The sequence below is a fragment of the Elgaria multicarinata genome, chromosome 17 (assembly GCF_023053635.1).
Source record: "Elgaria multicarinata webbii isolate HBS135686 ecotype San Diego chromosome 17, rElgMul1.1.pri, whole genome shotgun sequence".
In the NCBI taxonomy this organism is placed as follows: domain Eukaryota; kingdom Metazoa; phylum Chordata; class Lepidosauria; order Squamata; family Anguidae; genus Elgaria; species Elgaria multicarinata.
In genome coordinates, this window is record NC_086187.1 from 19195001 (window position 1) to 19252572 (window position 57572).

Sequence of the window (57572 nt, forward strand, 5' to 3'; positions counted from 1 at the left end):
AAAGATTAAAATGCCTGGGGAAATAAACAGCTCTCCACCTGGTGCAGGAAAGAGCGCAATGTAGGGGCCTGGTGAGGCTCTCGCGGAAGCTTATTCTGTAACCAGGGTGCCACAGCAGAAAAGGCCCTCTTCTTGGTAGCTACCCACCTCACTTCCTTTGACAGGGATTCCCGGAGAAGGACTGCTAAAGATTATCTTAGGGTTTGGGCTGGTACATATGGTACAAAGTTCACATTTTGTCCTAGCACTGTCACAAATAACAAAAATGCTTTGCAGTGGAATGGATAATAGCCATACTGACTTAGGTTAAAATATGAGCTCTCTAAATGGATTTATACCCAAGTTCTTAGATTGGCTTACATGTCCCTGCTCCCTTAACTGAAACTACCAGCCATCAAATTGATTTTACTGGCTCTACGGCCTTGAACAACCTGAACTTAACAAAGCTCCCTATTCTCAGGGAAGTAAGTAAAGAAGTAAGTAAGAGCCATAGGGTGACCATATGAAAAGGAGCACAGGGCTCCTGTATCTTTAACAGTTGTATAGAAAAGAGAATTTCAGCAGGTGTCATTTGTATGCATGCCGCAATCCTTCAGGTAACCTGGCCCCAAGGCTTTTAATGTTAATAGCAGACCTTTGAATTGGGCGTAGACATGGACTGGCAGCCAGTGCAGATTGAAAAATACTGGCATGATATGATCCATGTTGGCCAGACCTTGTTAACAGCCTTGCTGCCCTGTTTTGGACCAGCTGAAGTTTCCAGACCATTTCCAAAGGCAACCACATGTATAAGGCATTGCTGTAATCCAGACGGGAGGTTATCAGAGCATGGATAATTCCAGCCAGGCTACCTCTGTCCAGATAAGTACGTAGTTGATATATCAGCTTACATACACCAGTAACTGGGGAACTTGGGTAGGAGGGTTCTGTTGCACTCATGTCCCATTGGTCTGATCCAGCAGGGCTGTTCATATAATATAATATAATAATATAATATAATATAATATAATATAATATGTGGTTTATATTGCATTTTGTGCAGATTATCATTTATTTTGATTTGGGGTAGGGGTTCTCCGATATGAATTACACAATATAATATAATATGTGATTTATATTAATTTTTGTGCTGATTATCATTTATATTGATTTGGGGTGGGGGTTCTCTGATATGAATTACACAATATAATTAATATAATATAATATGTGATTTATATTACATTTTGTGCTGATTATAGTTTATATTGATTTCTGGTAGGGTTCTGTGATATGAATTACACAATATAATATAATATAATATAACATATGGTTTATATTATATTATGTGCTGATTGTAGTTTATATTGATTTCTGGTAGGGTTCTGTGATACGAATTATGCAATATAATATAATATAATATATGGTTTATATTATTTGCTGATCATGCTTTATATTGACTTGGGGGGGTTTCCCCCCTGTGATATAGATTGTGGGTTTTCTGTGATAGGAATTATGTAGGGTAACCATATGAAAAGGAGGACCGGGCTTAACAGTTGCATAGAAAAGGGAATTTCAGCAGGTGCCGTTTGTATATATGGAGAACCTGGTGAAATTCCCTCTCCATCACAACAGTTAATGCTGCAGGTGCCCTGCCCTTTTTAAAATCTGGCCACTCTAGTATAGCTCCTGCAGCTTTAACGGTTGTGATGAAGAGGAAATTTCACCAGGTGCTGCATGCCTACAAATGACACCTGCTGAAATTCCTCTTTCAATACAACTGTTAAAGATACAGGAGCCCTGTCCTCCTTTTCATAGGGTCACCCTAAATTATGGAATATAACATAGTGTAATATATGGTTTACATTATATGATGTGGTCCTTATGGTTTATGGTGATCATGGGGTTTTTCCCCCCCGTGATATAAATTATGGATTTCTGAATGCGTGTGTGTAAGTCGCTTGGAGACTGCGATGGGAAGCGTGCATTTTATTAACCACGGCAACAACGCTGGTGGCTGTTCCCTCTCCCCCCCCCCCCCCCAGCGCATGGAGAGGGCTAAGAAGCAGCGGCCCGGCCTCTCGCCTGGCAGCACCGCCTCCTCCAATTCCTCGGGGGCCGAGCGAGGGAGGCGCAGCCGAGCCCGGAGGAGGGCGAGGCCGAGCGGCTGCCGCTGTTGTCGCTCGCTGCGCGCCGGAACGTGCTCGCTGCGCCCCAGTCTCCAGTCCCAGAGGAAGGAGCCGGCGCGCGCGCTCTCTTGGCCCCTTGGCTCGCTCGCTCGCCAGCCAGCCTCCCTGCCCGGCTCTCCGGGGGCTTCGCGGTGGCTTTCTTTCCTCCGGCCGGAGGGAAGAGCGAGGAATTTAAGGCAGGGGGACGCGGCCCGCGTGCCCGCAAGAAAGACCTTTCCCCGGGGCTGCAAAGGCTCTCGCTGGGCGTGGATTTCTGCAGCAAGGTAGGCCAGGCGAGGGGCAATTCCTACGCGCCCGTGCGAGCAAAGGCAGGCGTTGGTCTCGTGTGTGGGTGTGTGGGTGTGTTGCGTGTGTGACCCCGTTCAGACGACACGCTAAACCACGGCTTAGCGAAACAGAATGGCTTAGCGTGTCGTGTGAACCATTCCTAGCCATGGTGGCGCCATAACCACGGTTTAAACACGCTCGCTAACCGTTTGCTGCAAAAGGGCTAGCGGCGTCACCATGGGCTTAGCGTGTCGTCTGAACAGGCGCGCTCTGAGTAAGTCTCTCCTCGCATGTAGGTATGTGTATCTGTGCGCTTTTTTGTGGGGGGGCGTTCCCAGTTAGGACACAGGCCCTGGCTGGGGTTCACAAACGTGGCAGGCAGCTCCAGGGTGGGTTTTCACCGTCTCCCCCCTCCTCCATATACTCTAAAAGAAGCACCCAGATGGACAAGCCTCTCCCTTCTCTCTTCTGCCTCAAGATTCCCCCCCCCCTTTTTTTTTTTTGCTGACACGTCTGAATTCGACAGCTTTCTTGGGAACTTCCACGCCGCTGCTGCTGACCTCCGCCTTGGCGGCTGGGCTGTAGGTTAGCGGGTTGCAGAAACAGAAAGCAAAGGAAAGAAATCCCCCCCCCCCATGCAAAAAAAGGGGGGGTTAAAAAGAAAAGAGCATTGCCAAAATAGAAACACAGCGTGGCAGTTAGCTGGGAATTCCAAGCGACAATGTGGACAGAAACATTGCCTGTGGTGTCCATGGACTGAGGCTGGATTTTAGAGTTTGTATTCTGGTGACTCGTTTCGTTTCTTCTCGAGATCCGGAAGGGTGAGTGCGGTGTGTGTGTTTGGTTTTGTCACCATTTATGATCTTGCTGGGGCTTTCGTTCTTCTCGTGTCACAAGCGGTGTTTTGCACTCCATCCCATTCCATGTGTTTTAATGAAGCCGGATTCCCCGGGGAGGGGGGGAAATCAGCATTGGAAAAGAGGACTTTTTAGGCTTTCGGTCAGCGTTCCCCCATCTGGTGCCCTCAAGTGTGATAGACTGTAGCTTCCATAATCCCAAACCAGATCGACTCAACTGTGTGCCGATCAAACTTCACATCAGATACTTTGTCCAGCTCCAGGCATCACACTTGAAGAAGGATCAGTTGGAACCAGTAATAGAGCATGCATATTGCATGCAAAAAGGTTGTCAGGTTCAATCCTTGGAGTCTCCTTAAACTCCATGTAAGGCGGCTTCATGTTTAATTTCTTTCTCTCCTCCAGTGCGTGGCTTGGCTCGCTTGCCTGAGTCACCTGCTCTGCGGGGAACCTGGGTGTGCGACGTGCTTTGTTCGTGGCCTGCTTTGTTTGTGGAGCGCGGCTGGTGATCAGTGGGAGAGCAGAGTCCTCTCGCAGCCGTGGGTTGGATTGGATGCTCTCTGAGGTCCCCCTCTCAGCTCTGCAACATCCCTGTTAAAATAGCTGTGAAGCTGACGAGCCCCTGAAATCCTAGCTGTGACACTCCTGCTGCTATTGAGTTCTTTAATACAGAATGTGCCCAGTTTATGCCGTCTCTGTGTTTTGCTGTGTGTTCGTGGGTCGGATGTTCTGAAATGAGCCAGGTGTCATGCTGCGTATTTACCTTCCTCTGTACCCTCATCCTGGGCAGTTACATCTCCTTGCGTTTCTTTGCTCCCACTCAAATATGTTTCCCAGCCAATTAGTGTCTGCACTAGGGAAAGAGAGAAGGGTTTGGTGGCATCTGTTACCCTGCTGCTTTTCGATAAAAAGCAAAATAATAAGATTAAGGGCTCTGCAGATTAAATAGGACTAGGCAACCGCCATGCAAGATAACGGATGTTTTCAAATCCAAAACAACGTGGCTCAGCCTTTTCCAATCCGACGCCCTCCACGACTTCCATCGTCCACCCAGGATGATTGTACTATCTCAAATAACACTTCTTAATTAGTCACAGAATGTAATGTGGGCATTTTCGTTTGAAATTTGAGCATCAGGATAAAGGACTTTCGTTCTGCATAGCTTTTTTCCTAACATGCTCCATGTCGTATTTGTCCGTGGGCCATTGGAATAGGATAGCAGCGTGTGTCGTTTTGCAGTGAATGTGCAGAAAAGTCCTACAGGAAAAAAATAGCATTTTAGCAGCACAATCCTCTATATGTTTACTTTGGGAAATGGGCCCCACTGAGCTGACTCCCAGGCAACGGGGCACCGTTGAACACAGTGAGATTTACCTTTGGGAAAACAGGACCAGACTGTAAAAGAGCATTTGCAGTAGGGTGTTATGCATTTTAATGTATCCACAGTTATGTAACGGAATTAAATGTACTGTGATCGAAGCCAAGGCAATTTAGGTGCTTATCCAGGAAACCAAAAGCCAACTCTTGCTGCTAACCGGAGTGCACTTAACCGGATTGCAGTCAGCTTCCCATTTCTCAGAGAATTTTCCTGGAGTGTTTGATTGCAGGGCGTTGATGTCATGTCATGGCACCCGAAGGCACCCGGTCAGCAGATCTGGTTATTGACAAGCTCACATGTCTCTTTGTCTGCATAAACATGGGGGATCTGAAAGTGGAACAGATGGAGGGAGAAAAGAAATGTTGCAAACACAGCTACATGATTCCAGTCGCTGTGTACGGTATATATGCTAAAAATTATGTAGCCATCACAGTTCTGCCATGCCAAACTGTTGCAAAAATAGCATTCTGCTTAGTTCTGTCCTACAATACTAAGATGGGGTTGTACGTTCATGAGGATTGAGGGAAAGAAAACACATGATAATCTAACAGATCTATCTCTGTTTAATCAAAGAAAGGCCTACTGAAGGCCTTGAAGGCATAAATCTCTGCATGCAAAGAGGAGCAAGAATGCAAGTTTTATGCATTTTGTTGTACTGGGACTATTTTTGCATTAAAGATTGCATAGGATCCTTCACTTTCTGGGTGGTATGATGCAGAAACACACACACCCCGAAGTTGAATGCATGCCATCTGTGATTATTTGACGATCCCAGCCTGTCTTGCCGTTGCTTTAGCCCTGTTGCACGCTGCAAATGAGGCACACACCCAATGTAAATAAAAGCAGAATATATATAATTATTTCTTCAGTGTTTACAGGACGATCTGATCTTTCTCGTAAGTGCCTCTTGAGGACAGACCGGCCACTTGCTTGAAATGGGCGAATTGGTCATACTCAATTTTCCCCAACACTAGGATTGTTTCCTGCTGTTTTTGCATTGGATCATGAATTTTATTTTGCTTTTTAGCCTGCACCAAATGTTGAATGCATTTTTTCTGGGCAGCCGAGGGCATATCAATCATGGAGCCATCTCTTTGCACGACTCTGCATCTATCAGGCTGCAAGGCAGAAGTGGTTACTATAATGGAAAGTGTGCTCCACACATTAATATCTTCAGTGGTGTCCACTTAGGGCCTCCCTACATTAAGAAAAAAACCCCGCACCCTTGTTAGGTCTCAGATCTTTTTGCATTTACAACGGCAGCGACCAAGTGATTTTGAATTGAAAAGGGAATCCTATTGCAGCCTATTATTTTCTATAAAACTTTGCCATCTAGTGGCGGAATGAATCCCATCAAAAATTAGATACTGAATTATCTCTGTTTTTAAAACACGGGATTACTGGGGAAACGTCCGTGAGTGGCCACTCACAAGCATGCTATAAATCTCTCATTTAGAGAAGCCCTTAGTCATTATGTAACAGTTGGTACCTTAATTTGCTTGTTTTCATTCATTTTATTTCATTTCTATATCGCCCAATAGTTCTCTGGGCAGTTTACAAAGATTAAAGATCTTTAAAGAAATACAGTATTGTGCACAATATAAAAACAATTTAGCTACAGATGTATAAACAGACAGCAGACATACATACACACACATATATTCATACATTATCCCCATGAGTTGACTAAAAATCTATTGTACACTGCCAAATGCTTGGGAGTAGAGGAAGATAAGAATGTTGGCACTCATTCCATAACCGGTGGGGGGACACCACTGAGAAGGCCCTCTACCTTGTTGCCACTTTTTAAGCCACCCTCAGAAGAAGCACTTGGAAGAGGGCCTTAAACAATGAACGTAGTGTGCAGGTGGGTTCAAGCTGGGTGAGATATTCTGTCACGTATTGTGGTCCTCAGCTGTATAAAGCTTTATGTGTTTTTTCTTCCTGCCCTGTTCCCCACCCCCCTTTTGTATAGTGTCTGCTAGATTATAAACTGTTATTTTAAATTGTGAACCACTTGGGTGCATCAGCAGAAAGGTGGAACTTGAGTCAATAAACAAAAAAGCCTGCATGTACACAACAGACAGGAATTGATAACGGTTGCAAAATTCAGCATGCTGAGTTTATAGATGATGAATCCAGCTCTCGTTTAAAAACAGAACGGGGAAAAAATGCTTCTCTTCCTTAAGCCTGCAGATAGGCTGCAAAGCGTGTAGGTGATACTTTTTTTAAAAAAATCTAGTGCCGGGGGACTAAATATTGCAAGCGTAAGCTTATTTCGTTGGCTTTCATTTGTCGTAGAATCATAGAATAGCAGAGTTGGAAGGGCCATCGAGTCCAACCTTCTGCTCAATGCAGGAATCCACCCTAAAGCACACCTGACATTTATAGCCCTTGAAAAGCTCTGTTTTTCTTAGTGCAGAATTTGGATTTCTTGTTTTGCGGGGTAGGGGGGTACACAAAACTCCATTTTGTGTACGGACAAAATGCCACCTTGATAGATGAGCCGCGCCCTCTCCACACACACACACACCAGCAGGGTTGAATAACAGGTCTCTGTCGTTTTCTTGGCACGAGGAAAGGAGAATGCCTCACCAGGACATAACCTTCCCTTCCCCCATAGGTTCGGTCTTGGCTGCCATTGGGAGGGGGAACGAAATCATGGCTTTGTGAAGTCTGCTCATTTGGCACTGCTGCGTGGATGCTGTTAAAATAGAGAAAGTACAGGGTGTTCTCAGGAAAGCAAACGGCTCCCTGCCACAGCTTCTGCCTGTCGTCGAGATAAGGCTTGGAGCGGTTACATTAGTTTCAGAAACATCTCCAATCCTGCTTGACTGCACAGCGTTTGTACTTCGCTTAGGGGCCGGGACATGAGAAAAGTGCATTGGGATCTTTGCGTATGAGATGTCCAATTTGAGTAGCCTCTGAATCTTGGGGAAGATGTGGAGAGTGACGGTGTCTCAGGACTGGCCCGAGATATTTTGCTGCCTGAAGTGAAGAACAAGATGGCGCCCCATTCCATGAACGAAAAGCCAACTGGCAGATTGTCATGTCTAACCCTACTGCCCCTGTTTTGGGAGAAGAGGTTTCAGGTAATCAATCAGAATCAGATTCAGAACTAGAAGACGCAGCGCCAGACACCAGCCAGCCTGTACCAGTGGGGGAGGAAGCTCTCACGGGCGATTCCCCAGCTGGGAGTCAGCCCTCTCCAGAGCTTCTCTCCTCAAGGCCAAATCCTACACTCTCAGTGGGAAGTGAGCTTTCTTCTGGAGGTGAGCGTCCCGACAAGCTAGCTGATGCTAGGGTCCGCCAGGAGCTCAAACGCACAGGGCGGAAGGAAGGCGTGAGAAAGTCAGTTCGATTACGCCAGAACCTGCCTCCGCACCAGCTGCTCTGAAATTACGGGCGTTTAGGAAGTGGCTTCCTATTCTTCTTGAACTGACATTTGATGCTTAATAAAACTTTGTGGATTACTTAGCAGGCCTCATCATTTGCCTCCCATCAAAAGCAGGAGTGTTCTGAGAAACACGACAGAGATGAATTTTTCAACTAGATTTTTGATGGGGCAACATCTTCCACTGCACCTGAAAGCAGCAGGCTAATGAAGGGGGCACAGAGCAGTCTCTCCTCCAACATCTTCCTGCCACCTCCCAGCATCTGCCACCTGAGGCAACTGCTTCACTCTACCTAATGGGAGGGGCAGTTCTGTAGTGTCTAATTGATTGTAACACACACACCTCAATTTCTGCCAGGTAATTCTGCCTTGTCAAGCTGGGGTGGGTCACTTGTGGTCCTCCACATGTTTTAGCCTACAACTCCCATCAGCCCATTCCCATGATCCCTCACCATTAGCCAATGGTGAGGGATCATGGGAATCATAGGTCGAAACATCTGGAAGGCCTGCTTTGCCCTGAATCAGACCACGGCTTCATCTAGCCCAGTATTGTCAAAAGATAGGCAGCGGTTCTCCAGGATTTCAGGTAGGAGGTGTTGTTGTTGTTCCCTGTCCTACCTGGAAATGCCAGCGATCAAACCTGGGACCTTCTGCGTGCAACGCAGGTGATCTACCACCGAGCTACGCCCCACCCCCATAAGACCAAAACATCTGGGGTCCGCAAGTTCCTCACTTCTATCTTAAGCTCTTTTTGCATTTTCCTGCAGCATGTGCTTCGTTTGAAGCCAGGAGAGCACCAAAACCCAACAAACACGTCCCTGTAGCAACAGAAAGTTACTTATTACTTCGTTATTTGCTGCCAGTTACTTATTAGGGAATGAAGTGTCCTTGTATTTTGGGACAGGACGGGCAGTGGGGAGCGTCAGTCCAACCATAAAGATAAATTAGGTAACTGCCTTGCATGCCAAAATTTGAGGAGGGGGCCACCTCAGCTGCTTAAAATGTTTAGGTGATAGATCCCAGAACATGGTCTTAGGGTGGAAAATGCGGCCACCTTGTGAAGCTAAACAGCTCTCGGTCTGGTCAATGCCTGGATGGGAGACTGCATGAGGAACCCTGCGCGGACAGCCTTGAGTTCTACAGTGGAAGGGAGTTGGGATATAATAGTAATAAATAAAATAAATAAAAATCCATCTGCTGCCCATTAAAGGAGGTGTACAGGGGCCGCTTTGCAGCTCTCTTGGGATGTTTTCCCTGGGTGAGGGATGTGGTTGAGAGCACTGCATCAGCTGCCATGGTTGTGAAGGGAGAGGAAGTAAAGAAGTGGCAGCCATGAAGAGCAGAAATGATCCCGTTCCGCTCCCGTTTGTTCAGTGTACCGTGATTATCGTGCTAATCAGCAGATGATAAAGCATAGCTATAAAAGGGGAAGGATTCATGTGTGTGTCTAGGACAACAAAACAAACCGGGGCGAAGTCTATAACAGCTTTCCCAACACTGGGCGCCATTTTCCTGGTGGAAGAGTGAGGTAGAAATGGAATAAATAAATAAATGAACCTGCCACCTCACAGATGTAAACACGTCTTGGAGGCAGCAGGGTGGTCAAGACAGATCTACGGGATCATATAATACCGTGTCAAGAAGACCAGTATATCGGCTGCTTGGCGAGTCTGCCCAAAACTGGACGTGTGAGAGGCTCCCTGGTTTGTGTGATTGGTATAGGAGAGTGTGAAACTTGGCATTGTTGGAGAAACTGACTGAGCAACTTCTTGTTCTTCTTCTTCTTCTTCTTCTTCTTCTTCTTCTTCTTCTTCTTCTATTTGTATCCCGCCTTTTTTCCTCTGAGGAACCCAAGGCGGCATACATAATCCTCCTCCTCTCCATGTTATTTTCACAACAACAACCCTGTGAGGTAGGTTGGACTGAGAGTCTGTTACTGGCCCAAAGTCACCCAGTGGGTTTCCATGGCCAAGTGGGGACTCGAACCTGGATCTCCCGACTCCCAGTCCAACACCTTAGCCAATACACTACACTTAGACATTTAAGAGACCAATCAGATAGTGATACGTTTTGAATGTACATGGTCACCATTCATTAACTTGATTGATCAAGGTGATGGATTTTGGTCTGCCCTGGAGACTCATGATGGATGGAAAGGTCTACTCAGTCTAATAAGACCTGGGCCAGATCTACACCAAGCCGGGCATGACACTTTGAAAATAGTTTGAAAACTGTATACGGAGTGTGTCCTGGGCCCCAACAGTTGTCACTACTGTTAGAAACTGTTTTGAAGCAGTGTAGACACTGCCCTGGAAAGTATCTCCTACCTAGTGCGTCCCTCGCTTCAAGACTTTTTCTCAGAACATCTGACAGCAATGACATTCGTCTATGTGACCATGTGTCATGTATCTGTTTGTGTAACCAGTTGTATATTCTCTGTTTTATAGATATGGATGAATTTGTACCATTTTAAGAAAATTTTAAAAAGACCAGAATATCCAAATTATTTACATTTTTAAAAAATCCCTCTTTTACTATGGAAAATTCAGAGTGCTGTATATTGAGTCTGCCCTCTTCCCTCCGTTTAGGGTCTCCATTCAGGGACAGCCAGGCCCAGACCTGCCTTGCTTCAAAGACAAAATGGCGTCTTCAAACCACTCACTCTCTGGCGGTTGTGGGAACGTTAAACTTAATATTTTCTTCCAATGTTAAACAATTTCGTTGAAGGGTGTGTAAATTTATATTCTGAGCGAGCAACTTACACTATGCCTTTCAGTGGTGAAAATACCAGCTCTAATTTTAGCTTATGGCTGAGCTCAGAAGAGGTTTCACTGTATCTGATAGGAAGATTTATTATGGTGGGCCAGTTCTTGGCATTGGTGGTAACCGGGTTGTTTTTTAATCCACAGGGTGGTGTGTGTGTTCTTAAATAACTCCGGTGGTAGGTTTAGCTCTGTGCTCTGCTCCATTCCTGCCGATTACTTGAAGACAAAGAGTTCTGTGAAGTGTGGAAGCTTGTGGTCAACTTCATCTTCTGGAAGTTGCTTCACAAGAGGTAATACTTTTCTTTCCTTTTGTCTTTCATACAGGATGAATTTGCTGCATTTTCTTGACTGAAAATGACTCTTAGCATGAGTTTTTCTCATTTTGCTCAGTATGCCTACATATGCTGTTGGATTGCAAAACCCATGAGCCCCAGCCAGCATAGCCATTGGTGAAGGATGATGGGTGTTGAAGTCTAACAACATTTGGCAGACCACACATTCCCCGTCCCTGGTCTGCACCAGTGTGGGCAGATTTCAGGCTTGCGGGATCTACTTTGGTTTTTACTAGATCCTCAAGATCCACTGACCAGAACCTGGTGCAAAAGATACACGCCTCAAATTAAAGAATTTTGAGCCCAGAAATCTGATTTGAGTACTAGAAGTGAATGGAGCTTATAGCCTTTTCAAACAAAATATCACTCTTCATTTCAGGAGTATAATTTGTGTCTCTACTGTTACACAATTGGGAGTCAGAAATTCTTGATGATCTATTGCAAATCACCCAGAGATCTGGCAGTAGATCTAGATCTACCTTCTGCCCACCCCAGATTGGTGGGAGATTCAGGATAGATTCAGAAAAGGACTTCTTCACACAGCACATAGTTAAACTATGGAATTCACTTCCACAAGACAGTGGGCTTCTCTACAGTAGAGTTTTATTCTGCACCTTTACTGGGGCTTCTGCTTCCAGATTCTTTGTGGGATGAAGGTTGGCTCCTTGAGTCGTGCTTACAAGTCCTTTTTTCCAGGGATTCCCTTTCTCTGCAAGTTCTGTATGTTTTGTTATAAAGCCACTAGATGGTGCTGTGGGATAGCAGAATTGCACACGTAGCCATTGCAATGCTTCATTGCACTTCTAAAGAAAAAATGCCGAACTTTCCCCAATCCTTTTTTTTAAAAAAGCGGGATAAAAGTTATAAAGCACAGAGAGGCCCAGGAGGTTGATGACATGGTGTAAAGGACCCGCAAACATCTGTAAGTGACTAATCACAAGTGCATGACAAAAGATACCTGCAGCGGTGGCCATCAATTTGGATGGTTTTAAAAGGGGGTTAGACAAATTCCTGGAGAAGGCTATCAAAGGCTACTAATCCTGATAGCTACATGCTACTGCTAGTATCAAAGGCATATGCTGTTTTAAACAACCGAAGGATTTTAACAGACCAGACTGCATTTTCAATCACACACATACATCCACATGCTATAAATGCATGTGTATTAATTATGATGATTAAAAGCGCAGCAGAGTGCTGAGGAAGGTGTGTTGGCGATCCTTTGAAGTGTTGGGTGGTGCCCCCTGTGATTAATGAGACGAGATGAAGTTTTTTGGCCATGCAAGCCAACGGTAGCAGAGGGAGATCTCTCAGTTCTTCCTGCTGCAGTTCCTTTCGTAACGTGGTGGGAACAGGTGGTGAGAACGGCAAGTTCGAACTTGCCATGATCGGCTGTGAGCTGGAGAAAGGGCGCATGTTGAGACCTGCGTTTCCTCCTGGTGCTGCAATTTGTCTCCCTGGGAGAAAGGGCTGGCGTACGGATAGTACCTTCTGGTGGCACATCACAGGCAGGAAGCAGGGAACCATCCAGTTTGCTCCCAGGAAGAACATGTTGGCAATGCAGGACCCAGGGCTGTGGAGTCGGCACATAAAACCTCCAACTCCGACTCCTTTAATTATATATTGATATAGGAAATAAATTTCCTATGTATTTCCTACATCGACTGCAAGCACACAACTTTTTAGAACCCTAACCTGTTAAAGCCCAGGTCTAAAGGCTATAGCTAAGACATTCTGGGTTTTTAAAATTTTATTTATTAAAGAAGCCCAAAAATGAAAACAATGAGGTTATATTTTTATTTATTTATTTAATTGCATTTATATCGCCCCATAGCCGAAGTTCTCTGGGCGGTTTATCAAAAGACTATAGAGTATAAAGTAATAGGATATGAAACTATAAAAGAAAATCAGGAACAACTTTCTCTACTAGTTCAAAAATCTAAAGTATATACTTTGATATCAAAGTCAAAACTACAAAAAAGTAAAAAAACAATTGAACACCTAAAACAACTTAATAAATGACCATTTTAAAAGAAATGAACTCATTTAGGTACATAAGTAACATAAACCTTTTTCGAGATTAAAGTATCATTTGAATATAAAATTCAAGTGAATATACATATCGCAACTCTATGTACAATTTAAATTTATTAGGCGTCGGAGTCAGTACATTTTTACCGACTCCGACTCCAGTAACCCAAGAATTGCTTCCGACTCCTACTCCACAGCCCTGGTAGGGCCTTCTTTAGCCCATCCATCAGAAGGAGCAGCTGCAGCGTGCTTCGCTTCCCTCCTCCCCCTCCAGAAAAAAAACACTCTGCTTCAACTTCTAGTTACTGTGGAGCTACAGAAGCACAGAGAAGTATGATTTGGCCACGCTGTGTTCACGTCTTTCATCTTGCTTGAATGGGGCCTTTACGGACGTCATTCACACAATGGGGAAAAGACGTAATTTCTAGAGCATCCATTGTGCGCTGCAGTGGGAACGTGAATCAAGAGGGTTCTGCTGCACTCATGTCCTGCTTGTGGACTTCCTAAGAGGTACTGGTTGGCCATTGCGGGAACAGCGTGCTGGATAGACAGAGAGTCCTTTTGTCCGATCCAGTGTGGCTGTTGTGTTTCCACTAATTCTGAGCAAGATGGAACAGTCTGTCAGTCTCATTTTAAGGCAGCTTGGTATGTCTGCATGTAATTGACAATAACCATAGTTACGAAATGCATTGATGGACTATTTGGACCAAGACCCTGCGATCTTCCAGCATGGCCCTACTCAGCTGGAGTGGCTCTCAGCTCTGAAAAAGAAGCAGATATAGTTTACAGCGCGTCAGAAACTTTTCAGACACGGTCTTCAGACCCATTAAAGGAAGTAATGGATCTCTTCTCGATCCTCCCAGAGTGCAGGACACGGAATAACGGGCTCAAGTTAAAGGAAGCCAGATTTCAGCTGGACATCAGGAAAAACTTCCTGACTGTTAGAGCAGTGCGACAATGGAATCAGTTACCTAGGGAGGTTGTGGGCTCTCCCACACTAGAGGCCTTCAAGAGGCAGCTGGACAAGCATCTGTCGGGGATGCTTTAGGGTGGATTCCTGCATTGAGCAGGGGGTTGGACTCGATGGCCTTGTAGACCCCTTCCAACTCTGCTATTCTATGATTCTAAGTATGACAGACCGAAAGTGGAAGAGCTATTATGATAACCCTACTTTCGAGATCAGGTTTTGTCTCGTGAACAACCAACACAAAATACCGTTTATCCTCGACGCCAGTGTAGCTATGGCGGAGGGAACTTGCAGATATAAATAGCGGTTGGAGACGCATGGCTAATCATGCATCGATAACAATACACAGATGGTGTTTGGGACTGCCGGATGATATCACCCTTCTGACAGGAGGCATTTAATTATTGCAGTGCGCTGCTAAATGCCAAATGCTTGTTCTCGTCCGTAGAAGACTGTGTTGGGAGTATTAACGGCAGTTTGGGACACAGCACAAGAATTAGGACTTCACTGAGCCTTTTTAGTGGCGCATATATATATAAATGTATATAAATATTTTAGTGGCGTATATACCCTATTTCTTCGATTCTATGACACACTTTTTTTCTCATATAAACATCTCTAAAAATGGGGTGCGTCTTAGAATCGCGAGTTTGTCTTAGGGTGTTTTTTTCTGTTGGTGGTACTGAAATTAGTGTGCATCTTACAATCAGTGGCGTCTTACAATCGAAGAAATACTGTATATAAATATGTATAAATGTATATCATTCAAGCACAGATTGGATATAATACATTTCTGTACACTGATGACTTTTGGAATAAAAAAATGTATGTGATAAACTAGGACAATGGTTGCAAAAAAAACCAAGGTTGTCCTTCCTGGAATGATATTGTATTATTATTATTATTATATATTTTTTTCTCAGTTGTGGCAATTTTTGTAGACGGTCATGGTGGGCTTTGCCAAGTCATGCAGTCTTTTACTGATTCAGGAATTTCCTGACAATTGAGCATGTTTTAAGTATGACTGCTTTCTGGATGTTGGTGTGGATATATTTTGGTAGGCCCAGTTTCTGAAGTTTTTCTATATAGTTTTTGATGATGATGATTACTATTATTAATTTCTATACTGCCCAATGGCTGAAGCTCTCTGGACAGTTTCCAACATTTCATAAGACAATAACATACAGCATAAAATATAGCATAAAAAATTAAATATCCAAAATCGAAAACAAATTTGAAACTATTTAGACAGCTAAAAAGAGTTTCAATGAAATGCTAGGCCCATTTAGACAACTAGCATATTTGTTTGTTTATATCTGGGATAGGCAACCTCTAGCCCTATAGATTTTCTCCATGTGGCCCATGGGGGTTTCCTCTGCATCCCTGCCTCCTCTTCCAGACCCCACGTCTTTTCCCAGCAGTAGAAGACGGCAGCCTTTCTCTAGTGCTGAAGGATAAGCACTATCCTTTTATATCCTGCCTCTTTTCCTTTTATGAGGACCTCGAGGCAGCTTACATAGTCCTTCTCCATTTTTCCCCCCACAACAACCCTGTGAGGTAGGTTAGATTGCGAGTCAGTGACTGGCCCAAAGTCACCCACTGAGCTTCATTGTTGAATGGGGACTAGAACCCAGATCTCCCAAGTCCCAGTCCAGTAACTAAGCCATAGTGGGGGGAAATGTGCATAACCCAGGAAATCAACAAACAGTTGATGGTCGGGCAAAAAGGTGGAGGGGTCAAGGGAAGGGAATGGGGACGTCTGGGGAACCCAGGAGGGCAGGATTTGGCCCGTGGTGCTGAGGTTCCAAACCCTGCCCTAAAAGTTGCCTGAATATTCCTTTCCACATCCCGCCCCGCCTTCCAGTAATTCAGTTGTTGGTTTTCTCCCACACCTCTTTGCCAGGTCCTCCCATCTGTAATACTGGCTACTCCAATCATCACACGAGTCAGGCCACTGCCCCACCAATATGGCGGACGAAGACCTGATCTTTCACATCGAATGCCTCGACAATGGCAAGGTAACAAAAGCCGTCGCTGGGCATTGCCATGACGCCGATAGCGAGGATGAAGATAATTACTATATCTGCCCGATAACAGACGACCCTGTCTTGAACAAGGCCTCTCATGACAAAGTCAGCAGCTATTACAGCAACTTGGCTAAAAATGAGCAGTATTCCTCCAGTTCGTCTCCTCGGAATTCTTTCAATATCAAGGTAGGTGTCGGTCTCTTATTTTCTTTTGTTTCTTGTCGCTAACTCTTGTGATGAACATTACGCTTCAGTATGTTTTCCCAGACATGTAGCTGCTCTCAGACAATGGTCGGATCCTCTCCCTTCATTTCGGGCACTAATTTGCACTTTCCTTCGCATGTGCAGTGTTGCGCGCAGTTCAGTGTGTGCGTTCGTATGTTCGTAAAGAGGGCTGTACAAGCTTCGTATTCGGCATTCCAAAGCCCGGCGGCCATTTTGTGTGCCATCCGCCATTTTGTGTGCCATCCGCCATTTTCTGCACAGCCCTAGTCCCTAGCCCCAGTCAGAGAACTACAATTCCCAACATGCATTGCCACCAGACAGCAGCGTTCTTTTCTCTTTGGCAGTAGTGGACTAAGCCTTTGAGTGATAATGTGTCATTTAGAGAATAGAAAGAGAAAGTTAAGAAAACTACAAGTATATCTCTTTTCTCTTTTGGAGAAAAGCGCGCATGAGAGAGAGGGGAGGTGCCCACGCCTCCCTCCACCTTTTCCTCAGAATTCTATGAATTTATCATTTGCATGCCAAAAGTGGGAGCGGCGCTGCTTTTGCTCAATCTAAAGATGTCCCTATAGTTTTCTCAACTTTACTTTTCTGTCCTCTAGATGACACATCATCACTCAAAGCCCTAGTCCGTTGTTGCCAAAGAGAAGAGAATGCTGCTCTCTGGCTGCAGTGCATGCTGGGAAATTGTAGTTCTCTAACTAGGGCGGTGCAGAAAATGGAGGATGGCACACAAAATGGTTGCCAAGAGAAGCAGCTGCTGTGGATCTCTCACAATCAGAAGGGGATGTGGCCAGGGTCAGGGATGTTGTCCATTGTAGTCCAAAACACGTGGATTGTGTAGCCACCTGGACTTCTGTATTTAGTATTTCACAATGGTATGCAGCTACTCCCAGTCTATTTCTTCTTAAGAACTGTTGACCCCTGGCCAGAAGTTAGACATCTGATAGGGAAAGATTGTGGAGAAGAGGAAAGGAAAAGCAGAAGGAGTGGATGTGTGCAGAAGCACGTACACAGTAAGCCCTGTCCACAGAGCAGGGCCTTTCCAAGACCTTTTGCTGCGTGAGGCGGATAAGGTGCCGCCCGCCCTCATCCCACTCCTACATACAGGAGCTGACTGGACCGACAGTTGGATTTTATTTCCACACCGGCAATGGGGCAGTCACCGCCACCACCACACTGGCAGGCTAGCTTAGGGGGGGGTAAGAGAAGCTGGAGCCATAGCTCCGTCCTCTGACAGTGGAGAATGGTCAGGGAGGCTCAGGAGGAATGGGTTGGGACCTGCCCCCCAGCATCTGCTGCCTGAGGCTCAGGAGGAATGGGTTGGGACCTGCCCCCCAGCATCTGCTGCCTGAGGCAGTTGCCTCACCCTGCCTAAGAGTAGGACCGGCCCTGCCAAAGAGAGTTTTTGGTGTATGAGTGAAGCTGGAATTACTGCAGTCAGGGCAGGGAGTTGTTTTCAACCCTGACAATAAGAGTCCACTCCGGTTTCAGTCAGAACTTGTCAGAACTCTAAAGGAGATCGCTCCTTTAGGCCCAACTCTAAAGCAGATAGCCCCTTCAGAGTTATAACTGGTTATGACTGAAACACGGAGTCCCAGTAATATAAACGTTAACAGACTCCACTTATATATATAATCTAATCTGTCTAGCCAATCTTATCTGCATTATAGTGCTATAATGGTCCCTCCATCCTATCAATAGCTGCAGTTGGTCAGGGACAGGAATCATATCTTTTCTGATATACTTTTTTAAAAAACAAACCATCTTTCTTCAGTGCTTGGAAATAACAAATTAATTAAGCAAACAAAAAAAGTTATTTGTATATAAATGATATCAAACGCACAAACAAATTTAAGGATCAACACCAAAAAGGGTAAAAACATCCTTTAAAAAAACGTTTTTTTTACTTGGCATGATATGATTTAAACCAAAGAGCTTATATTTGCAAATCATGACATTTTCACTAGTCTGTGCAGGTGTATAAATGGGTCAGGGGAAAGGCAGCATAAAAGACTATCAATGGCTACTAGTCATGCTGGCTATATGTTACTTCCGGCATCAGAGGCACTATGAATTTGTATGCCAGTTGCTGGGGAACATGGGCTGGGTGCTGCTGCTGTACTTTTGTAGGTATCTTTTGTAGATCCTGAACAAATTATGTATCAGACTGTATCCGGTATTTGCAATATCAGACGGCAAAGATTTGCATCCGGTTCCCAATACAGTTGTGTCTTTAACAAAACGGCTAACATTTCTTGACTAAATAATAAAATAAGGATCCACTTAAATGAGTCAGGAGTTAAGGGACCTCCCGGGCGAAAGACTAGCTGAGCCAGTGACTGCAAAAACGCTGCAAAAGAAAACAGCTTTGCATTTTTAGTATGTTGGGTCTCTGTTCTCGCCTTAATTATTCTTTGATGTTTATCTGTGCGTTTTTGGGGCCAGAGAAATTGCAAAATGTGCACTCAGGGCGAAGCGACTCAGGATGTGTAGTTGCATGTAATTTTGTGCTAGGTTCTGTTTTGGGCTGTTTTTCTTTGAAATAAATGCTGCTGCAGAAACTGCAAACTGAAGTGGATGATCAGGACAGAGTGTTGTTTTCAATCCTTTCTTCTTTTGTCATTTTCCCACTAAAAATCCCCCCTGCAAGAACTCTCCCCGTACCAGAACTGTGACTTAACCCTTCACCTGCGCAACATATATCCCCTAATATTCACTTCAAATGCAGATCCAGCAACCGTAACTGGACTGTGTAAAGCCTCCCTTTGCAAGGCTTTGGCCCAAAATTACAATGGAAAACGCAACTGCGTGTGATTTCCGATCGCAATCATAAATAACAAAAGGTGCTTCCAGATGAGGCTTTTGGTCTGCAATTGCCCTGCCTCAAATATGGAATCTTACATCATCTTCCATTTGAAGCCCTCCTGTGTTTTCCCATTGCTTCTTCCGCCTTTTTTCTTAACAAAAATAAATCTGTTAAGGGAAGGAGGGGAGACCGAATAGTTGCACGACTAGAAGGATTGGGACAGGACTCTCCAACCTTTTGGGGTTGGTAGACGTGCTAGGAATGTTGAGGAGGTGGTGTGGGCAGTCTCACAAAATGGCTGCCCTGGCCTTGCCTGTTCATAAAATGGCTGCCATGGCGGGCGTGGCCAGTCACAAAACACTCATGTGGAACCCAAATAAAGATGAAGCTGGAAAGCAGGCAGGCATTTGCTTTGCAGCGTGCCATACTCCCAATTAAAAAGAATATTTAATTTAAAAACTAAATAAAAATTAGAAGGGGCAGGGCGGCTGATGGGCACCACGTTGGAGACTCCAGCGCTAGGAACTGCCCTTCTGGTGGTACCCTAACTTAAATAGTTTCAACTTCCACAGGAAGCCTGGAAGCACGCCATCGAGAAAGCTAAGCATATGCCTGATCCCTGGGCGGAATTTCACCTGGAGGAGATTGAAACAGAAAACGCTATGCGGTACAGGTCTGTAGACATTTCTGCATCCAACGATGACATTAAGTGTATGCCCCGGGGCTTTATGGGTAGGTGTCAGGAGGCTTTGCTTCTTTTCACACAGTCCATGCAAGACAGGACAGTGCCTCTGGGGACTTGAGACAAACATTCAGGTCCTTCCCACGTTTAGTAAGAATTAAGTTTAGTGGCATCATAAGTGGGGTGGAAAAGGTGAACTGGAAGGTATAAGTGTTGCTGCTGAGGTTGATGGATGTACAAATTGATTTAGCGAAATGGGTGATAGCCACGTTGCCCATTTTAATCAGCGGCTTTATTTATAACTTTTGCATTTATGCTCTGAAAAGGTTTTTGCTCGCTATCTTCTGCTGTACGCCAAATGTGGTTTCAAATTTTCATGGCAAGTTTTCAAAAATGTATTGATTTGAAGTATTTATGGTTGCCTTTTAGGGCTGTGTCCTCACAAAGAGATATCTTAAAACCACAGCGGCTTTAGTAAACATACTGAATCTTATATAATAATACAGTTGTGTAAGTCTCATTACTTGAGATCCACCAGAGCGATTTTGCTCGTTTTTGTTTTGAATTGAAGCCTTGAACTGTGTAGATGTGCAGAAAATTTTGAATGTTCGAAAAAGTTCAAAGCTGTGGTTTTAACAGCAATTAATTTCCTCCGTACCAAACAGGCAAGGCAGCCCCTCTGCCAGTGAGACGATGGACAGCCCTGCTTGGCCAATCAGTGTGGTGTGAAGGCGGGTCAGCCACACGGTTAGGCTGTCGCTGCCAGCGGGGAGGAGACAGAGGCAGCCAATCCAGGTGCACGGGGGAGGGGGAGGGTCTGCGCCATATGCAAATTTCAGAAGGGGGATTCACTATCCATGAGACACATTGGCATTATTCATGAGCCCCTGTGTTGTGAGGGGATTGAGGGGTAAAAAAGCGGGAATAGAGCATAATTACTAAAGCCTATGGCAACATAGGCTTTCACTAGCACATTGAGAAGAAGTTCTGAAATGCAAAGCTAATTAAGGCCTAAGTTAAAGACAGATAATGAATGAGAGACTAGCTCTGGTGCTGCTAGAAATGGTTAAAGACAACAGCGAACAGGAACGTCTTCAAGGTTCACTTGAATGCATTCCACACTTTTGGGCCCACCACTACCAAGACCCTATTTCTTAATGATGGGCACTCAAGAAGGATTCCCAAGGCAGATCTTAACATATGGTCAGGAGTGTATAGGTGAACACGATCCTTCAAATAAAATGGTCCCAAGCCACTTAGGGCATTAAAGGTTAAGACCAGCATCTTGAAATATCTTTATTTTACCATCAATGGAGTCTGGTGGCTCCAATTTCAGTGGGGCAGTAAATCCATTCTGGGTTTGAGTCAAAACATTAAAGGAGCTATTTGTGGTGCTGAACCCTAGCCCCCCCCCCCCAAAGTCCAGCACCTTGAAAAAGCTCCTTTAGAGTTCTGGCTGGTCTGAACCTCCGTTAAAGCGCAGTCCTAAGGGATTGATGTTCGATAGACAAGAGAGCTTTGAGTTCAGAGCCCTCTGTTTGTCCAAAGCCCTGAAGGGAGTAGGTTTCTACAACCTCCCTTTCCTCTGTTTTAAAAACATTTCAGCTATACAGGCCTCTCAGTCCGTTTAGCTGATTTACCAGGCAGTGGGCGGAGACAGTGACAGAGAGGCTCTTGGATCGAGCGGATCCAGGCCTCTCCTCCTCCTTCCTGTGCCCGCCCACTGGGACGCCCCCTTTTAAAGCTCCCCGGCCTCTGCTGAGGACACTATTGCATCTGCAGAAGAGAAGCCGCTGCAGTGCTATCAAAGGTGGCTGCAAGAGGTGGGGCAGGGTGGGGGATAGAAAAACCAGTGCTTAGGTGCCCCCCCCCCGAGTTCGTAGCTGTGTCTATGGCCTTGTGGGGGCAAGGAATCCATCCCATCCTATGGCTCCTGAGAGAAGCCATAGGATTGCTCTGTTAATCCAGTTGTCCATATTTATTTATTTATTGCATCTATATCCCGCCTTTTCCCCTCTAAGGAACCCAAGGCGGCGTACATAATCCTCCTCCTCTCCATTTTATCCTCACAACAACAAGCCTGTGAGGTAGGTTAGGCTGAGTCAGTGACCGGCCCAAAGTCACCCAGTGAACTTCATGGCCGAGTGGGGACTAGAACCCGGATCTCCCGACTCCCAGTCCAACACTCTAGCCACTACACCACATTGCCTCTCTATTTAATACATGCCTCCCACTTTTCTCTCTTGTGTAAACATCTCTCCCACTTACCTTGACTTTTTTTTAATTCTCCAAATAGGTTTTTTTTAAATTATTGGGATGATAAACGAGCTTATCTGGAATTACTCTAATAAGGAAGAAAATGCTTTGGAAATACTTCCATCCAAAGCTATTAATAGTTTAGGCTCTTGGTAACACGCTGTGCTGTTTTTAAAAATAGCGTTTTCTCTCTGTCGAGAGTACATGCTCCTCTGCTAAGCATGACCAGAATGTAAACCTCTCTAAAGGACCAGTGTAGCAGAGGCAGCAGACGTGCTGAGAGTCGATCTGACCTCGGACCTGTGTACAATCCCGCTGTGCAGACACGCGCGTCCCTCATCAGGACATGCCGTACACAAATGTGAAGTCTGCGTTCAGCGTAAAATTTGACGGACTGGTCTTTCTGCTTTATATACAATCATGTACTTGTATTTAACCATAGGCAATTACACTAAAACCCAGATAAGAGAAACGAGTTAAGCTAGACATTAACTCTTCCCTTTCTGCTTTATAATACCTCAGGATTACAAAATAATGTATTTTTTTCCTGCCGAGAGTTTGCTTTGAGCATGAAAAAGCCACTGTGGACTAGCAGCATAGGTAGCTGCTTTATACTACATTGGACCGTTGGTCTATTTAGCCCTATATTGTTTACACTGACTAGCAACAGCTCTCCCAGGAGTTTTTCCCAACCCTTGGAGCGTGTTCAGAGGAGGGCAACGAGGATGATCAGGGGTCTGGAAACAACGCCCTATGAAGAGAGACTGAAAGAACTGGACAGGTTTAGCCTGGAGAAGAGAAGATTGAGGGGAGACATGATAGCACTCTTCAAATACTTGAAAGGTTGTCACACAGAGGAGGGCCAGGATCTCTCCTCAATCCTCCCAGAGTGCAGGACATGGAATTACAGGCTCAAGTTAAAGGAAGACAGATTCCGGCTGGACATCAGGAAAAACTTCCTGACTGTTAGAGCGGTACGACAATGGAACCAATTATCTAGGGAGTTTGTGGCATCTCCCACCCTAGAGGCATTCAAAAGGCAGCTGGACAAGCATCTGTCAGGGATGCTTTAGGGTGGATTCCTGCATTGAGCAGGGGGTTGGACTCGATGGCCTTGTAGGCCCCTTCCAACTCTACTATACTATGTTTCTATGATCCCTGGAGATATCAGCTATTGCAGCTGGGATCCTCTGCATGCAAAGCAAAGCTCTACTGCTTGAGCTACGCCCCTTCTACATTACTTCAGGTACAGTGGACCAGTGTAGTCAGGGGAAGAGGAACCTATTTAACAATTTCCTTGGTAGATGTTTGTTTGTCCAAAATCACACACATCCCCTGCTGCTCGTCTTAGAGCTTTACTGCACCAGGCATCTATTGTGCGCTTGTGATTTTTTACTCACAGTTGTTTACAGGTTCCTTAAATGACACAGTGATCTTCCAGTTTCACTTGTGCTTCTTAAGAGCACTTTTCTGGGGGTGTTTTAGAGCGGGGGAAATGGAGTATTATTTCTGAAATCTAAATAAAATGTATTTTCCTACTTGTGTAATTGTGGTATTCTGCTATAGCACAGTGCCACCTAGGGGTTACATAGCAGAAAAGCAGGAAAGGAGAAGCTCTTTGTGTAAAACTCGGATCTCAATTCTGTGACGAAAGCTGAAAGTAAATGCAGTGGATTAACAGCCTTGTGTAGAAAGCTCTTTGTAAACCAAAATTGGGCAATTTCAGGAATCTGGGAGCTATTTTCATCCCATCCCACCCTGGACTGCAGTCTGCAAGGTGACCCGATTTTTAAAAATTGTATCCATTGTTAGTATGGCGCACCAAAAGGGTCAAATTTAGCTTACTTACATCTGCTTTTCATGATAAACAACAACAAAAACTAGTCACAAGAGTATATGGGAAAGTGCAGTTCTGCCATAAAGCAGAGAACTTCCCCAAATTTCTCACTCTCAGTACACAACTGCGTGTACTGGGGAATGACACATGGGCATTGTAGTTCAGGACTGCACATAAGTCAGACTCAGCCAGGCCTCTGCTCAGCACATCTGCTGCCTTATTTGGGTTTTTTTTTTTTTTTTGCTCTGCTGCCCCCTTTTAAAGGTTCCCATTGTAGTTGTGCTTAGCAGAGGAGCATGTATATTCGAGAGAAAGGAAAAGCTATTTCAAAACAGCACGGCGTGTACGCACCCAGCCCTTAGGCGCATGCAATCCTGCAAGGGTTGTATGGGTAGAATTTGTGCTGCTGCTGAGCCCTTGCCACCATTTTGCGGATGATTTTTATCAATCTAGCAACGCTACTCAACTTGTAGCTACCTGCATCTGTTTTGTTTTCAAGATAAAAGGAAACACTTAGGGAGGGAGGAATTAACCCTTTCTCCCATGTTGTTTTTCTAGTGAAAATTGCCCCGTTCTCCAAACTCCTATTTGCCTTGCAGCGGGAAACATGAATGGAACCATACAGTACCAGCATGGTGAGGTTTTTTCCCCCCTTTGTGCATTTTAATGATCAAACCTGTTTTGTTTTTATTTGGCAGATACAACGCTGTGACTGGGGAGTGGGTCGAAGACGAGGTTCTGATCAAAATGGCTTCACAGGTGAAAACAGCCTCATTGTTATCTCTGCTATTTACAGCATATTCTTTTTCACGGTTTATATTTTTTCCATAATGTTATTGTATCCTGCCCTTTCTCAATGGAGCTCAAGGCGGGGTACTTGGTATTCTTTGCAGCGGAGGCCAGTGGCTCTGATTTTGTTGGGGCTGCGAATCCATTCTGTGTTTCATTCAGAACCAGCCAAAACTCTAAAAGGAGATATCCAAGGTGCTGAATTCCCCCCCCCCCTTTTAGAGTTCAAGCTGGTTCTGATGGAAACCCAGAATGGATTCGCAGCCCCAACAAAATCAAGAGGCAACAGCCTCCACTAACTCTATCCTATTCAGCTTCACAACAACCCTGCAAAGTAAGTTAGGTTGAGAGCTGGGGACTGGCCCAAGGTCACCAAATGGAGTGGGGAAACAATGGGGCAGGGAAAAGAAATTAAAACTGTCTCAAGTAGATTTTCAGGGAAGAATTGGTCAAGGGAAGCACATTCTTTTCCTCTCAGCAAGAGCTTCTCTACATTAAGCAAAATTAAGCCCTTACCAGGCTTTCTCCTTTCGGATTTATGATGGGCTCCTTTAGATGGTGAACCTGTGATTTGGAATTGAAAACTTCCCTTCTCGGCAATGAAACATTGCCATCTAGTGGCTGTATTATAGCTCAACGCCGGCATTACACACTGCCGAAATGGCGCCATTAACTTTTATTTCAGGTTATCTTCGATCTTTTCAAAAGCGAGATAAAGGGGGAAAGCGCGGGAGACGTCCTGGAGGTTGACAATGTTGCGTAAAGGACCCATGAGTGGCTAATCACAAGAGTGCTAAAAAAGCCTTGTGTAGAAATGCTCTAATTCTAGCCTGCAAATGCTCCTCTCCACTCCGTGTCCATGTTTGCCTTTCAATAGAAAAAAACCCCACAGAGTCACCTCTGTGTTTTTCTCCAGTAATGTGTCTTTCCAATACTGTTTTTCTTTTGGCAGCCATGATGATTCACTGTGTTCTGAAAAGGATACATGCAATTCCCTAGAATTTATTTCAATGTAACTTTTTGTAGAACACGCACGGTTTTTCGGTTATAAATATTGTTCTGATGAGTGATCATCTTTGTATTGCTTTCCAGCCGTTTGGTCGCGGAGCGATGCGGGAATGCTTCCGAACGTAAGTCTACCACCGCTTGAAAGTTTGGTTATTTTGGTTGTTGCAGAAAGGAGGGGGAATCCTTTTCCTTTTGTCCTGGGAGCTCAGTCAATTTTAATGCAACATCACACTTTGGGTGTTAAAGAAACAGTACGAGCAGAGTAACAGGTACTTCATGCAACAGGGGAAATCGCTAAAATGCCCTACTGAGCCAGGGCATTATTTCACACATTGCAAAATCCCTGCATGGAAGTAACCATTCTGAAAGGTTTGAAATGCCTCTCCTAAGGTTTAGTTACTGGCAGTAAGAGCTTTAAGCTAAACCATGCTGGTAAAAAGAGGTTCAACTCCTCTGGGCCAAAAGTGTTCTGGATTAAGTAATCAGAATAAAGACATACACCCCTGCTTCCAATTTTTACCATGACAACCTCTCTGCCTTTGCTATAAAACGTTCATCTCAAGCCCAATCTTCTGCAGGTATACTCAGAAGTAACCCCACTGGGGTTACTCCCGAGTAAATTATACCAATTTGTTGTTGTTGTTTTTAGCATAACAGATCAGGACATTAATTGGGGGCCAGTGTGTGAAACCAGTGTGTGGATTTGTCTGTGAAAGAACTTGTGAGCTTAGTTGTGGTACTATAAATACCTGGGCTGAACATACCCTCAGAGGTATCCCTGTCCATTCATTATTAGCATGTGCCCTTACGAGCACATTAGTAATTATTAGTACAGGTGGTCTGCTACTAATGGGTTGGGTTCTGTTTATTTTGTTTATTATGTTTTACTTGTGCTTTTAAATTGATTTTCTATTGTTACTGTTTGAATCTGGGTTTTATTTTGATCTTGGTTTTAGTTATTGGCAGCTGTCATGAGTGTCATTTTTTGGTGGAAAGGCTGGATATCAATCATAGAATCATAGAATAGCAGAGTTGGAAGGGGCCTACAAGGCCATCGAGTTCAACCCCCTGCTCAATGCAGGAATCCACCCTAAAGCATCCCTGACAGATGGTTGTCCAGCTGCCTCTTGAAGGCCTCTAGTGTGGGAGAGCCCACAACCTCCCTAGGTAACTGATTCCATTGTCGTACTGCTCTAACAGTCAGGAAGTTTTTCCTGATGTCCAGCTGGAATCTGGCTTCCTTTAACTTGAGCCCGTTATTCCGTGTCCTGCCAATCAAACCAATAAATAAGGGCGTGATCCTATGCAAAGTGGGAGGGGTTTGGAACCTTGCTTCCCCAGCTCCTCCCCCTCCCACAGAACCACCCTCTTCCCCTCCTCTCCGAGGGCGCCTTTGCGACCACTGAGAGGGCGTTGTTGTGGCTGTTTCCACACTGGCCATGAAGGGGAATGGGGGTTGGACTCCGAGGTTGGAGAGCTGTCTCCAGCCTCGGATCCAAGGATCCAAACTATCCTATGCCTGCCCCCCAGATTCTGTTTAAGGGGCCATAGGATTACTCTCTAAATGCCTTCCCATTTAAGCCACTAGTTTGCACCTGGCTCTAGACTCCTTCTAGCATTCTATTAAAAAAATGTATATCACAAGCTTGAAGTCTGCCCACCACTGTTATACAGCAGTCCGCACAGCCTAAAGAGCGGTGATGACATCAAAAACTGCTCAGCACACAATAATTTCTCATTGAGGAGTCTCCCTTGCGCTTCCCTGCTCCCAGGCCATCCTATTTTCAGAGAACATTGAGTTCAATCTCTACATCCTTTTTCTTCCCCTTGCAGGAAAAAGCTGTCCAATTTTTTGCACACTCAGAACTGGAAAGGTGCCTTTAACTACGTGGCCAAGCGATACATAGAAACGGTCAACAGGGATGTGTACTTTGAGGACGTGCGGCTCCAAATGGAGGCCAAGCTGTGGGGAGAAGAGTATAACAGGCACAAGCCCCCCAAACAGGTAAATCCATGGACAGCTTAATGGGAGTTCAACGATTTGCAGAGATGTCTAAATTCAGGAATTTGTGTGGTTTGTTAAACTCTGGTTTGAGAACAAGTCAATATCTGAAACTACTGTTCGATCCTGTCTTGTTATCACAAAGTGTAGTTTAATCAAATCACAGTTTGCTGAGTATGGATGGCACAAGGAACTGTGGCTTGTTTAAAATGAGAAGCAAAAATTTCTGATTTCCTGGAGGGCACAAAAGGAGAGGAGAGGGATGAATTTGAGTCTGAGGCTTGCTGTGTCTCATTCATGCAGCAAGAAACTACAGTTTTCTATTTTGAACTGGGCCTATATGTATATTCAGTTAAAACCATGGGTCACAATCCATCAGAATTTCTCCTGCACGTACCCCAGTGAAGCAGGCCTGTAGCTGAAAATTTTGTGAGGCTTAAGGGTACAACAAAGGGAATCAATTTAGAACATCCAGCACCTAAACACAGGTGGCAGAATTCATTTGAAATTATTTAATTATATTTGACATTAGCAAAATACAGTTCAGTTTGATGAAGGGCCTACTACTTATCAATTGTACAGCACCAAGTACATTGTTGATGCTATATAAATCATCATCATCATTATCCCGGGGTATTTTCCCTCCATTAACAGGAGCAATGGGAAGTGTGAGAAGGTTTACTTCTTAGGGCCAAATTAGAAGGATACATGTCTACTTTTGCCTCTTCCTGTGCAGTTGTGCAAAATCATGCTTGAACCAGTTTCCATATTATGCAGCGTCACCAAATTCTGCAAAATTCGGCCCATGTTTGTGTGAATTGCTCAGACATTTGCACACACTCTAGAACTTTTCCCCTCCCTCTCCCAGAATGTACAAAATTCTCAGGGAAAAAAATCTACAATATGGCTCAATTTGCTGCAAATCGAGTTGGACGCCGCAGCAGGAACTGAAACAAAATCTGGGGAACCGGGCCTAGGAAAACCCGTTGAACACCCCCCAAACAGAGCACTCTGACACCTCAAGCTTAATTCCATGACTTCTACGTTCCAATTTTGAAGAGAATGGAAGTAACAAAAGAGCAGATGTATGCTCTTTCAAGCTCTATTTTGAAAGGACTTGCACAGGGGATATTCCTGACGGATTGAAAGCAGAGGGTAGTATTGAACCAGCCACAATTTCCCTTTTGTTCTTAAACAGAAACCCGCGTTGTTCTCAGGAGCGCATTCAGTTGTGTCTCACCCGCCTGCCAAAAAGTCTTCAAAGAATCCCAGCTGATTCGCCACCGGCTTAAGGAAACAGATCTCTGTTTATATTACACTTTCTTGGCCAGCGTTTTCCTAATCCACTTCTCCTTTGGCTTGAACGAGGGGCACCATTGATCACAGCTTCCTTCCTTCCCCAGGTGGACATAGTTCAAACCTGCATCATCGAAATGAAGAACAGGCCTGGCCAACCCCTGTTTCACTTGGAACACTACATCGAGGGCAAATACATCAAATACAACTCCAACTCAGGGTTCGTGCGGGACGACAACATTCGCCTCACCCCGCAGGTGAGACTTCCCTGGCGCATCGGGCTGGCAGCTGGATTGGCTGAGCGGACTGGCTTTGGGAATGTCATCCTGAGCTGGCTGTGTCAGCCCAGTGGCCCACAATCATAGAATAGCAGAGTTGGAAGGGGTCTACAAGGCCATCAAGTCCAACCCCCTGCTCAATGCAGGAATCCATCTTAAAGTATCCCTGACAGATGGTTGTCCAGCTGCCTCTTGAATGCCTCTAGTGTGTGAGAGCCCACAACCTCCCTAGGTAACTGGTTCCATTGTCGTACTGCTCTAAGAGTCAGGTAGTTTTTCCTGATGTCCAGCTGGAATCTGGCTTCCTTTCACTTGAGCCCGTTATTCCGTGTCCTGCACTCTGGGAGGATCGAGAAGAGATCCTGGCCCTCCTCTGTGTGACAACCTTTTAAGTATTTGAAGAGTGCTATCATGTCTCCCCTCCATCTTCTCTTCTCCAGGCTAAACATGCCCAGTTCTTTCAGTCTCTCTTCATAGGGCTTTGTTTCCAGACCTCTGATCATCCTCGTTGCCCTCCTCTGAACACGCTCCAGCTTGTCTGCCTGGTTTGGGGCCAGAAGCAGATGCCTGGCCCCAAACCAAGCAGGGGTCAAAGTCCCAGTCAGAAAAAGAGGAACAAGGGTTTAAGCAGCGCCCTCACGCCAGAGACTGAAGAGCGAGCTCTGCGTCCGGAACTTTATAAGGACTGGAGGACAGGGATTGGCCCTGTTGCAGTCAGCTGACTGGGTGTTCAGGCAGGCTGGTACTGCAGGCTAGATGGCGCCCTTGAATCACAGAGCTCCGTCTGTAGGGCTGATGCTACTTCCTGCCTCTGAACTAGAGACCATACCGGGACACTCCTTCAAGCTAGACATATGGGGCTCTCCAATATTTCAACCCTTGGAATTTTGGGGCTGAATTTTCCCAGCTTTCACCTCTCAGATCTAATACGCCTTTAGCTGTTAAGGTTTCCGTAAATTTAGGATAGAAAAATGAGCAGTGCTTGCCATCTGCTGAATTAAGGCAGAAGCTCTTGGTCTCTCACTGTCATTCCAGATATTATATCGCAGCCTTCCCCCCCCACCCCACCCAAACGTGTTGGGCTCCAACTCCCATCATCCCCAACCAGTGTGGCCCATAGAACTTGGTGACCAAATGTTTTGTGTAGGAAGCATTTTCCTGTATGTGGGTGAGCCATGTCATGGCCTCTCATTTGGGGACGGTTGGGTTGTGACTCCATGGCAGAGCGCCTGCTACAGAAGGTCCTAGGTTCAATTCCCGGCATGTCCAGGTAGGGCTGGAACTATTCCTGCCTGAAATCTTGGAAGAGCCATTGCTGCTGGTCACTGTTGACCATACTGGTCTAGATGGACCAATTGCCCGACTCAGTATAAGGCCGCGTCCTATGTTCCTGCGTGAGGAATTGGCTCCCGCAAACAGCTCCCCAAGTGTCTCAATATTTCATTGGCTGCCCTACCGCAGGGGTAACTCCTGAAGCAGGCCTCGGTTGTCTTCTGCTTTGGTTGATGACGTTTACAATTCCCTGCAGGCTTTTAGCCATTTCACATTCGAACGCTCAGGGCACCAACTCATCATTGTCGACATCCAGGGAGTGGGAGACCTTTACACGGACCCTCAGATCCACACGGAGAGTGGCACCGACTTCGGAGACGGCAACCTGGGTAAAACCCGGCCTGGTATTTTGTAGCCCCAGTGGTTCATTATTGAAGTGCTGATAGATTTCATAGAATAGCTGAGTCCAACCCCCTGCTCAATGCAAGAATCACATGAAAGCATTCCTGACAGGTGATTGTCCAGCTACCTCTTGAAGGCCTCTAGTGTGGAAGAGCCCACGACCTCCCTAGGCCATTGCTTCCATTGTCTTACCGTTCTAACATTCAGGAAGTTTTTCCTGATGTCCAGCCAGAATCTGGCTTCCTGTAACTTGAGCCCATGATTCCGTGTCCTATACTCTGGGAGGATCGAGAAGAGATCTTGGCCCTCCTCTGTGTGACAACTTTCAAGTACATAAAGAGTGCTATCAGGTCTCCCCTCAATCTTCTCAAGGCTAAATATGCCCAGTTATTTGGAGTGAGTTGGAGGCAAACTACGCGTTACGCTGCCACTGCCAATAAGGGAGCTGTAATAGCCCCTCCTTCCTTATTTTATTTATTTATTTATTACATTTATATTCCGCCTTTTTTCCTTCCTTAAGGAACCCAAGGCAATGTACAAAATCCTCCTCCTCCTTTCCATTTTATCCTCACAACAACCACCCTGTAAGGTAGGTTGGGCTGAGAGTCTGTGACTGGCCCAAAGTCACCCAGTGAGCTTCCATGGCTGAGTGGGGACTAGAACCCAGATCTCCCGACTCCCAGTCCAACACTCTAGCCACTTACACCACATGTAAATCTTTTCAGTGATGATTGCTCCCTGTGTGCATTCAGAGTTGGGGCGACATTTCGTAGCCTTACATAAGCATGCATTATGCACGGAGTGGCAGTGTTCTAAAACCTTGAAACTGCAGTGCCTGCACAATTTCACGGGGAGGGCTTCGGGCGTTGCGTATTGAAATGGCTTCTTTATGGGCTTCTTTTATACCCCCCCTCCAGGTGTGCGGGGGATGGCCTTGTTTTTCCACTCCCACTCCTGCAACAAGATCTGCCAAAGCATGGGACTGACGCCTTTCGATCTCTCCTCCAAAGAGAAGGACACCTTATTTCGAAATAACAAGCTGCTTGTAAGTGCTTTCTGTAGAGGGCCGTTCGCAACAAAACTCTCTTCAAAGCAAGCAATAACTCACAGGAGTTTGAAAATAAAAGAGTTTGAAAATAACTCTGGCTTGCTTTTCCTGGCGCGGATGCATGAGCCCGTGCGCTTCCCGTAAGGTGTTTCCACCTTCAGGAACTGCACAACACCTGTGCGAGGGCAGGCAAAGCATTGCGAGGAGTCCCGGGATCTCTTGCAGTACTTTGCTGGATCCACAGGCTGTGCAGCTCCTAAAAGTAGAAACACCTCCACGGCAGCGCACTGCTGACGCGGGTGCATGTATCTGGGTCCGGAAAAGTAAGTTACCTGGCGGGCAGGTGCACTGATTAGGAGACAAATGCGTGATTTCTAGGGGATAGCGCAGAAGACATCCTAGCTGTTAATGATGTCGTCTAATGGACTTCTATGAGTGGCCAATCACGGGCATGCTATAAATTGCTTATTTAGAGACATTCTTAATCTAGAGAAGTTGGCAAGTCCAGGAGAGAGAGCTTGACATTAATCCAATTGATGCAAAGCCTAGGCAGGAGGGATGACAGGCAGTAAAAGGCAGAGGTAAAGTTCCCCTCCCCACCCCCTACTTGCTATTTACATTCGTTAAAGACCATCCACGCAGTTTATTTTATTTTATTTTATTTATTACATTTTTATACCGCCCAATAGCCAAAGCTCTCTGGGCGGTTCACAAAAATTAAAACCACAATAAAACAACCAGACAGGTTAAAAGCACAATTACAAAATACAGTACAAAAAGCACAACCAGGATAAAACCACACAGCAAAATTGATATAAGATTAAAATACAGAGTTAAAACAGTAAGATTTAAGTTAAAATTAAGTGTTAAAATATTGAGAGAATAAAAAGATTCAGAAAACTCTAATTGGACAAATAAAGTTGCGTCTAGTTTGGCTCTTAAGGTCCATTTCGGATGTTAGCTGTTATTGTACTTCTTCCCTGAAATGTATGGGGGTGCTACGTCTAGGTTGACTGAGGGATCCCAAGGGATCCACTCTGAAGCAGCAGCACTTAATAGAAGAGAGAGTCAAGAGTCAAGTACAATAAAGCAGAGTCTAAGTTTGGTAAGGTCAGACCAAGCAGGTCTGGACAGTCCATTGCTGGCTGGAGTTCACTCAGGAAGAGCTGTTGTCTCAGCAACATGCAGAGGGCTTCTGAGGCTTTATGATCTAGGCTTGCTGTTAACCACACCCTCTCTGAGGAGCTCTGTTTCTCTCTAAAAGGGCCATTGCCTGATTCCACAGCTGTTGGCTCCTCTAGCATGGGCGTGGTGAAGACTGCATCAAGGGTGGCCTCTTGAGTCCAAAGAATCCAGTAAAGCCGCTTGCTGTGGCCTGCAAGATTCTGGGGTAACAGATGATGGCTCACTGAATGATGCCTCCTCCATCTTGGAGTCCTTCTCTGAGCCTGAAGGAGGATCAAGGCCAGAGGATAAGACAGGGAAACCATTGGAGACAGGATAGCTCTTAGGAATACATCAAACCATCCATGCCTGGAACACGTCACTGGGTAGCGGTTTATGTCTTCAAATGCAGTGAAGAGAAACCATGGACCTGAGTCCTGAGATAGTTCCTGTTTCTTTTTGCTAAGGAATCTGCTCAGACTGTCCTGCGAGGAACTGAAGAAAAATGCGGCAGCAGCCGCGTGCGAACCATCTCCGGCAGCCGGCCTCCTCTGCTTTTCCGTTTGTCCGAAAACTCCGGAGATGAAAGTATGAGCGATGTGGCATTTGACTCCTTGCCCTCTTCACCTTCTTCAGCAACGCCCCACAGTCATAAACTTGAGCATCTTCGTAAGTGACCTGCCAGCTATGTATCATGCTAGGGCAGGGGTGGGTTCCTTGCAGCCTTATGGTAGTATGAGACTCCCACCTTAATTTCAAAAGCCCTCTGAAAATTGCCCTGACTATGCTTGAGACCCAAGGGAAGTGGACTGCAACACAACGCTCACTGTTTGTTCTGGGTCACCTCAGTTAAGGCAGGGGTTGGTCACGTCAGGACCTTGGATCGCGCACTGGAAGATATGCTGGCTGGCGTATTCTCCCATAGGGACTGTTGTCCTAGCTAATGACTGCAGTCAATTTTCAGTAGCTCCACCCCTGCTGAATGCTGAATGCAGTTCTTAAAGGGCCAGTGTCACGCTCCTGTCTGGCTGAGTGACAGGAGACACTTCAGAGGAATCGTTCTCAGAGTCTGCTTGCGAGAGAGCTACATCCTTCGGCTGGGAAGGTATAGAAGAGGGTGCTGAGGGCTCTCCCTAAAGTGGGGTGATCTGAGAGTTTTCTGAATCTGAATCTTCATTAGGGTAATGCAGAGGCAGGGGGTATGAGCTGTCCCTCTTCCAGCAGCCTGCTGGATTGAGAGGAAGAGAGAAAGAAAGAGGATAGGAGGTGAGAGTAAGAGATAAAAGGGGGTGGCCCCATCTAGGACTGGCCCTATCATTAGGCAGAGTGCAGCAGTGGCCTCAGGCAGCAGGTGCTGGGAGGTGGCAGCAGGGCATTGGACGGTTTGCCATGAAACCTTCCCTGCTCCCCCTAAGTTACCCTGCTGCTTTCAGGTGCCATGGAAGATGCCGCCCCATCAGTGTTGAAGGCAGATTCATCTGCCAGTCCAGTCAGCCGTTGTACATGGCATGGGACGGGGCGCCATCTTGTTCTTTGCACCAGGCACCAAAATGTCTTGGGACGGTCCTGGCCCTCACGCACATTGTACTCTGGCCTTCCCCTCCTGGGCTTAGTGCTAAGAATGGTCATAGGAGTTATTTTCATTGTCAGGGAAAGGTGGGTGGAGGAGAGAATTGAGGGAGAAAAGGGCATCCGAATTATGAATGTGCAGCACACCGAATTATGGAGGGCTATAGTTATTTTCATGGAAATGCTTTCAGGCAAGAAGCTTATGCTGCTCTGCATCTCTTGACAATCAAAGGCCAATTTCTAGATTAATAAATACAGCTCCTATGTTCCCTCCTCCTCCCCCTAGATTGGCCTGTATTCAATGAAGTTGACAACTTGGTTCAGAAAGATCACGAAGGCCTTGACAATCAAAGGGTAAGTGCTTCTCCAACAGCCTTTCTAGCTATCCATCCATCATCCATCCAGCAATATAAGTGCATAGATACACTGCTTCTCATTGGGAAAAATATTTGAATTGGAACAAGCATCACCGCCTGCTATGGACATTCATTTAGGTCCAGTGCACGGTAACAACAAGCAGAGGTCTTGGTCCGCTGCTCCTTCTCACCACTCCCAGATTTAAATTTCCTAACACTTCCTAGCCTTCTTGATTTTTCACCATTTATACTATTGTGATCTGGTTCAATAGTTCCAGGGGATGATGGAATTGTTCCTTTAAGGCAACCTGGTGGACTCCAGATGTTTTGCGCTACAACTCCCAGCATGGTTGACCATCGTCCAGTCTACCTAGGGCTGAGTGGAGTTGAAATCGGAACATCTGGAGAGCACCAGCTTGGGAAGGCTTTTTGAAGGTATGCTTTGTGGTTCAAACCCGGCGCTCTAAAAGAGGGTTCAGAAAACAATGTAGAAAGTGGAAAGGCTCTCCTGGAAAGACATCGTCCAGAGATATCTGTACCTCCTTTGCACCAGAGGAATCAAAGAAAGTACTGATGTTGTACCATTTGTTTCTCCCCAGGACTGTGAAAATGGAGGTGACAGTGGATACCCCAGCGAAAAGAGAAGTGAACAGGAAGACATGGATCACCGGGAAAAAGTAATACCTTTCATTCCAAATTTAATATGCTCTTCCCCAGTTCCATTTCCTTTCATATAACTCAGGCATAGCTTGGGATTTCTTTGTTATCCTCTTGATTTGAATTCTGAGCAGAAAGGGAATAACAGCAAACAGCAACCCTATCACCTCCTCCAAATATATTCCAGTACACTCTTAAGTAAGTTGCTTGGTTTGAGGGCTTCCCCACACCAGGCTGAAATCCCTCATCCTAACCAGGGCTTTCTTCTTCCTGTTTCTTAACGGATCTACAATGAGCTTCTTTACACGACGGACACGTGATTTGAACAGAAAACTTCCTTTTATCTCTCTCATTACAACAGCACTCTAGTGGCTGAGTTATAGTGCAATGCCATCATTTCACACTGCCGCTATTTCGCACTTGCCTTCCTTACTGCTTTATAGCTGACCTTTTTAAAAGAGAAATAAAGCTCAAAAAGCATGAGAGACACTCTGGAGGTTGATGACGTCATGTAAAGGACCCACAGACATCTGTCAGTGACCAATAAAAGCCCTGTGTAGAAATGCTCGTGTTACTTGCAGAGAAGAAAGCACATTGCACTTCAGGATCTCTTCTCCTGCCTTAATGTCAGAAGTAAATAAGTGGGAAGAGAGCAGCCAGATAGAGCATCCATAGCCCCGTGTTTCTGTATTCCATACCAGACAGAGCAGCATATCTGAACTAAATTTGACGGGTAAAGACTGGGAAAATGAATAGGAACAAAACGAGCTACTTGTTCATCTAGTGCAGCTCTTTCTAACAGCAGCTTTTTCGGGTCCCTCACATCATCTGCTAACTGCTCTTTTTTTTAACCTGGTGGTGGCGGGAATCGAACCTGGGACCTTCTGCATGCAAAGCGTGCACTTTATCACCGAGCTGTGCCTAGCACCACTGCAGTGGGAAGAAATGGGGAAAGGCAGCAGCAGCTTGACCTGCACTCATCTGCTCACCTGGGGCTAATTTCTAGTCACCCCAGCTGAGCAAGGAAGGGACAAATCGCAGCTCCCTCCAGGCCGTTGTTCTAAGAACTAAGCACTTTTAGGATATTTTCTTTTCTGCTTCACTATTTTATTTATTTATTTATTACATTTCTATACCGCCCCATAGCCGAAGCTCTCTGGGCGGTTTACAAAAGTTAAAAACCGTGAACATTAAAAAAAGTATACAAAATTTAAAAGCATCAAAAGCATAAAAACGATGATATCCATTTAAAAACAACAGTTCTAATGGCTGTTAAAAACAAACAAACTCAGCATATGTTGTTAAATGCCTGGGAGAAGAGAAAAGTCTTGACCTGGCGCCGAAAAGATAACAACGTTGGCGCCAGGCAAACCTCGTCGGGGAGATCGTTCCATAATTGGGGGGCCACCACTGAAAAGGCCCCCTCTCCCTTGTTGCACCTGACTCATTGTGAAACAAATGCAGCACACCATTCTTTTTTCTTTTTGACAGAGGCGGTTTGGGAAGGGGAGCTTTTTCTAATGGAGCTAAACAAAAGGCGAACTAAATTGTGCACTTTTTTATGATTACTATTAATGTAGGGGCATTCCAGCTGCAACCGGAGACATGAATCCGACGAAGACAGCCTGGGCAGCTCTGCAAGGGTAAATAAAACAAAAAATCTCAGCAGATAACAGCTGACCGTTCTGCTTTGCTCTTTTAGTCCTATGCATCGGCTCAGGCAACTCACACGCGTGTGTAAAAGCACTTAGTTTCTCTTTGAGTTGCTGTATTTCACCATGACTTACATCTCCTTGTTTTCCTTCACTTTTTTTTGATTCTTTCCTTTTTCAATCAGAGAAATGCTGTTGTAAATAAGCCCTCTGTGACCTCTAAAACCAGCCCCTGGAGCAAACGGGTGATTCTGCATGAATTCCTCCATTACGTTGTGTGCTTGGCTTTGTTTTCTTCCCACAATTAATTGTTTGTTTTTGTTCTGTTCTGCTGTTGTCACCCTATCCATGTTGTCTGAAAGTTTCTTTGTAAAATTATATTATTATTATTATTATTATTATTATTAATAATAATAATAATAATAATAATAATAATAATAATAATAATATATCCCCCATAGCCAAAGCTCTCTGGACGGTTTACAAAAGTTAAAAACAATGAACATTAAAAACAGATATACAACATTTAAAACCACCAAAAGTGTGTGTGTGTATGTGTGTGTATGTATGTATATGTATGTATGTGTGTGTGTATGTATGTATATATATTTAAAACAACTGTTCTTAGGTCAGTTAAAAACTCAGCATATGCTGTTAAATGTCTGGGAGAACAGAAAAGTCTTGACCTTGCACCGAAAAGATAACAATGTTGGCACCAGGCGAGCCTCATCGGGGAGATCATTCCATAATTGGGGGGCCACCACTGAAAAGGCCCTCTCCCTTGTTGCCGTCCTCTGAGCTTCCTTTGGGGGAGGCACTTGGAGGAGGACCTTAGATGATGAGCGCAGTGGTAGGTTCATGTCGGGGGAGGCATTCCGCCAGGTGTTGTAGTCCCAAGCCGTGTAAGGCTTTATAGGTTAAAACCAGCACCTTGAATTGGGCTCGGAAACGTATAGGCAGCCAATGCAAGCGGGCCAGAATCAGTCTGATATGTTCGAACCTTCTGGTTCCTCTTATCAATCTGGCCGCTGCATTTTTGCACACAATTCCTTCTCTTGGGAGTATACTAAAATGTCTCATTACTGCTACTTTTTTTCCTTCTATAAAGCCAAATGTATGGACTTCCATTTTATTATCACGATTATTATTGTGAAACGAAACTTCTTTTGATTCATTCATTCATGCTTAATCATAATTTTCAACAGTAATAAAAATACAACAATCAGGCCATTCGGAACTAGGAGAAAGACGTGCTTCTTAGTTCTTGGCATTCTTGTTAGCTGCAAACCACCATAAAATAAATACAAATTTTAAGAGACGGGTTGAGAATCTTTGCTTTAAAACAAGCCTTTACGGCGATGCAAGTGCAATTTTGTTTGTTTATAAATTCCTTCGACAACTCATGTCAAAGGAATGAAAAGAGGCATTTGCAAATCATGGCAGTTTTGCTCTGCTCTGGAAGTTTTCCACCCACCCCTATTGCTGTGGATGGGGAAACAGCTTAGAATGATATTCATAAATGTTATTGCCAGGTTGCAGTTTGAGACTAGACGAACAGCACGCCTTTCACCATCCTGTCTTTGCCTGGCGCCTGCAGCATTTAAACAGAGATCATTTAAACCATCCTCCAGTATGTTCTTTAAGGCTCTAGCCCATCTGGTTAAACAGATCCCTTGGGATCCCTCTCGCACACTTATATGCAAACATGTGCTTAAACGCTTAGCAGAATCAAGGCCAGGAAACGGTACCTTTACTTTAACGACTGTGATTTTAGGCTGTACTTGAAGGCGGTCTCTTTAAGGGCACATCCACACACTTTAATAGCTTGTCTGCATTTCACTGAAGTAGCGGAATGTATAGGTATGAAAGGAAATTTTGTTTGGTTTGCATTTCTTATCAAATCCCCCTTTTCCCCCCCAAATACCCCCATTTTTCGTACTTCCTCACTCAATTTGTGAACCAGAGCTCAGTTGCCCTTTGTTGTTGGCACTATTATTATTATTATTATTATTATTATTATTATTATTATTATTATTATTTATATAGCACCATCAATGTACATGGTGCTGTACAGAGTAAAACAGTAAATAGCAAGACCCTGCCGCATAGGCTTACATTCTAATAAAATCATAATAAAACAATAAGGAGGGGAAGAGAATGCAAACAGGCACAGGGTAGGGTAAACAGGCACTGGGTAGGGTAAAACTAACAGTATAAAGTCAGAACAAAATCAAGTTTTAAAAGCTTTAGGAAAAAGAAGTTCCCTGAAAGAAAGATATGTACAAAAATTGCCTATATTAAGAGAATGTACCCAACATCTATCTGAGGGGGGAAATAACACAAAAACGCGTTATATTAAGGAAAGCCTCTTGAAAACCAAAAATGTGCACGTGAAGCAAAACACACAAAACCGGGTGCGTACACATTTCCATCCAGACTTCTTGTTTAAGTCTCAAAGAATGCGGAACGGAACGGACTTAAGATGGAGGAAGTGAAAAAGACCTACATTGACAAGTTCATTTCTTCCTAGCAATGTACAGTCCGTATATGTAGGGTGACCCTATGAAAAGGAGGACAGGGCTCCTGTATCTTTAACAGTTGTATTGAAAAGGGAATTTTAGCAGGTGTCATTTGTATATATGGAGAACCTGGTGAAACTTCCTCTTCATCACAGGTCACTCTAGTATAGCTCCTGCAGCTTTAACTGCTGTGTTGAAGAGGAAATTTCACCAGGTTCTCCATATATACAAATGACACCTGCTGAAATTCCCTTTTCTATGCAACTGTTACAGGAGCCCTGTCCTCCTTTTCATAGGGTCACCCTACGTATATGCCCTCTTATTGTAGAGGTTCCTTGGAGAAGCATTCCAAACATTTTTTCTCTCCTCCCAGAGACTAGGGTGACCCTACAAAAAGGAGGACAGGGCTCCTGTATCTTTAACAGTTGTAGAGAAAAGGGGAATTTCAGCAGGTGTCATTCGTATGCATGCAGCACCTGGTGAAATTCCATCTTCTTCATAGCAGTTAAAGCTGCATGAGCTATTCCCTCTTTTGTATCTGGTCACTCTAGCATAGATACAAAAGAGGGCAGGGCTCCTGCAGCTTTTACTGTGGTGATGAAGATGGAATTTCACCAGGTGCTGCATGCATACAAATGACACCTGCTGAAATTCCCTTTTCTATACAATTGTTCAAGATACAGGAGCCCTGTCCTCCTTTTCCTATGGTCACCCTACCAGAGACTGGCTACTCATTCTCGCAGGGTCAAATTACCCAATCCAGAAAAGAACAGTAATAGTACTTTGCTGGTAATATGGCCTCATTTGGGTTTCTTTTTGGAAGTGGAGGGAATGCAGGTTCAGGGGCAGTTTAAGAAATACCTGTGGATATGTTCTGATAGTAGTTCAAAGCATTGGATGCAATATTTCAACGCTTCCATTTTTTTGCCTTGGGGCTGCATCTTCTCCGCCTCCTGCCAATTTTACACAGCTAGGGTGTAGCCAGCTTTGGCTGTGTAGTTGGCTTTTTTACTTTTACTGCAAAGGTGTTGGGTGTATGCGTGTGAAAGTTTCTAGAGGCAATCTCCATGCTTCTGATTGCGCAGTCTTCACTAAATCAGGAGTTTGCCGGTGTGACCTACCTGCGCCCCCGCAAATAACCAGAAATTCCGGTTGGGGAAAGAGAGCTACAGCGCAATCCTATGCAAGTCTACTCAGAAGCATGCCTCACTCCCAGATCAGTGTGTATAGGATTGCGGCTTTAAGGTTTTATTTTGTTTAGGGTGACCCTATGGAAAGGAGGACAGGGCTCCTGTATGTTTCTCAGTTGTATAGAAAAGGGTATTCAGCAGGTGTCGTTTGGATGCACGCAGCACCTGGAGAGATCCCCTCTTCATTGCAACAGTTAAAGTGGCAGGAGCTCTGCCCTCTTTTGTATCTGGTCACTCTACAAAAGAGCCCAGGGTTCCTGCAGCTTTAACATAGGGTGACCATATGAAAAGGAGGACAGGGCTCCTGTATCTTTAACAGTTACATAGAAAAGGGGATTTCAGCAGGTGTCATTTGTATATATGGAGAACCTGATGAAATTCCGTCTTCATCACAACAGTTAAAGGTGCAGGAGCTATATTAGAGTAACCAGATTTTAAAAAGGGCAGAGCACCTGCACCTTTAACTGTTGTGATGAGGAGGAAATTCCACCAGGTTCTCCATATATACAATTGACACCTGCTGAAATTGCCTTTTCTATGCAACTGTTAAAGATACAGGAGCCCTGTCCTCCTTTTCATATGGTCACCCTATTTAACAGTTGTGATGAAGAGGGGATTTCACCAGGTGCTGCGTGCATACAAAGGACACCTGCTGAAATTCCCTTGTCTGTACAACTGTCAAAGATACAGGAGCCCGGTCCTCCTTTCCATAGGGTCACCCTAGTTTTGTTGTACTTCCTTGGCTACTGCTAGCATGCTTTTATTTTGAAAACGATTTCCCGCTCAAAACGGTAGCTTGAGAAGGAGCTGTGACGGCCGTGTTGTGCAGATAGGACAGCACACCTTCCCCTACCCCACCCTGTTTCTTTTTCTTTCCTTATTTTATGTTTCAAACGCAAGTCATGATGCATTCACCCTGTTCTAGGTCAGTGTGGAGAAATGGAATCTCTACAACGCAGCCAGAGTTCACATTCACAGACCCTCGTGTGTGGCGGTGGAAGTGCAAAGACTCAATGCCTTGGAGCTTGAGAAGAAAATTGGGAAGTCCATCCTTGGGAAGGTTTGATCACCACAGTCTCTTGCATCCGGCAGGCACCAGTGACCATCTGAGAGGATGGCTCACCCTCTAGAAAGAACGAGGGTTTCACATCAGTTGCTCGACTCTTGAACTAGAAAGGACAGGGGTGGTCCTAGGGGCAGAAAAGGAGCAATCCAGTCGTGGGTGCACCAGTGAATTCTCATTCTCTGACAGTGCAGTTATTGCTGTTGGGTGGCCGTTCTTTGTGAAGTTGATGGGTTGCTGAGAGCCAAATTAGACGCATGGTACATTCCTCCCCTGACCCCATGGAGTTAATGCCTCAGTTCAGACAACACATTTCTCAACAGTGGTTTTAGAACTCCACGGTGGAGTTCTGGAGGGAGAACACCATGCAACGATGGAGACTTTTTTTGAAAAACACTCCACGTTGTGAAGAGGAGAGTTCCTGCACAACTGTTGTGTTCCGTGTTGTCTGGGGGGCTCCATGGAGTTTCTTGCTGCATTGAGTGGAGTTTTCCCACTGGCTATAGAGTTCCCTGGCAAGAGTGGCCAAAGGAGCAAGTGCCGCTCTAGGAGAGTCGCTGTGATTGTTTTTTCGCAGCATTGGCTGATGGGATACCATTGGGAGAACTGTGGGAGGAGAGAGGGCAATCAAACGTCACATAGATTTTTATTCAACTCCACAGGAGCCCACATTCACACAATGGTGGAGTTGGAACATGTTGTGTGGTGAGTCCCCCCCCCCTACAAACTCCACTGTTGAGTGGAGTTTTCACACTGCGTAGGGAAAAGTGTTGCGTGAACTGAGCCAATAGCTGATTTAGGGCATTAGGGAGAAGGGTTAAACACCTTTCTCCCAGAGTACCACTATCTCCAATCTTCAAAGCAACTCCCATGGATCTTGTAGTTAGTAAACAAAAATATCTAATTTGGCCTTAATACTTGGGAACGATCCGTTGATATTTCATCCGTGGCAGGGAATAGTTAGGAGAAATTCTTCTGCCATGTGCTTCACATTGGCCATGGTGCTTCAAAGGCAGCACGCCACGACAACCCAGGGTTGTTTTAAAACCATGGTTCACCGTAAACGAGTGAGCAAAAGTGGGTATGCTTGTTCCTGACCCCTTGATAGCTTGTGCTGCAAATGGGAGGAGCTAAACAACCCAGGGATGCTCTGTCCCTGGGTTGTCGAAGGAGAGAGAACCTAGAGCTGGAAACCATGGTTAACTCATGGTTAAACTATGGACGTCACAATCAACTCAGAGTTCCAGGATTGTATATGGGTTGTTTAGCTGCAGCAGGAACAATTAAGGTGCCAGGGACCAATATGCTCATGGGGCTGGACAAAATTCCAGCCTGTGGTAGCTTAAAGCTCTTTCCGCCCCATAACTAAGCCTTAGGAGAGGCAGTGGGGCAGGGGCACAGACAGGGTGCCCTGGGGAAGCTCTGGAGCACTGGAATGGGATCCCAACACAGCCCTGAGATTCAGCACCCCTGCCCCATGGCGCCATCTTTGATTTGGAGTTCAGTTGCACTCCTGGAGCAGTTTGCATTCCTGAGTTCCACTTGTGACAGCGCTTAAGCCGCCACTCAAGTCCCAGGAAGTCTCAGTTGCTTAGAGGTTAAACAGCCCGGAGTTAATCCAACACTTGCCCATAGTTTGTTGTTGGATTAACTCTGGGTTGTCTATCCGCTGAACAACCCAGACTTGTTTGCGTGCATCAGGCAGACTCGGCCTTTGAGATTTGCTAACCACATGGTGGTTGAAGGCACACAGTTGGAGCTGAATTTTACACCACTGTTGCCACTGGGTAAACCGGAGGATGAAAGAAAACTTTTCCCAGGCAGCGTTGAAATGGGCTTGCGAATCTAATCTCAGATAATACCTTGCAGCCCTAAGCGTAAGCGGTTGCTTAGAGCTGCGTGAAACTAGGCTCAATGAGTGGTCTAAGCACTTCTGGCTCTTTGGCATTGCTAAAGTTAAGCAGGCGTGGGCCTGGTCAGCCCTCTGGATTGGTGACTGTGATGTGGTGACCATTACCAGGCCCATGTAAGAATAGATACAATTTAATTTTTTGTAATAAAAAAATACTTTGTTGAGCTGAGTCCATACCTGGCCAACAGGTTTATCTCCATTTAAATTATTTTTTTCGCTGATTTCTTCTCTCTTTCTCTCTCTCTTTCTCATATAGGTTCACCTGGCCATGGTTCGTTACCACGAGGCTGGCCGTTTCTGTGAGAAGGACAAGGAGTGGGATGAGGAATCGGCCATTTTTCACCTGGAGCACGCAGCGGACTGCGGGGAGCTGGAAGCCATCGTTGGTTTGGGACTCATGTATTCCCAGTTGCCCCATCACATTCTTTCCGAGGTCACGCTACAGGTCAGTCACTCGGCGCGACACCTGGTGGAAATCAATGCCCCGCAGCTGCGCACCTTCGTCGCTGCGCTTCCACGTTCGTGATTCTCTGTGAAACGAGAAACACGCGATCCCAGTCTGACCTTTCCGTGCAATCAGATATGAAAAACAAGTGCGTTATTTCATCGTCTTCGCTCTTCTTTAATCTCCTGCTTTTGCTTCCATAGGACATGGAGGAAAATAGAGTCAAAGGCTTCGATTATTTACGCAGAGCTGCGGAAGCCGGGGACCGCCCTTCTATGATCCTTGTGGCAAGAGCATATGATACAGGCATCAGCCTCGCTCCTGACAGGTATTTGTTAGGGATGCTGGTTGTTCATTCCTTTGTTAAGCTGATGGCTTGCCTCTTTAGCCAGATCACCAGCTAAAGTTTTTGGCCACCGGTTTGGATGGCTTTAAAAAGGGAGTTGGACAAATGCATGGTGGATACAGCTATCGATGGCTACTAGTCCTGATGACTATATGCTACCACCAGTATCAGAGGCAGTATGCCTATGTGCACCAGTGGCTGAGGAACATGGTTGTTCATTCCTTTGTTAAGCTGATGGCTTGCCTCTTTAGCCAGATCACCAGCTAAAGTTTCATTAGTAAGAGATTATGACCCAAGAGGGTCTCATGATAGCTGAGGATTTCTCTTGAACTTAGACAAGACGACGCCCCTTCCAGCTGAAGGAAAGAGATATAGAAACAGCTGATAACAGTTTCCTGCTTGAATGTATAGAGACAGAGACCTAGTTCGCACATAATGAAAACCCATCATGGGTTAATTAACCCTTCTGGAGCTACGGTGTGCGCCAGCAGCCATTATGAATATGCAACCTTGGACTGAGGGTTGCCAGATCATGCAAACCCAACAGGTGGGGGTTATTTGAGGGTTAAACAACCCTCGCATAACCCATAGTCTGTTGTAGGGTTGTGCGAGGGTTGTTTATCCGCCAGCTGGGTTCACACAACACAACAAACTCCGACAACTGCCGATTGGCGTTGTCTATCCATAAAGCTGGCCGGCACGTGCCTCAGGTCCTCGAGGGTTAATTAACCCACAGTGGGCTGTCATGTCATGGGAACCGGCTCAGAGAGTGAAGAGTTTTCTACACAGAGTCAGCTGGAAATTGGGGTGCAGCTGTTCTGGGCTGCAAAAGTTGATTTCTGAGAATCTGTTGCAGGAATTCACTTTTACAAGATGTAGCGATGGCCACCTGTTTGGATGGCTTTAAAAAGGGGGTTGGACAAATGCATGGCGGATACAGCTATCGATGGCTACTAGTCCTGATGACTATATGCTACCACCAGTATCAGAGGCAGTATGCCAATGTGCACCAGTGGCTGAGGAACATGGGCGGAAGGGTGCAGTTACACTCGTGTCCTGCTTGTGGCTTTCCCTTGGGCAGCTGGTGGGCTACTGTGTAAACAGAAGGCTGGACTAGATGGACCCCTGGTCTGATCAAGCAGGGAAGGCGCAGGAGATGTCCTGGAGGTTGATGGCATCATGTAATGGACCTCAAACTTCTGTAACTTGCCAATCATGAGCGTGCAATAAATCTCTCATGCAAATAAGCGCAATGTAATAAGCAGATCCAAACCACATGTATTTTTTTCTCTTTCCATACTACTCCTTGAGTTTTTCATGTGTGTTTTTGTCATTACTCAGACACCGGGACTGGAAGGAAGCCCTTCATTGGTACAATGCAGCGTTGAACATGACCGATTACGATGAAGGAGGGGAATATGACGGAACCCAAGATGAGCCCCGGTATCTTTTCCTGGCCAGGGAAGCAGAGATGTTGATGACCGGAGGTTTGGGTCTGGACAAGGACCCACAGAGATCAGGTATTCTGCGGGCTTGTACTCATGCATCTGGAAGGCACCTTCCAATTCCCACCTGTGAGGAAGTTGTTCGCTGTGATTCTAGTTATTTGGCCAGTGTGAAAAACAGCAAAATACCTTTTCTTTGGAGGCAGGCAAAGAAGGAAAGAAGAAAGAGATTCTGAGAGCAAATCTTGACGACGTATATCTTCTGGTTCATAACAGCTGGCAGAGAAGATAGACTGTTTTGTATGGCCCAGGCTGGGTTCACACAACACACTAACCCAGTGGTTCCCAATGTGGGCGGTACCGCCCCCTTGGGGCCAGTGGGATTGCATAGGGGGGCGTTAAGAGGCAAAGGGGCGGCAGGGGGGCACTCGAGGTGGTCTTTTCCAAGAAGCGCCTCTCCAGAAGGTCTTAAAACCCAGGGACATTTTTATGGGAGAAGGTAGTTTGGTCCCAAGCCATATAGGGGAAGAATCCACACATGTATGAATACCGTTTAAGAAGAGTCCTTTTAACAGTGAATTGAAATGTTTCAAAAGCACCAAAATGCTAATGAAGAGACATACCCTGCTTGGTGTGCCCCGCCATGCCGGCTGCAAAAAAGAGGCGTTCACTCTCTTTCCCCTCCCTCCCTCCCTCCCTCCCTCGGCAAGCCTGCGGCAGGTGCTTTGGATTTTGAATAAATATTCAATTAATTGTTACTGTTTTGAATTTTATTGTTATTATCTTCCTTAGTGGGTCGTTGAAAACTGCTATTCTGAATAATGATTTTTATAGTGTAGGGTAGGGGGCACTGGGCATGAGTTTGTGGAACCAAGGGGGCGGTGACCTGAAAAAGTTTGGGAACCACTGCACTAACCCACCCTTAGTAGTTGAGTGTGGGTTGTTTTGAACCGTGAGCTGTTTGTTGAACCGTGGGTTATCATATTGTCTGAACCCAGGACATTTTCTGCAGGGTAGCTTGTTTACCGTGCAGTGTGGCTTATTTTTCTCGAACAAGCCATCTTGAGAACCCATGGTTTGTCATTGCCCTAGCTGTGCTTCTTTCAAAAGTTAAAAAAAAAAAAAGAGAGATGCAAAAGGGAGGAATTTACTTCTTTTTTATAGTCTCATTTCACCACTGGCATTCATCCATACCAGCACCCATCGAGTCAACTTGCAATGTGGGAGACGAAAAGAATGCCTGTGAATCTCTCTGACTTTGAACTGTTCTCATTAATGTCCTCTAACCCAGCCTTCCCTCCCGGATGTGTTGGATGACAACTCCCATCATGTGTTGGAATGATGGGAGATGTTGTACAACACATCTGGCGGGGGGCCCGGTGGGGGAAAGCTACTCTAGCCTGCGGTTTGCATCCAGGTGAGAAGAAACTGCTGTTTTTGCTCCCTTCATATGATCCTCTATCCTGTTTTCCTAGGGGAGCTGTATACCGAAGCCGCTGAAGTTGCTATGCAAGCCATGAAAGGCAGGTTGGCCAACCAGTACTACCAGAAAGCTGAAGAAGCCTGGGCCATGATGGAGGAGTGAAACTGGAAAAGACGGCGTTTCCTTGTGTATATATATCAGAGAGATACATTTTCTAAAAGACTCTCATTTTGTTCAGGGTAGGGTGGGAAGAAAGAAAAAAAAAAGATGTATTTTTTATGTGTTGTTAACTGATTTTGTCTTTTTCTTATGACGATTTTTTCTAACTCCGTTCCAACTGAACGACAAACAGAAGCAGTAAAATTATATACTGTGACTGACATTTCAGAGCTGCAACGTCAATTGCTGTGGATATTTTTTGTAAAAATTCTCCGGGCAGGGAGAACTATTTCTTCATTTGGAACGAAATAAAGCGGACCTCTGCTTAAATGGCATATTTATGGTGGGCATGATAGAAGGATACGTCTTGTACACCTCTGATCTCCATCTCTGCCTTGCTCTGTTACAAAATGCTATTTATAATTCCTATGGTTGGGCCTCTTTTGTTACAAGTTCGTACTTATCTTGGGTTGAGAGTTGATTCTCCAGGCTAGGACATAGGTGTGAGAATCTAGGTTGTGGATAATAGCCCTTCTACCCCGTAATTTCTGAATCTATGGACAGGGGCAGGAGGACAATATAGACATAGGAAATCTTCCTCAGAACTATTGTTTCTTCATCTTTCATTTTATTAGGTTTATATCCTATCCTTGCTCCAAGGAACTCAGAGTGGCTCCGTCTCCTTCCACCCCTTTATTTTCACAACAAACTTGACCCTTGTCTTTGTTCCACACTCTTACTGCTAGACCGCACTGGTTCTCTCAAAGCAGCAGTTGCTAGTTAATGATGACACTCAAAGATGGAGCTGCCTTCATCATGTGACCGCTGCCACCTTCAGTTTACGGAGCAGGATGGGGGAAAAGTGAAATAAATAGAAGTTCAAACTAGCATCTACTAAGCACTATATTATTCAGCAGTGCCCTCCTCTGTGAGCAAGATCCTTCTATAATGTTTACTGCAGCAAAGTTCTTATGCAGTGTTGATTAAAAGCTTGCTTATGCAGGTTTAGTTCTTTAATTCTTTTTGTTCAGTGCAGCTGGGGAGTTAAGGATGAATTGCCTATTCAGCTTCTGTTCTCCATGGCAGGGAGCTTTAATTACTGGCTTTCTCATATTTTGTGTGTGTGTGTTTACTTTTCTAGCAAACCTGCAGAATTTAATAACAATAAAACGAGGAATTAAAGCTACCACCACCACCCTGCAGGGAACAGTAACTGATGAAATAAGGAGCAATTAAGGTGCAATTCATGACTAAACAATCAACTGTGCAGAACAGAATGTAATAAAGCAGCCAGAGACTGCAAACAGGAAGCTTTCAATTAAAAGTACATTAGCTCTTAAAATCTCCACTAGTGCTTTGCCTGTGCACAAATGGACAGATTATCAACTGCTATTTCATGTTATTATTTTAAAAAATCTCCACAAATCAAGTCTGAAAACTGATGGATTGCCATTATGTGCTAACCAGGTTAGTGAGAACAACACAGAAAATCCTGGCATGTCACAATTTGATCACAACAATGTGAGATTTACATCCAAGTAAGCATACATAGGATTGGATTGAAAGTTTTCTGATCACATTCTGCAAGATAGTACTATAGTCTTGCTTGTTCATCTATGCAAGTAATGCTTCTACATTTGCTTCCAAAATAGCATTCTTTTATGTGTTCACTTTATTAGTGCTTATGACATCTTCATTCCCAGGGCAGATCTCTTGTCTCGTGTGATATCAAAATAATATCAACATATATACATGGTCTTGAAAGAGAGCAGATGAAGTGTGGTGTAGTGGCTAAAGTGTCAGACTGGGAGTCGGGAGATCCGGGTTCTAGTCCCCACTCGGCCATGGAAACCCCCCACTGGATGAGTTTGGGCCAGTCACAGACTCTCAGCCCAACTCACCTCACAGGGTGGTTGTTGTGAGGATAAAATGGAGAGGAGGAGGATTATGTACGCCGCCTTGGGTTCCTTGGAGGAAAAAAGGCGGAATATAAATGCAATAATACATAATACATACAATACATTAATCTGGACTGTACCACTTCAAAACCATGACTGGGATTGCACACAATCAAATGTTCCTCCAGACGAACAAATCCCCTGAACATAGAAAAGTAGACATCAGGGAGAAGGTTAGGGCTAGAACCTCTCTCCAGGAAATCTAGATTTCTGCATGCAGAGATTACTTTTGTATGGAGAAGCACCCAGTCATCTGAAGTGCTAAAGTCCAGGCTACATCCGCTGCAGGGAAGTCAAAGTCCTGTGGATCTCCATTCCTGAAGATCTCTGTACCTTCCCTGTACTTGGCACATCACATGCTATGCATTTTTACTTCTTATTTTTGCTGGAACCACCCTGGCTTTGGATCAGACTGTTAATTAACATTGCTTCCCTTTACAGCAAACCCTTCAAGAGGTTAGAGCAATTTAGAAGTATATCTACTACCTCTCTGTCCGTAGAAACGTTAACTTCTTCCTGTTACTATCTTCAACGTTCATTCATGTTCAGAGTCACGATACGATAGATGCTCACTACAGACTTTTTATTTACTGCGTTCATGTCTTTTTTGAAGATGTCACTTGCCCCTGCTTTACTTAGTAACAAGCTTTAAAAGTGCTGTACCCCAACTTCTTGCTACCAGTGCTTCATATTGGTATCTTTCGGGTATCTTTTACAATAAGGGATGCTAGAAGGATATTGATCGTTACTTACAAGTGCTCAGAACTTGTGGCGTTATTACTGATTTATTGAGCTTGTTGCAATGGCTTGAGTTCCTGTATTATGTTTACATTACCCAGTGCAAAAGAGGAAGCATGAAAATGCTGTGATGAGTACATTTACAATAAATTTCTGAGAATGAATCCTCTCCTAAGCATCCATCTTTCTTTCAGGACTCTTGTTCTCATCGGCATGGACTTATTTATTGTTCATAACTAGTTTTTCTTCCTCAGGGCTTTGTTGAAACGATCTGTGCAGTTCCACTCTTGACACTACTTCCAGCATAAACTCCCTGTGATCTGGGCTTGGACGAAATCCTATTTTGAATGCCTATTTCTCAGAGCAATAATGAAAATTGCAACTTGATTAAAATGCATGAACCCTAGTTTGCATCCAGGATACGCCCTGACTCGCTGGCTAATTCCAGACACAATAGGACTTTGTTTTAAGAACTTTTTTAGTTCTTAAAACAAAAATCCCAACTAAAAGGGAAAGTGTTTTTAACAATTATAAAACCACAATTATAAAACTATGAGCTAGATAGTCCTGCTCCTTCTCTGCTTTTTTGCCCCTCAGTCCCCTCACCACAGAGAGGCTAATAATAATAATAATAATAATAATAATAATTCTTACCCGCCTCACCATTTTGATCAAGGCGAGGAACAACAGTAAGTATAAACTACATAAAATACTGATTAAAAACATAGTAAACATGGTTAAAACAGCCTAAAAAACATCTTAAAAGCATACTAAAAGCGTCCTAAAATTCCACTGGGTAGGCCTGCCGGAAGAGATCAGTCTTTATAGCTTTCTTAAATGCTAAAAGACTGTTAAGTTGACGAATCTCCTCCAGTAGGCCATTCCACAGTCTGGGAGCAGCAGAAAAGAAGGTAATACCTGTCAGCCTAGATTTGGCTGGCAGAAGGCAATTCTTCCCAGAGGACCTGAGTGTGCGGGGCAGAGTGTACATGAATAATGCAAACATTGCTCATGCATAGTGAATCCCCCCTCCAAAATTTGCATGCGCCCCTGCCTGCTCCCTGTTAGGAGTGACAGCCTAACCACACGACCGCGGCTGGGGGCCACCTTTGTGCCAGTGTGGTGTAGTGGCTACGGTGATGGACTGGGAGTTGGGAGATCCGGGTTCTAGTTTCACTTAGCCATGGAAACCAACTGGGTGACTTTGGGCCAGTCACAGACTCAGCCTGACCTACCTCACAGGGCTGTTGTGAGGATAACATGGAGAGGAGGAGGAGGATTATGTATGCCGCCTTGGGTTCCTTGGAGGAAAAAAGGTGGGATATAAAAGCAATCATACATACATACATATGATGCAGATGTCAGATGAACAGCCAGTGTAGTGTAGTGGCTAAAGTGTTGGACTGGGAGTCGGGAGATCTGGGTTCTAGTCCCCACTTGGCCAATGGGTGACTTTGGGCCAGTCACAAACTCTCAGCCCAACTGACCTCACAGGGTTGTTGTGAGGATAACATGGAGACTAGTAGGATTATGTACACTGCCTTGGGTTCCTTGGAGGAAAAAAGGCGGGATATAAATGTAATAAATAAATGATGGGCAGAACTCCCCATCATTCCGCTGGTGAAGCAGCTGCCCTGCCTCTTTGTTGCGAAGGAAATGAATTGGTATTAAATCTCAAGCTTTGGAATTTTTCGAACTTTCAAAATTTTCTGCATGTCTACACTCCTCAAGCTTCGGTTTAAAATAAAACTGAGCCAAATCGGTGCGGTAGATCTCGAGTAATAAGCCTTACACTACTCCATATTAAGATGATCTGCATGAGAAAAAAAAGTAAATAGAAATTCCTGATGGAATTTTAGAACTTGTGCTCATCAAATTGTGTTGAAGGGCAGTAGGATCAGGACAGGTAGAAAAGGAAGCACTTATTTGAACCACACGTCATTAGCTTTACTGAATACACTGATACGGTGAACCCAATCCAACTAAAACTACAGTATGATACTATACATGTGTACTCGGAAGCAAGCCCCATTGAGTGCAATACGACTTATCCCCAGGTAAGTGTATATAGCATTGCAGCTTTAGGTCATGTTAAGTGGCTAACTTGAGCCACTGATTTCAATAGGACTTAAGCACAAATAATGTTAGGTGGATGAGGACCAGCACATGACGGTGGCTACTAGCTTAAGGGTGCAATCCTATGCCTGTTTAGACAGGGGTGGGGGAGCCCTACAACTCTCAGCATTCCCCAGCTAGCTTTTAGAAAAGGTGGGAGGACCCATCTTTTTATTTTAGCCTTTTAGTAGGGTGACTATATGAAAGGGAGGACAGGGCTCCAGTATCTTTAACAGTTGTATTGAAAAGGGAATTTCAGCAGGTGTCATTTGTATATATGGAGAACCTGGTGAAATGCCCTCTTCATCACAACAATTAAAGCTGCAGGTGCCTTGCCCTCTTTTAAATCTGGTCACTCTAGTATAGCTCCTGCACCTTTAACTGTTGGGGAGAAGAAAAGGCCATTACTATACACACACCCACACCCTGGAACTTTTAATATTCTTTCGAAACCCAGTTCACAAAATAAGAATTAAAAAAGGATGCAACTATTGTGACATTTCCAGAGATGAATAAGGCGTAGAAGAAGACTGTAGGTATCTCGGTAGCGTGGCCGAGCGGTCTAAGGCGCTGGATTAAGGCTCCAGTCTCTTCGGGGGCGTGGGTTCGAATCCCACCGCTGCCAGAACGTTTTGCTCTGGTCTCTTCCTTTTTTTCCTTGCAGAGGATCTGCAAAGGTTTAGGAAGGTTAGGAAAAAAACATGCACAGAGCGCCACCTGGTGCTGGCTTCCCCTGCGTGCCACATCACTGGCAAGCATTGTGGGTAAGAGGAGGTACTAAACCTCCCCACGTGCTTGGGAGAGTTACACCAACATGGCTGCTGGCTGAGAAACACCCCCCCCCCCTCCAGCCCCACCGGACCTGCAGGCACGTTGCTACCAGGGGGGGCGTAAGGAAGCTCCCCTTCCTCCTTTGGAGCTCAAGGTAGGGGAAGCAAGGTGTGATACAGGCTTGCTTTTCTTTTCTTTAACCTTCGCGTGCTTCTGGGTGGAGGATGTCCTTCTTTTTGTAAGGCCTGGATGGTGCATCTCTCTCCCCCCCCCACTCCCCTGTGCTGCAAATTTGGGGAAGGGGGCATGATCTGGGGGTGGGGGGAGAGATATGCAAGCTCTCAGATCTTTGCAGAAGATCCTAGAATCTTAAAAGAGGGATTGCAAAGGTGATGGTGTGGGAAAAGCAGCCCTCTCTGTCTCTCCTTGCATATAAAAGTTAGAAATCTAGGTGTGTTTGGAGATCTGCTCCTTCCCACCACAGCTAACGTCGTGAAAATAATAATATTATACACACACACACACACACACACACACACACACACACACACACATATATATATATGGTATATCCGTGTGGTTTTGAGAAGCCCTTCCTATCCTGCCTGCCTTGCTGCATTGTTACATCAGCATTTTACATGAGCCTTTAAACCTGCTCAGAGTTTAAGGCCCCCCTTGCCAAGGGGTGAAACAGATCCACGTCTGAAGTTGGACCTGAATGAGGTCGATGGGGCAAGAAATTTCTGTTATTGGACGGATCCGAGGAGAGAGGCCATGGAAATCCCATTTCCTCCTTGGACTCTGATGTGGTTGCTGCGTGGTTACATCAGTTGTGTTTTATTTGGGAGTCTTCTAGTCTCTGGCTTTTCATGGGCAAAATTTAAGGCCATCCCAGTTCATTTCCCTCTTGCGCAGGATGCTGAATCGCCTTCCTTCCCCGCTCTTCTATATAAAAAAATATATTTTCTGTCTTAGGGCTGAAGAATGCAGCTAGCGTGTTGAGATCTCAATGGAGAATAAAATAATTTGGGTGAACTAAACTTGACCCTGTGTGTGTGTGTGTGTGTGTATTTCATCTTCTCCCTCTTCGGTGCGATGTTCGCTTTGGGAGAAAGAATGGGATCTAATTTTGCTTTTCGCTATTAATTGCTAAATGAATTTTGAGCAGGGAGTGGCAGCAAAGCCCAGCCTCGCTTAGCAGCTGCAGAAATAATCAATGGGCATCTCCCATGGAGTTCTGGATGACTCACTGAGCCAGGTGACTTACCCGAGCTTCTGAGTTGGCACTTATTTATTACGCTGCCCCAGTGCAATACTGCATGCCGATTGTGCAAATGGATTGCTCTAGTGGGGTTGCCAGTGTAATCCCCTACAGAACTCTGCAGAGCAAACTGTTACAGGCACAGAAGCAAGGTCCTTTAATAAAAAGAAGTTGGCACCCTAATTACATAAGAAACTCTAGCAGAAACTTTGAGAAGGGTTATACATAGACGCTGTTCAGACGACACACTAAGCTACCGTGGTTAAGCATTTTGAGCTAAATATTATGGCTTTGCTTGTTGTGTGAACCATTCTTACCCATGGTGGCTACATAACCACGGTTTAAAGACACTCACTAACCGGTTAGCAGCCTAACCATGGTTTAGTGTGTTGTCTGGACAGGTCCATACTCAAAAGCTCTGTTGAAATGACTGGAGGGTTTCTCTTTTTCGAGATACATGTTTCTGGTCTTTTGTACAGCTTCCGCCAACCTGGTGCCCGCCAGGCGTTTTGGATTACAATTCCCATCAGCCTGCGTGAGCAGGGTTTAGGTTGTCCAACGCATCTGAAAGGCATCCCGTTGAGGATGGCTATTTTATTATTTTATAGATGGCATTTGAAACCATACCAATGCTTTTTATATTGTGTTTTGTATTTGGGTTTTTAGATTATCGGTTGTTTTATCATGTTCCTCGTGGTTTTAATTTTTGTGAACCGCCCAGAGAGCTTCGGCTATTGGGCAGTATAAAAATGAAATAAATAAATTGTGCATCCCAGTGTTCAAAAGAGGAGGCTTCTCTTAGACTTGTTCGTCCATCCAGCCCAGGTCTGTCTCCTCTGGCAGGTAGTTGCAGCTCTCCAGGGTCTGAGGAAGACCGTCTCTCCCAGCATCTGTTACCTGATCGTCTTAAGTGGGGAGTGCAGGGACTGAGCCAGGGACCTTCGGCGTTCGAAGCATGTGGTCTACCAGTATGCTATGGCCTCTACCACTGTCTCTCCCTCCTGGTCTCTACCTGTCTTCTCATCCATCTACCCCTTCAACCATCTGCAGAAGCCACATGGGACTTCACACTGGTCTTAACCCTTGAAAGAGGTTTAACTGGCTTGCTGGGATCGTGTAGGGCAACTTGTGGTCCTTGACATGTTTGGCCTACTGCTCCTGCCCTTCCTCACCATGGACTATGCTGGGTAGGGCTGATGGAGAGCTGTAGGCCGAAACATCTAGAGGTTTCTCACTGCTGCCCTGCCCTATTCCCCCTTCTCTTTTACCTTCAGAGGTTCCGCTCAACGGGAAACGCATAAAGGCAGATGGGAACGTGACGCAAGTGCTGTTGCACCATGTCCTGCTTGTTCATCCCTGGCCGATGGCTGGTCAGCCACTGTGTGAACAGAGTGCTGGACTAGATGGGCTGTTGGTCTGATCCACCATGGTACTTCTTAGAATCATAGAATAGTAGAGTTGGAAGGGGCCTAAAAGACCATCAAGTCCAACCCCCTGCTCAATGCAGGAGTCCACCCTAAAGCAACCCTGACAGAAGGTTGTCCGGCTGCCTCTTGAATGCCTTTAGTGTGGGAGAGTCCACCACCTCCCTCGGTAACTGATTCCATTGTTGTACTGCTCTAACAGTCAGGAAGTTTTTCGTGATGTCCAGCTGGAATCTGGCTTCCTTTAACTTGAGCCTGTTATTCCGTGTCCTGCACTCTGGGAGGATCGAGAAGAGATCCTGGTCCTCCTCTGTGTGACAACCTTTTAAGTATTTGAAGAGTGCTATCATGTCTCCCCTCAATCTTCTCTTCTCCAGGCTAAACATGCCCAGTTCTTTCAGTCGCTCTTCGTAGGGCTTTGTTTCCAGACCCCTGATCATCCTGGTTGCCCTCCTCTGAACACACTCTAGCTTGTCTGCATCCTTCTTGAATTGTGGAGCCTAGAACTGGACGCAATACTCTAGATGAGGCCTAACCAGGGCCGAATAGAGAGGAACCAGTACCTCCCGTGATTTGGAAGCTATACTTCTATTAATGCAGCCCAAAATAGCATTTGCCTTTCTTTGGCCCGCTTGCCTGGAGAATCACGGCGTCGGTCGGTGCCCCACCACGGGGAATGTGCCACGGAACTGTGACGACTGTGTACAGGAGGACGTCAACAGCGTGGAACTCCCGCCGTATCTGGTGTGGGGAGACCGTTGCCACGTTTTGATGGCCTGTGTAATGGTGGTGTCACATTGGAATGGGAGAACGGGAAGATCCCAAAGAGGGACGCAATGTGAGAATTCTCTTCCTTGCATCCTTACCCAATTCTGCTCTACTCCGGCTGTTGGAGCTGGGAAATGGCTGAGAGAGAGAAAAGGTCTCTCCCTCCACCGTCGCTTCTGTTATTGAGCTGGAAATGGCTAGGAAATCCAAGAGGAGCTGTCGGCCAGTGGCAGAGCACCTGCTTTGCATTGCAGAAGGTCCCAAGTTCAATCCAAGCTTCTCCAGGTAGGGCTAGGAAGGAATGCTTCCCCAAACCCTGTGCAGCCATTGCTGCCAGTCAGTGTCGACAGTGCTGGCCTAGGAGGACCAAGAGCATGGCTCAGTAAAAGGCAGCTTCCTATGTTCCTAAGTTAATTTCCTTTTGCACAGCCAACTCTTCCTCGCTTGGAGCAAGAATTTAGGAAGTAAACGATGGATGGGGTTGAATTTATTTTTATTTATTTATTATTGCCTTTTTTCCTGCAAGGAACCCAAGGCGGTGTACATAAAC

General features: G+C 45.2%; 1 protein-coding gene and 1 non-coding gene across 4 annotated transcripts; both read left to right on the plus strand.

Moving 5' to 3' along the window:
- The first annotated feature begins 2251 nt into the window (after positions 1-2251).
- Positions 2252-50847, plus strand: EEF2K (eukaryotic elongation factor 2 kinase). 3 transcript variants are annotated; one of them, XM_063143363.1, is made up of 20 exons: positions 2252-2428; positions 10971-11116; positions 16060-16369; positions 19790-19890; positions 24691-24751; positions 25874-25911; positions 27623-27794; positions 29195-29344; positions 30894-31026; positions 31957-32084; positions 33719-33920; positions 35107-35174; positions 35776-35853; positions 37414-37476; positions 37671-37730; positions 42120-42254; positions 44426-44614; positions 44818-44942; positions 46302-46480; positions 47881-50847. In XM_063143363.1, the coding sequence occupies exons 3-20, from the start codon at positions 16124-16126 to the stop codon at positions 47988-47990; spliced, it is 2238 nt and encodes a 745-aa protein (XP_062999433.1). In that variant the 5' UTR covers positions 2252-2428; positions 10971-11116; positions 16060-16123; the 3' UTR covers positions 47991-50847. The 3 variants fall into 3 exon arrangements, with proteins under 3 accessions (XP_062999433.1, XP_062999435.1, XP_062999434.1); XM_063143364.1 differs by lacking the exon at positions 37671-37730 and having other exon boundaries at positions 2253-2428; XM_063143365.1 differs by lacking the exons at positions 37671-37730; positions 42120-42254.
- Positions 50848-53341: 2494 nt separating this feature from the next.
- Positions 53342-53423, plus strand: TRNAL-AAG (transfer RNA leucine (anticodon AAG)). The gene has a single exon. It is a non-coding gene; the product is annotated as a tRNA-Leu (tRNA).
- The last annotated feature ends 4149 nt before the right edge of the window (positions 53424-57572 follow it).

Coding starts and splice junctions, on each gene's coding strand:
- EEF2K (XM_063143363.1), top strand. CDS start 16,124: ATGGCGGACGAAGACCTGATCTTTCACATCGAATGCCTCGACAATGGC. Junction 37,477..37,670: donor GCCTGGGCAGCTCTGCAAGG/GTAAATAAAACA, acceptor TTTTTCAATCAG/AGAAATGCTGTTGTAAATAA. Junction 44,615..44,817: donor TTTCCGAGGTCACGCTACAG/GTCAGTCACTCG, acceptor TTGCTTCCATAG/GACATGGAGGAAAATAGAGT.